Source organism: Lupinus angustifolius, chromosome LG15, assembly GCF_001865875.1.
Source record: "Lupinus angustifolius cultivar Tanjil chromosome LG15, LupAngTanjil_v1.0, whole genome shotgun sequence".
Classification (NCBI taxonomy): Eukaryota; Viridiplantae; Streptophyta; class Magnoliopsida; order Fabales; family Fabaceae; genus Lupinus; species Lupinus angustifolius.
This window is the reverse complement of record NC_032023.1, coordinates 3,839,063-3,911,151: the sequence shown is the minus strand read 5'-3', so window position 1 is coordinate 3,911,151 and position 72,089 is coordinate 3,839,063. Positions and strand designations below refer to the sequence as shown.

Here is a 72,089-nt window from a genome sequence, read left to right as displayed (position 1 = left end):
TGGTGCATGTAAGCCATGTGTCATTAAGTGTTTATGGCTCTGCTAATCAGTTAATATTTTGAATGGTCGGTCGATCAAGTACTGATGCAACTTTTTAATTGCCTCTGTTACATCGTACATCTCCCGAACATATGTTGAAACGTTTTGGAGGCGGTTGGACATTTTCCGGTTGAAGAAGGTGAGATGATGGCCTTCCTGAAAGAGTAGTTTCCCAATTGCTACAGATAAGGCGTTTGTCTCAACTTTGAAGTCTTTTTTTGAAATCAAGTAGTCTCAACATGGGTGTCTTATTCATTTCATTTTTTAATGTTGTAAAGGCCGTCGAGCCTCTGATGTCCATCTAAAACTGTCCCATTATAGTAAACCGGTGAATGGAGCAGCAAGAGTGGTATAATGCTTAATGAGGTGGTGGCCAATCCACCATTGCATTTATCTTATCAGGATCGGGCTTAACACCTTCAGATGAAATTAAATGCCCCAAATAATCAACCTCAAAAGTGCATTTAGACAGTTTTGCATAAAATTGATTAGACTAGGCCAATATAGTAGAGAAATGCAACAAATGACCAATTAAATTGGTACTATAAACCAGAATATCATCAAAGAATACTAGAACAAACTATAGCAAATGAGGCCTAAGCAAATCGTTCTTGGCCGCCTAAAAAGTGGAAGGTTTATTGGCAAGGCCAACCGGTATGACCAAGAATTCATAATGCCCATTAAAAGTTTGAAATTTCGTCTTGTGAGTATCCAAGGGATGCACACGTATTTGATGGTAGTCGGATCATAGATCAATCTTGGAAAAAATCGAAGCACCTCTATGCTCATCCATTAGCTCGTCAATAGTCGGTATCAAAAATTGATTCTAAACTATAATAGAATCTAAAGTTCTTTAACTCGCATAAAACCTCCAATTGTCATATTTTTCGCACAAAGCGTACTAGCGAAGAAAAAGGATTGGTACTAGTAACCACAATACCAGTTTCCAAGATCTCACTCAACATAGAGTTCATAACTTCTCTTTGGGAATGTGGATAACGGTAAGACTTGCTGTTTACTAGGGCAGAGTTAGGCATGAGCGGAATAAAATGGTCATGGGCTATTAGTGGTGGCAGGTTAGTGGGTGTTTAAAAAACTGAGTCATAGGTTTGTAAAAGAGTTTGGATTTGTGGGTGAGAAGTTTGAGGGTTTGAGTTTTGTTGTGGGAGGTCTAGTATATGATAGGGTAGTATGGTAATGGATTGAAAAGTAGAGATACTATATGTAAGGAGTAATCAGGTAAATTGATGTAGGATGGTGGGTTGGGGTGTGGAACTAGATTCCCTAGAAAGTGTGATTAATGTATGCCCAATATTGAATTTCATTTATGGGACTGAAACGTCTGAAGTAATTAGTCCTAGGGTATGAAGCCATTAGATACCCAGGACAAATCCACCCTAGTAAGTATAAAGGTATTTCCTCTGAAGTAACTGGTCCTAGGGTGGAAATGGATTACCTAGCCAGTATAAAGGGATCGAAAACTCCTGATTTTGGAGAGCAATGAATGTGTGATCACAAAACATGTTGCAATACATATGAGCTTCACTTCCCACCATGACAGGAAATTGGGGATTGGGCGATGATACTGGTAGTTTCAAGTGATTTTCAATGTCTGATGCAATATGTTATGAGAACTGCTAGTGTCAACAAGAACCGTCACACGTCACCGTAATGAAGCCAAAAAACTTGAGTATCTTTGGTAAAAAATGACCATCCAGTGCTTGGTCAGAAATGTGAAAGTGAATGAGTTCATCCGATTAGGAGTCTATAGTTGGGTCGAGGGAATCCTAAAGAATGAATTCCAAAGAGTGCAAGGCAGTGTCTAAGAAGTTATGGTGGTTATCATCTAGCAATAATACAAAATTCTTTGATTGGCAGCGGAGACCAGGAAAAAAAAATTCATCACAGTTGTAACAAAGACCCTGAGCTTGCCGCTCCTACATTTGGGTAGTGGATAAGTGACAGATTAGTATGGGTGGAGAAGGAGTGGTAGTCGTTGGTTGGATTAGGGGAATGTTGAATTGGGGGTTTGGGAAAAAGGTGTGGATGATTTTGGGGACCAAAATGTGAAGTCTTGGCCATTACATGGTTAAAGTCATGCACTTTAGCCTCCACTAACTTGGCTAATCCTAATGCTTCATAAATGGTTTTGGGATGTAAGATAGCCAATTCACACCTAATTTCTAGAAGTGGACTAGAAATAAATGGTTTTGGGATGTTAGTAATCAGCGACAATACACTATCGCTTTAGTTTAAACAGCTCTTCTTAATGATTAGTGTAGGAAGATAGACCAAAACATGTCTCCTAATCCATAGTAAAAGAGTTCCAATTAGATAATTGGCAATTGTGAAACATCCATTTGAACAAGGTAAGGGCCTCCTCATGCATATAAAATGAAATCATGCCTAAGCGTTGATTTGGTGGGACCATGTAGAGCTGAAAAAATTCCCAACTTGAAAAATCATGTCAAGGGCTCTGATCCATCAAATGGTATAAGCTATAATTTGGGCGGGCGAGGATGGGATGGTCTAGAAATGAGGTGGTGGTGTATGGTATGAGGGCATGTTCGGGTGAGGGAATGAGGCTGGTGTGGGTTGTTATGGAAGAGAAGAAATAGTTGGATGAGTGGTAGAGTGGGTGACTTAAGAAGAAGAGGGGTGAAGTGGTGAGAGGTGAGGGGGTTCTAGGGGAATACAAGGTAGAAAGTGAATACCAGAAAATTTTTATGTGTGATATTGTGTAGTCAATTGTAATGGCAACATGTCTAGCATCTTGCTGTTCTTGATTTTCTTTGATTTTGTCCATAAGAAGTTGAGAAATGGAATCATCAGGGTCCGAGTATTCTCGGGAGGCATTTTGAGAGAGAATGAAAGCACCAACCAAATGTTAGGTTATTGGTTGAACAATTAAAATTAAATTGCAGAATCAATACTAAAAAAATAAGGAGTTATACTAAAACTGAACTCATTTGTTTATTGTCCAGTCTAGAGCTCATTACATCCTCAAAACAGAGAATATGGATCACTATGTCGGATAACATAATTAACAACGATCATTCAACAACTCTTTCTTGAATGACACTGTTAAAAATGAATTTTAAGAATATCAACAGTGTACATTAAAGCAAGCGCTATCTATTTGGGTAAGTGGATACAACTTTAACAACATAGTCTTGAAAAAGCGTTGTTGAACATCAGTGATATTAGCGTTGGTTTGAGTGAGTTCTATTTAACAGCGTAATTTATAGGAAGCATTGTTAATGTACATCTATTCTACAAAGACGAATTAAAGAAAAGTTGTTGAAGATGACATAGTAACAACACTTTCTTAAATGTGCGGTGTTGCTTGTATACGACATTTTACATATCATAAAAATTAATGGTGAAGTGCTTTATGCGTCTCTTTGTTTCTATGCAAATTCTTTGTTTTCATAGAAAAATTAATTGGTTGCACATTTGTCAAGGACGACAATAACGATTATCTTTCCATTTGAATCTATATATGTTGCGGTTCACTCCATGTTTTTTAATATGTGTTGTTCTGTTTCAGTAAGTGTTTCTATAGATTATTGATTTGCTCCTTTATTTAATTATTTGTACTTATATTTGTCTAATTAGTCATTTTGTCCTTCATTGTCTCCTAACCCAAAGAGAAGAAGATAGGTGGAATAAAAAACAAAAAAACTGAAAAGAAAACAATACAAGGCTTAAAGAAAAAATAGGAAGTTTTTTAAAAAGAATAGAAAAAAAGATATTCCTACAAAAAAAATGTGTATGTCAATTTTGCAATACTCGTCAATCTCTAAGTTTAATTTCTTACATAAAAGATTTGAATATAATTTTGCAATAGGAAACTCTAATTTTTTATTTTTGTTATTTCAATAATTCTTAGCGACTACAAGGGACGATGACCTGGACTATGTGGAATTTCTTAATTTTATTATGCACTTAAGGGATTATTTCTTCGACTGATCATGGGCACTTTAAAGAAATTATTTTGTTGTTTTTCTTTTTTTAATTTATCTTGAACATTGTACTTTGGCAACAATTGATTTATTTTGACAACAACGAACTTTGGCACTTTGAATGAAATTTTACCTGTTTATTTGTTCGATTGATAATCAGGGGCACTTTCATTTGAAGAATGAATAATTATTTTAGATGTTAGTTTCTATTTTGTTGTTATTTATTTGGATGGTTGTATTTTGGCAATTCCATATTAATAAGCAAATTAACAATACTTAATGTTTAATAGTGTTGGGTTATTTTGACAATATTTTATTTTGCGGCAACATTCAATAAACAAAAGTAACATTGTTTTTTGGAAATTATTGTTAATATAATATGTGTAGTTGTTGACAATGCACCTTTAAGAAATCATTAACAACACAACTTCAAGAAATTGCTGTTAATTTAAATCCATTAATAGAGCAAATTTAAGAAAATGATGTTAATTTGGATGTTGTATTAAGTGTTGGCTTGAATGAGTTCAGTTTAACAGCGCACAATTAAGATAGTGTTGTTAATTAACATCTATTCAATAACGCTAATCAAGAAAGTATTGTTGATGTATTATGAAAATGAGTTGTCAAAAGCTGGATTCACCCTGGATATGTAACAACGCTTTCTCACGCAACCGCTATTGAAAAGCTCATATCATTAGTGCATCATCTAGGTTGCACTGTGGAATACTTACCTTCATTATATTTGAATGGAAAGTCTTCCACAACGCTTTGTGTAGGTGACGTTGTTGCTTAGGTCTCATTTACAACGATCTCTTCATTGAGCACTGTTGAAGATACTATCAGACTCTAAATAATTAAATGTTCCCTAATTCTCACACATTCAGCAATCTCAACACTAATTTACTGAGCAATGAAACTCATTTACTCTTAAAATCGACCTCGGAAATCATTCAACATCATCATCATTCAACAATGAAAATCAACCTCGAAAATCATTCACTCATTTAACACCAAAATCATTCACTCATTTAACACCAAAATCATTCACTCGTTCAATCTCAAAATCATCATTCACTCATTCAACACCAAATTGAAAGTGAGTTTCCCTTATAAATATTTGTCTTTTAAATTATATTATATTGAGCTTGTATTGAGTTATAAATATTTTACTTATAAATGAGCGAAAGTGATTTCACTCATTTAGCTTGTATTGGGTTAGAGTTTCCGACCCCTTTCACGTTATTAATGTATTTTCTCTACTTGGCGAATTTAACTCCAAGCTTTAGGGATTAATTTTCATCATATTATTTTTGTCAATTCTTTTATAGAAAATGGATCAAAAATGGATGAGTGTCAATTTATTGATGAAGAAGTATGAGGAAGGAGTGAAATTATTTGTTAGGTTTGCAGTTGAGAATGCTAAATTCCTTAATAGAATTGTATGTCCTTACTTAAGATATTGTTATGCAAACCAAATTACTTCAAATGAGTTAAAAATTCATTTAGTGTGTCACGGTATTGACCAAAGTCACACATGTTGGACAAGATATGGTGAGAAGAGAGACGTTATGGATTATGGTGATGAAATTCCTATGAAAGAAAACTACACAAATGCATATGAATACGATTGTTTCGAGGAAATGACAAACATTGTCGAAGAGGATCTTAAGGATTGTCCTAAGATGTTTTAGCGGTTGATAAGTGATGTTGAGAAACCATTATATGATGGTTGTACTAAATTCACAAGATTGACAGCAGTGTCATTGTTGTATAAGTTGAAATTTTCTAATAGATGGACTGATAAGAGTTTCATAGACTTGCTTGCACTTTTGAATGATATGTTGTCGAACGATAATGTGCTCCTTTATCGAACCTATGATGCAAAACAAATGTTACGCTTCATTGGCATGGACTACACTAGGATTCATGCTTGTGAAAATGATTGCATCTTATTTTTTAATGAGTATGCTTCATTAAAGTTTTATCCAAAATGGAATGCATCGCGATATAAGAAGGAAGACTCAATTCCCAAAACGTTTGTATGGTATTTTCCCATAAAACCAAGATTCAAACGTATGTTTAGCAATGCCAAAGATGCAAAGATGTTGACATGGTATGATGAATAAAGGATTATAGATGGCAAGCTTTGACATCCTGCAGATTCTCCTCAATGGAGAAAATTTGATCATGACTCTCCAAGTTTTGGTCCAGAATCAAGAAGTCTATGCCTTGCATTGTCAACTGATTGAATTAACCCACAAAGTGTTCAAATTTTCTCCCACAATACATGGCCAGTGATGTTGGTGATATACAACATACCTCCTTCTCTGTGCATGAAGCACAAATATGCGATGTTATCTATGTTAATTTCTAGATACAAACAACCAGAAAATGACATAGACATATATTTGGTTCCATTAATTTAAGACTTGAAGGAAATGTGGGAGATAGACATAGATGTATATGATGCGTATAGGGAAGAAATATTCAACTTGAGGGCTTTGTTGTTTGACACAATCAATGATTTTCTTGCCTATGGTAATTTGTCTGGATATAGTACAAAAGGACATTTTGCATGTCTTGTATATGAAGACAATACTCATTCGACGAGGTTGGAAGATTATGATAAGAATGTCTTCATTGGCAATTTTTGGTTTTTTCATTCAGATCATCACTATTAACGATGGAGAAAAACATTTGATGGGAACAATGAAGAAGGTTGTGAACTTTTGTTGTTGACGGGTGACCAATTATTTCAAAAGCTAAGGGATTTGAATAATAACTTTGGTAAACCTTTTGCAAGAGAAATTGTCATAAATGGGTGGAAGAAAAGGTGAATCTTCTTTGAATTTCCATATTAGAGTTCATTATATGTAAGACATTTCCTCGATGTTATGCATATTGAAAAAAATGTGTTTCAAAGTCTCCTTGGTACCTTAATCAATGTCTCTGGTAAGACCAAAGATGGCTTGAATGCAAGGTTGGACTTGGTTAGTATGGGAATAAGAAAGGAATTGAGGTCGATAATGAAGGGAAAACATACATTTCTACCTCCAACAGCTTATACTTTATCGAGGAAGGAAATCATGGTGATAAAGTTCCAAAGGGTACTCTTCCAACATTGGAAACATCTTATCAATGAAAGACCTCAAGTTAAAAGGTCTTAAGTCTCATGATTGTCATATATTTATTGAACATTTCTTTCCAATTGAAATACGGTCAATTCTGCCTAAAAAAGTTTGAGGAACCATAACTAAGTTATGCTTCTTCTTCAAGGCAATTTGTAGCAAAGTTATTGACCCTGAGAAATTACCTAATTGTAAAGACAAAATATTTTGACTTTGTATGAGTTTGAAATATATTTCACACCTTCTTTCTGTGACATAATGGTTTATCTAGGCATTCATCTTATTCGAGAGACACAACTATGTGACCATTTATATATGAGATGAATGTACCCCTTTGAACATTATATGAAGACATTAAAATGGCATGTAAAGAACCAATCAAGACTAGAGGGTTGTAAAGTTGAACGATATGTTGTTGAAGAAGCTCTTGATTTTTTGTACTAGATACCTTATAGATGGTGATCTCATAGGCATTCCAAACCCTCGGTATGCAAAAAAACATCTGGTGAAGGTGTTACTAGCAATGAAATATTGACTATAACAAGGACCAAATTGGAGAAAGCACACTTATATATTTTAATCATGAAACAGAAAGCGCCCAAAAGTAATGTTATACATCTAAAATATGCATTATTGAACTGCAACCCGAACGTAATGGACACAAATATCAAAACTATATTGATTCTCCACGATACAAATGGTGAGACGGTATATATATTTGATAGGTTATTTTCTACCAACATTTATTCCCTCGAGTTTGTTGTCGTTAGGCCAAGCAGGCTTAGCTGCAATTCGTTTGGGCATAGTACTATGCTCATTTTGGACCCTAACACAATCCAATATGGATTTTTTTGGGATTCCCACATATATCCTCGTACTACAGGCAATCTTGTCCGAGCCAGGAACATCCACAGCTATGTGAGACTAACTCTCCCAGCGGGTATTTTTTCCATCCACAAGACTCGAACCCGAGACCTTGCTTAAGGAAAATCAAACATGTACCACTTGAACCAACACCCGTTCGTAATCCAATATGGATTGGCTCTACTACATTATAATAATAAGTATTTGAAGTCCAACAGAGTAGATCAACTTGAGAACGAGCTAAAATAAATAACAGTGTTGTTAAAACAGTACTGATTATCAAACCGGTCAGGGTATTGGTATAGTGGTATGGTGGTTCAGTAATTAAACTGCATGTCGGTTAAACCGGACATACCTGCTTATATATATATACATACATACATATAAACCTATAACAAAAATATTCAAATAGGATACTCAAATTTATAATCCATATTCATAATCTACTCAAAATTCACATAAACAAACAAATTTAAGTCTTTAACAAATTCAAAGTCTAAATTACAAAACATATATGTATATAAAAGTATCACTTAACAACCGCAAAATATAAATAAATGACACTAGTTCACAATTCACTCTACAAAATAAATAAATTTGGAGTTTTAACATTTAACACCAAGGAGTCAAATTTGTCTCATATCGAGATTATATTTTTACACCAAATCTTATCGTCAGACAGTACTCTAAGATTACACAAATGTTACTGTGATTACATACAAATGTTAGGAACCAAAATTTGTAATTTAAGTATGCGTTGGAAGCATGTGCTTTGAAGTGTTGAAGAAGGGTTGGAAAGATGGGTCACCTTGTAATGGGTATTTAAGTTTTTAAGTTTTTTTTAAAAAAAATATGTGTATTAACCAACCGGTTTAATCAAATATCGGTCGATTTATCGGTTTTGACCGTTTTTGTTACTTGGCCAGTTCAAAATCTATACCGTACCGGTTAGGGGTCCAGTTTACCGGTTTTTTGGTGGAACCGGCCGGTATGGTACAGTTTTTACATCATTGATAAATAACATGAATAGATAATCAATGTCTAAGTTTTCACTAAGCCCCTATGTTTTGCCATCAATCCCGTGTATGTATAGTTGAAAAAATATTGTTGTTGGTAATAATCTCCCAAAAAACATGTCATTCCGTCTTGATTTTTTTATCTCCATTTCAGATTTGATTGCCAACTTTAGAATGATTTTAGGGAAATTTCAATGCGTTTTAATAATCTTTAATACTTTTATTCCCGATTTATTCAAATTTTAAACCATGTTTCATTCCCTTGACTTTATGAAGATTTCCTTTTTGCTTACATTTTGATTTTGTTTTTCATTACAATTCATTAAATCAAGACAAAATAGTTTGACTTTGTATGAGCTTCAAACGTATTTCACACCTTCTTTTTTTGACATAATGGTTTATCTAAGCATTTATCTTATTCGAGAGACACAACTATGTGACCATTCATATATGAGATGAATGTACCCCTTTGAGCATTATATGAAGACATTAAGAGGGCATGTGAAGAACCGATCAAGACCAGAGTGTTGTAAAGTTGAACGATATGTTGTTGAAGAAACTCTTAATTTATTGTACTAGATACCTTATAGATGGTGATCACATAGGCATTCCAAAGCCTCAGTATGCAAATAAACATCTGGTAGAGGTGTTACTAGGAATGAAATATTGACTATAACAAGAACCAAATTGGAGAAAGCGCACTTATATATTTTACATAATTTCGACAAGGTTGATCCATATGTTGAAAGACACAAGGAGATGCTAAGGAAGTCTTACCCAAGTAAGAATGAAAATTGGATTTCCAAAGAACATAATCGGTATTTCATAAAGTGGCTAAAAAATCACATTGATAAGGAGTTTAATAAAAATGCACATTCGATATCCAAAAGGTTGTAATAGTTAGCCAATGGTTCAAGTATTCATGTCTTGTCCTACATTGGTTACATAATTAATGGGTTCATATTTTATACGAAAATATAAGATGATCAAAGTAAATTGCAAAATAGTTGTGTGACTCTTGTTGCTCGAACTTTACACATGTCATTCGCAAAGATAAAAACCCAATATATGCAAACATGTCATACTTTGGGGTGATTGAACAAATGTGATAATTGGATTACACAATGTTATGGATGCCGGTTTTTATTGTATGTGAGTTGATAACAACAATGCCTTCCGAGTTGATAAGTTAGGGTTCATGCAGGTGGATCTTAATAGACCGGGATATAAAGTTGAGTCATTTATTCTAGCATCATAAAGTCAACATTTATGTTAGTGACTCAGCTGATATGGAATGGTCCATTGTTCGTTTAACTAACAAAATAATCATCAATAATATTGATGACCAAGAATATCAAGATATTGATGGTGAAGATGATCATTTTTTGGGACATATTAGTCGTGTGAGAGTGACCAACTATGGATGCTGATTTATATACAAAAGATGATCATGATGAAAGGCTTGGGGTGAATCAATATGTTCCTCCAAACAATGATGATATTACAAGCCAAAAACAATCAAAGAAAATGAAAAAGTAGATGTGTGTAGTCTTTGTATAATTATAGTGTAATTTTGATTGTTTGTAATTTGCAAATTTTGTTTGTTTGTAATTTGCAAAATATTATTTGTTTGTATTTTGCATCACTATTTTGTTTGTAATTATCTACTCTATCAAAAACAAGATTGACATGATATTCATTGTTCGTAGTTTGTATTTTATTGATGTTAATAAAACAAACTTCTCGCCTATATTAATGTGTACAAATCAACAACGAATTGTAGGGGAAGTTGTGACATGCGCTATTGTAAAGGAGTAATACAACAACACTTTTTATAGACTACGCTGTTGTATATGCTTAATACAACAGTGCTCTTTGTGTGTTGTACTATTGTATTAAGGTGTTGTTTGAGAATATTTATGAATAATACAACATCGTTTTTTAAGTATGTGTTGTTATATATGCAATACAACAATGCAAGCATAAGCATTATTAATCATGCCTATATATTATGTTGTTTATGTATGAAATATATGACAGTGATTTTTGTATGATGTGTTGTTGTATATATGCAAAACAACAGTGTAGAATAAGTATTGTTAATCATGATAATATACTATTGCAGTCAAACAGAAAGGGCCCAAAACTAATGTTATACATCTAAAATATGCATTATTGAACTGCAATCTGAACGTAATGGACACAAATATCTAAACTATATTGATTCTCCACCATACAAATGGTGAGATGGGATATATATTTGATAGGTTGTTTCCTAACAACATTTATTTACACAAATTTGTAATCGTTATGCCAAGCAGGTGTAGCTGTAATTCGTTAGGGCATAGTAATGTGCTCATTTTGGACCCTAACACAATCCAATAAGGGTTTTTTGGGTTTCCCACGGATATCCACGCACTGGAGGCAATCTTGCCCAAGCTGGGAACATCCACATGTACGTGAGGCTAACTCTCCTAACGGGAATTTTTTCCATCCACAAGACTCGAACCCGAGACTTTGCTTAAGGAAAATCAAACATGTACCACTTGAACCAACACTCGTTGGTAATCCAATATGGATTTGCTCAACTACATTATAATAATAAGTATTTGAAGTCAAACAGAGAAGATCAACCAGAGAACGAGCTAAAATAAATAACAGTGTTGTTAAAACAGTACCCAATTATCAAATCGGATAGGGTATTAGTACAGTGGTACGGTGGTTCAGTAATTAAACCGCATGTCGGTAAAACTGGACATGTCTGCTCATATTTATATATATATATAAACCTATAACAAAAAAAAATCAAATAGGTAGATACTCAAATTTATAATCCATATTCATAATCTACTCAAAATTCACATAAACAAACAACTTTAAGTCTTTAACAAATTCAAAGTCTAAATTACAAAATATATATTTATCTTAAAGTATCACTTAACAACCGTAAAATATAAATAAATGACACAAGTTCACAATTCACTCTACAAAACAAATAAATTTGGAGTTTTAACATTTAGCACTAAGGAGTCAGAGTTGTCTCATATCGAGATTATATTTTTGCACCAAATATTATCGTCAGATAGTACTCCAAGATTACAAAAATGTCACTTAGATTACGCACAAATGTTAGGAACCAAAATTTGTAATTTAAATATGAGTTGGAAGCATGTGCCTTGAAGTGTTGAGGAAGGGTTGGAAAGATGGGTCACCTTGTAATGGGTATTTAAATTTTTAAGTTTTTTTTTAAAAAAAAAAATATGTCTATAAACCGGCCGGTTTAGTCAAATATCGGACGGCTCATCGGTTTTGACCGATTTTGATACTTGCCCGGTTAAACATCTATATCGTACCGGTTAGGAGTCCAGTTTACCAGTTTTTCAGTTGAACCGGCCGGAATGGTACAGTTTTTACATCATTGATAAATAACATGAATAGATAATCAATGTCTAAGTTTTCACTCAGCCCCTACGTTTTGTCGTCAATCCCGTGTATGTATATAGTTGAAAAAATATTGCTGTTGGTAATAATCTCCCAAAAAACATGTCATTCCATCTTGATTTTTTTATCTCCATTTCAAATTTTGATTGCCAACTTTAGAATGATTTTAGGGAAATTTCAATGCGTTTTAATAATCTTTAATACTTTTATTCCCGATTTATTCAAATTTTAAACCATGTTTCATTCCCTTGACTTTATGAAGATTTCCTTTTTGCTTACATTTTGATTTTGTTTTTCGTTGCAATTCATTAAATCAAGACAAAATATTTTGACTTTGTATGAGCTTGAAATGTATTTCACACCTTTTTTTGACATAATGGTTTATCTAAGCATTCATTTTATTCAAGAGACACAACTATGTGACCATTCATATATGAGATGATTGTACCCCTTTCAGAATGAAGACATTAAAAGGGCATGTGAAGAACCGGTCAAGACCAAAGTGTTGTAAAGTTGAACGATATGTTGTTGAGGAAACTCCTGATTTATTGTACTAGATACCTTATAGATGGTGATCTCATAGGTATTCCAAAGCCTCGGTATGCAAAAAAAACATCCGGTAGAGGTGTTACTGGGAATGAAATATTGACTATAACAAGAACCAAATTGGAGAAAGCGCACTTATATATTTTACATAATTTCGACAAGGTTGAGCCATATGTTGAAAGACACAAGGAGATGCTAAGGAAGTCTTACCCAAGTAAGAATGAAAATTGGATTTCCAAAGAACATAATCGGTATTTCATAAAGTGGCTAAAAAATCACATTGATAAGGAGTTTAATAAAAATGCACATTCGATATCCAAAAGGTTGTAATAGTTAGCCAATGGTTCAAGTATTCATGTCTTGTCCTACATTGGTTACCTAATTAATGTGTTCATATTTTATACGAAAATATAAGATGATCAAAGTAAAATGCAAAATAGTTATGTGACTCTTGTTGCTCGAACTTTACACATGTCAAGTGCAAAGATAGAAACCCAATATATGCAAACATGTCATACTTTGGAGTGATTGAACAAATACGATAATTGGATTACACAATGTTTTGGATGCCAGTTTTTAGTTTATGCGAGTTGATAACAACAATGATTTCCGAGTTGATAAGTTAGGATTGATGCAGGTGGATCTTAATAGACCGGATATAAAGTTGAGTCATTAATTCTAGCATCACAAAGTCAACATTTATGTTAGTGACTCAGCTGATATGGAATGGTCAATTGTTCTTTTAACTAACAAAATAATCATCAATAATATTGATGACCAAGAATAGGAAGATATTGATGGTGAAGATGATCCTTTTTTGGGACATATGAGTCGCGTGAGAGTGACCAACTATGGATGATGATTTATATACAAGAGATGATCACGATGAAAGGCTTTGGGTGAATCAATATGTTCCTCCAAACAATGATGATATTACAAGCCAAAAACAATCAAAGAAAAGGAAAAAGTAGATGTATGTAGTCTTTGTATAATTATAGCTTAATTTTGATTGTTTGTAATTTGCATAATATTATTTGTTTGTAATTTGCATAATTATTTTGTTTGTAATTATCTACTCTACCAAAAATATGATTGACATGATATTCATTGTTCGTAGTTTGTATTTTATTGATGTTAATAAAATAAACTTCTGGCATATATTAATATGTGTTTGATGTTGAGAATGTATAAATGTCTATGTTGTTGAGAATGTTTGTGTTGCTAATAAATGTATATGCATGTATTAATGTGTACAAATCAACAGCGAATTATAGAGGAAGCTCTGACATGCGCTGTTTTAAAGGACTAATACAACAACGCTTTTTATAGACTAAGTTGTTGTATATGCTTAATACAATAGTGTTCTTTGTGTGTTGCACTATTGTATTAAGATGTTATTTGAGAATATTTATGAATAATGCAACATCGTTTTTTAAGTATGCATTGTTATATATGCAATACAACAATGCAAGCATAAACACTATTAATCATGCCTATATATTACGTTGTTTATGTATGAAATATATGATAATGATTTTTGTATGATGTGTTGTTGTATATATGCAAAACAACAATGAGAATAAGTGTTGTTAATCATGATAATATACTACTACGGTCAAACAGAAAGCGCTCAAAAGTAATGTTATACATGTAAAATATGCATTCTTGAACTGCAACCCGAACGTAATGGACACAAATATCTAAACTATATTGATTCTCCACCATACAAATGGTGAGATGGTATATATATTTGATAGGTTGTTTCCTAACAACATTTATTTACTCGAATTTGTAGTCGTTCTACCAAGCAGGCTTAGCTGCAATTCGTTTGGGCATAGTAATGTGCTCATTTTGGACCATAACACAATCCAATATGGATTTTTTTGGGTTTCCCACATATATCATCGCACTGGAGGCAATCTTGTCCGAGCCGGGAACATCCACAGGTATGTGAGACTAACTCTCCCAGCGGATATTTTTTCCATCCACAAGACTCGAATCCGAGACCTTGCTTAAGGAAAATCAAACATATACCACTTGAACCAACACCTGTTCGTAATCCAATATGGATTTCCTCTACTACATTATAATAATAAGTATTTGAAGTCCAACAGAGTAGATCAACTAGAGAACAAGCTAAAATAAATAACAGTGTTGTTAAAACAGTACCGATTATCAAACCGGTCAGGGTATTGGTATAGTGGTACGGTGGTTCAGTAATTAAACCGCATGTCAATTAAACCGGACATACCTGCTTATATATATATATATAAACCTGTAACAAAAAAATTCAAAGAAGTAGATACTCAAATTTATAATCCATATTCATAATCTACTCAAAATTCACATAAACAAACAACTTTAAGTCTTTAACAAATTCAAAGTCTAAATTACAAAACATATATCTATCTAAAAGTATCACTTAACAACCGCAAAATATAAATAAATGACATAAGTTCACAATCACTCTACAAAACAAATATATTTGGAGTTTTAACATTTAACACCAAGGAGTGAAAGTTGTCTCATGTCGAGATTATATTTTTGCACCAAATCTTATCGTCGGACAGTACTCCAAGATTACATAAATGTCACTGAGATTACACACAAATGTTAGGAACCAAAATTTGTAATTTAAGTATGAGTTGGAAGCATGTGCCTTGAAGTGTTGAAGAAGGGTTGGAAAGATGGGTCACCTTGTAACGGATATTTAAGTTTTTAAGTTTTTTTTTTTTAAAAAAAAAATATGTGTATAAACCGGCCAGTTTAATCAAATATCGGCCGGTTCATCGGTTTTGACCGGTTTTGATACTTCTCTGGTTCAACATCTATACCGTACCAGTTAGGGGTCCAATTTACCAGTTTTTCGGTTGAACTGACCGGTATGGTACAGTTTTTACATCATTGATAAATAACATGAATAGATAATCAATGTCTAAGTTTTCACTCAGCCCCTACGTTTTGTCGTCAATCTCGTGTATGTATAGTTGAAAAAATATTGTTGTTGGTAATAATCTCCCAAAAAACATGTCATTCCATCTTGATTTTTTTATCTCTATTTCAGATTTTGATTGCCAACTTTAGAATGATTTTAGGGAAATTTCAATGCGTTTTAATAATCTTTAATACTTTTATTCCCTATTTATTCAAATTTTAAACCATGTTTCATTCGGTTGACTTTATGAAGATTTCCTTTTTGGTTACATTTTGATTTTGTTTTTCGTTACAATTTATTAAATCAAGACAAAATATTTTGACTTTGTATGAGCTTGAAATGTATTTCACACGTTCTTTTTTTGACATAATAATTTATCTAAGCATTCATCTTATTTGAGAGACACAACTATATGACCATTCATATATGAGATGAATGTACCCCTTTGAGCATTATATGAAGGCATTAAAAGGGTATGTGAAGAACCGATCAAGACCAGAGGGTTGTAAAGTTGAATGATATGTTGTTAAAGAAGCTCTTGATTTTTTGTACTAGATACCTTATAGATGGTGATCTCATAGGTATTCCAAAGCCTCGGTATGCAAAAAACCATCCGGTGAAGGTGTTACTGGGAATGTAATATTGACTATAACAAGAACCAAATTGATCAAAATGTTAACTATAACAAGAACTCATGTATGTATAGTTGAAAAAAATATTGTTGTTGGTAATAATCTACCAAAAAACATGTCATACTTTAATGAATTGTAACGAAAAACAAAATCAAAATGTAAGCAAAAAGGAAATCTTCATAAAGTCAAGTTAATGAAACATGGTTTAAAATTTGAATAAATCGAGAATAAAAGTATTAAAGATTATTAAAACGCATTGAAATTTTCTTAAAATCATTCTAAAGTTGGCAATCAAAATCTGAAATGGAGATAAAAAAATGAAGATGGAATCAACTATTTAAAACTGATTTTAAAATATTCAAAGTGCTAAAAGAAAGTCATTAGTGATTAGTTATGTAACCGATGTTAACTTCATATTTCTAAGCAAGGGTGACATATTTGAATCCCCATATTTAGAAATATTAACAGCTGCATGAAGTGTCTTCTCCAATTTTCCAATGCACTCACTCACAACTATATTCTACTAGTCACATGAAGCTTTCATCCTCTATATTATTAACACTACACACGTTCTAAACAATATTTTACTTCCAAAACGAAATTTCCTATGGATGCTAGAAAGTTTCTGCGCTTCCCAGTTATTTCAATTACTGTAGCACTAATTCTGTTTATCACCTGGGTTCACTTTCCATTACTCCCCAACAAAGAATCATTACTAGATAGCAACATTTTCTCTAGATGGTGCACCTCCAAGAACCGTTTCCACTCTTCCACAAAACATAATCTGATCAAGAAATCTTCATCTTCCACTCTCCACAGTAACCCTAAACATGAATATGATGTTCCACACCACCCTCTTGACCCTCTAACTATTCAAGAATTCAACAAGGTTCGTACCATCCTTTCCACTCATCCTCTCTTCAAATCCTCATCAACCTATACTATCAACTCCATTGTCCTCGAAGAACCAAATAAGAAATTAGTCCTTAAATGGAAAAAAGGAGACCCATTATTACCTAGGAAAGCTTCTGTTATTGCACGTGTTAAGGGTGTGTCTCATACACTAACCCTAGACCTAACTACCAATAAAGTTATAAGCCATGAAACTGGTTCCATTTCTGGGTACCCAGTTATGGCAATAGAGGAAATGGTGGGTGTAGTAGAGGCTCCATTGAAAAGCATAGAGTTCAACAAAACAATCATTCAACGTGGTATTGATATGGCTGATATTGCATGCTTGCCAATATCTTCAGGGTGGTATGGGACAAAAGTGGAGGATAATACAAGGTTGATTAAGGTGCAATGTTATTCTAGAAAAGGAACTTGTGAACTTTTACATGAAACCAATTGAAGGGCACATTGTGTTGATTGATATAGATAGAAAAGAGGTTCTAGCTATTTCAGATAATGGACAGAATATTCCTTTGGCAAAGGGTATTGACACTGATTATCGTTATTCCATTCAGAAGCTCAATGGAGAGCTGAGATTATTCAACCCTATATCGTTGGAACAGAGTGAAGGTCCAAGCTTCACAGTTGATGGGAATTTGGTGAAATGGGCAAACTGGGAATTTCATCTCAAACCTGATCCAAGAGCAGGTATGTAATTCTTCTGAATTTTTAGATATTATAAAATGAGAAAATTGAGCTAACCCATCTTATTTGAGTAAGTTATTTTTGTGTTACTCATTTTTTATTTGTCTATAAGCTTTTTTTCCTCCATAAATTAGCTTATTTTATATAAAGGTTAGAAAAAAATAAGAAAAAAATAGTTTCAACAGTTTCACCCTTAAATGATACTTTTCCCTTTTTGGTGTTGTGTTTGTTTTAACAATTATCTTATTGGTGCATTTTTTGTTTTCCATCTTGGGAAATGGAACCTGAATTTCCAAAATTATTGAAAATGAGAAAAATAGTTTCAATAGTTTCACACTTAAAAAAATGATTATTTTCCCTTTTTGGGTAGTGGTTTAACAAAAATAGGAATCTATTTATTTCAATATAGTTTTAATATTTTAGATCTATCTACTGATTCAAGTTATTAGATGTCGACTAAGTTTTTTAAAATTTCCCTTTTTAACAATTATTTTAAGTGTAACCTCTATTTCCCAAATTATTGAAAATTAGAAAGAAAAAATAGGTGTTGTCCCAACGTATCTCAATCATTTTCTAAACCAATGAATAATGAAAAAAATAATAATAAATATTTAGTTTTTTAATTGATAAAGTATATTTTTATTCTCTTGACATATAGTTTGTCACATACTTTATGACACCACCCTCATCCATTTTCATCATTTTAGAAAATTATCCTTGTGCAATTATTACTACAATGAAATTTGTGTCACTCTTTACATGCTCTCTTGTACCTTTCTCTTCCTGTTGTTGCTGACTGCTATGTTTGTGAACCAAAACAGAAATAGACACTGGCAGATGCTATTACACTTACACATTTCTCATTGCCTTGCCATCAGTAAGAAAAAACACCAATAACAAAAAACTTGGCAGGGGCTATAATATTCACTCAGTCCCTTCCTATATTAGTTATCACTCAAATTCCAAAGACATCAATACTTGGAGCAGGGACCCAATGATTATGGGTGACGAAAAGGGAAGTGAACAGTAATTTGTGGAAATGTTGCACTAGGCATCTAAAGTCGCATTTGTGGTATTGAAGTACATTTGGGCAGGCATCTAAAGTCGCATAAAATTCAAAAATGTTTTTTATGACAATTTAATTATCTTGAATGATATTGCAACGCCTACAATGACTAAAGAGATACTGCAATCATAATTTAAAAGTTTCATGTGCTTACCCTTTTCTAAACATATTTTTGTGAAATTAGTTATATACATTTGACTCCCTTAACATTTTTACGGATACATCTTTGAACAGGTATCATAATTTCTCAAGCCAAGGTTAGAGACTCAGATACATCAGAGTTAAGAAATGTGATTTACAAAGGGTTCACATCGGAACTATTTGTGCCTTATATGGATCCCACTGATGGGTGGTACTTTAAGACATACATGGATGCAGGTGAATATGGATTTGGGTTGCAAGCCATGCCTCTAGACCCCTTAAATGATTGCCCAAGAAATGCTTACTACATGGATGGTATTTTTACCTCTGCTGATGGAACACCCTATGTCCAATCCAACATTATTTGCGTTTTTGAGAGTTATGCTGGCGACATTGCATGGCGACATGCCGAGTGTCCTATTACTGGCTTGAACGTAAGAGTCCCATTTATGCGAAATTAAGTTTAGAATTGAGGTAAATGCTTTGGTAAGATGACTTTATTTCCAAAGTGAACAAGGAAGAGTTAATTAATTTAGACTATAGCAGTGTTTTAAATCATGTTTGCAGTCGCGATTGCGGTCACGGTTAATGCGACTGCGTTTATTGCGGCTGTTGCGTTATGAATTATTTTGGAATCAAAACAATATTTTTGAAATCGATGCAGTCTGATGCGGCTCAATGTGGTTGCGTTGTAACCTAATACAGCCCAAGTATACTTGTGTTATGTCCTTATGCTGCCGCATCCTTGTGATTTTATGTCACACCATAATTATAGTGTAATATAATTGTAGCGGTTGCCTTAGCTGCAATATTGTAACTGTAACTGCATCACATACGTTTCGCAATTTGAATAATTGGATTACAAACCCTTAGTGAGGTGACATATTCAACTAAGGCTACACATATTCCTACTTTGCAAAATGATTTCTTTTTGATTTGTGGTTCACTTATTTTGGATTTATGCTATTTTTGCAGGTTAATGAAGTTAGACCTAAGGTAACATTGGTGGCTAGGATGGCAGCAGCCGTGGCAAACTATGATTACATCATGGATTGGGAGTTTCAAACCGATGGGCTAATCAGAGCAAAGGTTAGTTATAGAAATTCAATTTAGTGTGTACATAATTGCTTAGGGAATTTTAATGAGATACTGATATTCTCTCTATTCTCCTTAAGTCTATATTAATGATTTAAATTATGGATCATATCGCATGATGCAGTTATAATATTGCAGTATTGTGACTGTCACAACTACATCAGATCGTAATTGTGGTGTGACATTGAGTCACAATAATGTGGCCATATCGGACCACAATGCAACTGCATTAGACTGCATTTGGGCTACATCAAACCACATCGATTTTAAAAATATTTTTTTACTCATAAAATAATTCACATTACAACGACGGCAATCCATATTGCAAGAGCCACAATAACTACAATCACAATAATTATAACTGTGACTGCAATTTAAAACACTAGTGAATATTTTCCTCAAATAATTCTACAGAAAAAATGAGCCACCTGAATTATAGATGGATGCTAATTCAATGCAGCTTAGTAACTAATAGTTTACGTATTCAAATCCCATAAAAAGTCTGTAGTTTTATGCACTAGATCACCCTTTGTTTTTTTATTATATTCAATAATTTACTTCTCATAGACTTTTTTTTCTAATGCAGGTGACCAAGTTCCCAGCCAATAAAACATCTATGGCAACCTTTTAAGTGAAAACATTATTGGAGTAATCCATGACCATTTCATCACATATTATCTTGATATGGACATTGATGGCTCTGACAATTCCTTTGTGAAGGTAAATCTCAAGAAGCAAGAAACCTCACCAGGAGAATCACCAAGAAAGAGTTACTTAAAAGCTATAAGGAATGTAGCAAAGACAGAAAAAGATGCCCAAATAAAGCTTAGTCTATATGACCCATCAGAATTTCATGTGATCAACCCTTCAAAGAAGACAAGGGTAGGGAACCCTGTAGGGTACAAGTTGGTTCCAGGTGCCACAGCAGCTAGCTTGTTAGATCATGAAGATCCACCACAGAAGAGAGCAGCTTTTACAAACAACCAAATATGGGTCACTCCTTACAACAAGAGTGAGCAATGGGCTGGTGGCTTATTTGCTTACCAGAGCAAAGGTGATGATACTCTACAAGTGTGGTCCAACAGGTTAGATAATATTATCTAAATTTTTCATTTCTCTTCGTACTAAAATCTATGCACTAATAATATAATTTATGATTAATGTATTAATTATAAATTTTAAACAAATTTTTTTACCCTTTTTATATCATAGTGCGATAAAAATTTGATATTTTATAATTAGGTATATCATATTTGCTAAAATAACATTGCTCTATAAAAGAAACCCTTTAGATTAATTGTGAGCCATCAAATACATCGTTGAGATGACTTTCATGCCTTCTATTTCCATTAATTTTCTTTCAAAACTCAACTTGAAAATTGACCTATAAGATCCATTAGTTACATTCCAAAGAAATTATCTCTCTTTTCAATTAAATCATATAATCTTACCCAAAAAAAGATAAGAGGATACAAATCCTAATTACAGAAGGACAGTAGTTTTCTTCATAAGGAGAGAAAATGATACACAATTTAGGAGATTTGTATCATGGTTAAATTATGAGAACAAAAGTTCCATCTATTCTTCTGTGAGGGCATGCACATGAGAGAACTTTTTATATATATTACTCTTCTAATTAATATTTTTTATACCTATGATTATATTAATTTGCATTCACATCATTTCATTTATCCTATCATAATACATATTGAATGATTTAATGCAACTTACACCCTCATAGTGTGTATATTTATAGTTTATTGTTTAGTGTATTTGAAATTGAATTTGATCCCTAATTTGACATTTGAAGAAATCCTCATATTGACGAGTTTCTAAAATTGTTAATATTTTTGTTGGTAGGGATCGTCCAATTGAGAACAAGGACATTGTGTTATGGTACACAATTGGGTTTCATCACATACCATGCCAAGAAGACTACCCCATCATGCCTACTGTGTCATCAAGCTTTGATTTGAAACCTGTCAATTTCTTTGAGAGAAATCCAATTCTAAGAGTGCCTCCCAATTTCGAAGATGATTTACCTGTTTGCAAGGCTCATGATTCATCTTGAGATTCCACTATATTGCATGCTTCTATGAATAATAAATGTTAATTCCACGTATAATAATTAATGAAGAAAATATTACTCTATAATATTCCATGATAAGTTGTTAATTTTTATTAAACCTACTTGTTTGTCTTTTAAAATTCAACGACAAATAGTATAGAATATCAATTGTGCATATATATTTCATTCACAATAATAGTGTTTGAGCTTAAAATGAAGTGAATGGAAACACTACATAGGATATAATACTGAAAACTATAATTAGGTTTGTCTTAAAATATTATAAATATCATTTTTTTTTTTTGTAGCTCATACTTAAAGGAGCTCGCATTTCGTTGCTTCTTTCATCTACAACAATGACTCAACCTTCTCACCGGGTGAAGTTAGCTAATAGATTGAATGATTCTATAGTACTATATCATATCTTAAAATTATTATATTGTTGATTTATATTATAAAGGTTATTCAATAAAGAGTTTTATATGGTTGTTAATTGAGGTAGCAAGGTACCCGGAACCGTAGGTACTCACAGATAATACTTACACTAGGTCAGGTATGGGTCCATGTTTTTGGACAGCAAGTAATTGAGACCCGCAATTTTAAGACCCGTTGTTGGATGAGTCTAGGTCCGAATAATGAAGTGCCTAGACCCGTGAGTACCTGGACCCGTGACTTCTTCCTATATATAACAACATAATTGTAATATCATGTTAATCATGACTGTAATTTTATATCATTAATTTATCATATTAATTCATAAATATGGTTGTCATGTTGTTAAATAATGATGTTATATTGTTAAGGAGTGTGATATGATCTTATGTTGTTAATTCATATGTGTAATCTAATGTTGTAATGATTAAACAATTCTTACTAAATCAATTTTATATCATAATGTTGAAGTATTGATTTTGTTTTTATGTTTCTTTGATTAAAATGATTTATGTTTAATATACAATTTATTTTTATTTTAAAAATTTAAATTATATTTTATAATTTTTTTATTATTAATTGTTAAATAACATATAAAATTGTAGGAAATAAAATATAATTACATAAATTTCTCATAATTATTTTTAATATTTTTTAATTCGTAGGTACCCACAGATCTGCCAAGTACACAAAGATCGGGCACCAGACTTAGTGGTATTAGCACGAGTCTGCATCAAAAAATGAAGCAAGAAGACGGATCCGAAGAATGCACTACCCAAAGACATTAACATCCCTAGTTCTCATCTCCCTAACACAACATCCAATTTTATCCCTACTTAGGGTTAATTATATATACCATACATATGCTTTTCATACTTCTTTCATCCATATGACAAATACTTTTATGCCCTAAATTGACCCATTAGTATGTTAGTATTTATTATGAAAGAGATTTGAACTCTCAACTTTCTTCATTCCCTTCCTTGAACCCTTTTACCCTATCATCTTATGCATCAGATATTTTGCATATCTTTCTAGAAGAAAACAAATATACAAAATGCATATCATAAAAAATAGAAACAATTATTTATACAAACAAAGAATTATATGATGCTGGCCTGCTATACATTGGCCATTAATTATGTTAGTATTTGCTTAATTGGAATTAAAACCAATCCAAACACTACAAGAAAATATCTACTTAACCATGGTCCTTTTGCCACATTAAATGAGTCGTGTCAAAATTTATACCAATACCAACCCATTAATTAGCACACTCCCTCCAATTTCTTTTTCCCTCTCCCTCCATTTTCTTTTCCCCTCTCTCCTCTGTCCCGCACACTCATTATTCCGTTAAAATCCTTTTCATCTCTTCCTCTGTCCAAATTCAATCTTCAATCCCTCTTAATTCATTCTTCAATTCTTGAAGTCATTCTAACGAATTCAATATTCAATTCACTCTTCAATTCGTCAATTTACTCTTCAATTCATCAATTCATCTTATTTCCCCTTAAACTCCATTTTCTTCTTCTTCTTTTTCTAAGCTACCAAAACCCTTTCTTCTTCATTTTAAGAATTCACTCTTCAATTCATCAATCTAGTTTCCTCCAAATTCTTTCATCAAGTTCCTACAATCAACAATTCAAGTTGAGCTTCAAGCAACTAGTTCCTACATAGCTTCACTTTTTAATCACTCAAATTCCTTAATTTGTATGGATACTTGTATTATGAAGTTGTTTCGTTATCTAATTTTTAGGGTTTAACTTCTTTTCATTCATCTAGTTTTATTATTATTTATGTTATCTAGTTGAATCTCTCAGGTCAAGTACTCCAGTGAATCAGACAATCCCACCAAGTGTGAGTCCCTTTTCGATTTTATTATTATTTTCTTTTAATTTTCAGATCTTGTAGTATTATAGATTTCCATCTATAATATTTTTAAATTGTTATTTTATCATTTTATTCACTCAAATGTATTGTCTGTTTGAATAATTTTTTTGCCTTTGCAAGATAGTGATGCTTTCTGTAACATCACTTATTATCTCTTTCACAACGTATTAACAATGTAACAACCATTTGGAAAGATTGTTATACGAGGAGTATATGAACTGACAATATATAACCAGTGTCATTTGAGTTAATTGAAGGGCAATGTTTCTAATAATCTAAGTTTATTAGAAAGGAGTATATGTATATAAGCATTACATATATTGTAATTAATTTGAAGCACTATCAATGTCTTCAAGGTAATCAATATATACTCCTTTGAGGATGATTTTGTCCAGTGCATATGCCTTTTGCTTCAATTTTACCTCTGTTCACCTTTTAGCATATGTTATTACTTATTAGCATTTAGGATGGTTGATACTTCGAAGCACACCATGTGTTTGATAAAATATTCAAATGAGTGCAATTATGGTTTTTGGTGGAATGTGATTTGAAATTGAATAAAAATATTTTATATATACTTTTATTGAAGTAGCTAGTTATGTCAATTGAACTCATAGTTCAATTGTTTGAGCATATTGCAGCTTTGTCATATCAAGGTTCTATATCATTTTAAGTGTATGAAAATGAAAATAGCTTATGATGAAGGTATATGGTAATTAAGTTTATTGGTTTTAGTTTCCATGTATTTTGTTGCAACTGTTTGATCTATTCATAGATTAATTTGGAGCTTGGGAACATGTGAAGGAGGAGGTAGGATAGTTTCTCAATGGATCTGCGGTATTTCCTTCTTCGTGATCGAGTCTTGAAGCTTTACAAAGGCTCAAAATAAAAAATGTTGATTGCACAAAACCCATACTCTCATATATATGTATGTGTCAGTATCAGAGTGTATGTATGAAGAAAACAACACAAATTTTTAACTTTCATCAAACAAAATCATTCACTATGATGATGTGAATAAGTTTGTGTGTTTGTGTATACTATAATTGGTGTAAAACTAGTATGCAAAAGCTCATGTGCAAGTAGCAATGTTGATAGTATGGTCAGAAATGTGATTTGTCAGGATGAGGTTGCAATGGAAAGGGGGACAAGGAAATTAAACATCTTTACAAGTTTAATCAATTATTGATATTGTTATTGAGACTCTTCCAGTCACTCTCTATTTGTTATTGAGACCTCTGATATTAATAATAAATATTATTGATTTTGAATCTCAAAGAATTCTGTATTTTGAAATTCCAACAGTTCTTGATTGTTGGAATTGATATAGGTTGTCCTGCAGATTGGTATACTTAAAAATTCATGTGAAGTCATGTTGAAGGAATTAAAGCAATGGATGAAGCCAGAAAAGGTATTTTGTATCTTAATTTGAATTGTTGTTTAGTTATGTGCATTTTAGAAAGAAAAAAAGCTAAATTATATGGAATTTGTTATAGTTTTTCATTTTTTTGTTTTTGTTGTTGTTGTTGATTGCAATGTTTTGTAGTCTTTGATGAAATTTCACCTTCTAGAACAACATGATGATTTTCATTATTATGGAAATAGTAGTCATGATGAGAGTAGAGCTAGCCAAGGTAGGCACTACTCTTTTTTTGTGATTGTTGTTTGTGCTTCTTTTAGCTTGAGAGGAGCATTCGGTTCATCAATATCTGCAAGTATTGTAGTTGTAATTATTGTTAAAGGAGCATTAGTGCTTCGTAATCCAAAAGAAGTAGTTTTCCTCAGCTTATTCAGCTCTTCTCCATTTATGGCCCTGACTAATTTTCCATCCGAAGATCCCCAATCAGAAAACGTATACTTTGCTGCTTCAGGGGTTGTAGGAGAAGAAAGCTCGGAATGTTGGTTCACCACACTACGCTCAATAAAGCTTTGGCTCCGCTTTGAAAAGGCATCCATTCTTGAATTCAAAGCCACTATAGCTGCATCACCAGATTGATCAACCTTATAGGATGGTCACCTTATCACATTTGAATAGATTTGAGGCTGCTGGTTCACATTTTGATGCATCTAGATTCTAGTTGGAGGTTGTAACTGAGAACCTACACCATCAAATGAGATTTCATGGAACTTGGACAAAATAGGTGGATCAAGAGACCCAAAACTGTCTTCAAGGTTAGCTGGCTGCACTCCTGAAATAATTTAAGTATGTCTTGGACTTACTTCACCTACCTTCTAGCTAGGAAGGGATGAGAAGAACCCTACTCTATCATAATTATAGGCATAGTTTCTCCTTATATATAATTGACATATCATATATGTATCACACATACTCAACCTTGTTACTTTTTTATAACTTGGAAGGTTGGTGGGAGAGATTGGAGAAAGCAAGATGTGGGGGGCAAAAATTATGGAGCATTAGGTTCGTTATCAACAATACTTAAGATTTAAAGCTTTTAATTTGATTTTATTGGTACAAGAGAGCATATGAGACAACATATTTTTGTTCCATATGTGGACATATATATATATATATATATTCTAGTGGCTCTAGTCAACATGTTGAAGACTTGAAGAAATATGTACAAACTTTAGAAGTAAAACTATCAGGGTATGAAGAGACCAAGGAGCAACTTGCACATACTCAGAATCGTTTGGCTACTCTTGAGAAGTTTCTAGTCGAAAAATTTGGTAGTGAGTTAACCACTTTCGCTCGTGATGTTCCACCATCTTAGATATGGTTTCTTAAAATTCATGAACTTATATGATCATAACATTTTGCATTTTGTGTTTATCAGCATTTTTGAATGTTAAACATTTGGTAATTGTATAAGATTCAATTTTATTATTATTAGCTAGCAAATATTTAATTTTATTATAAATTTACCATTATATTATTGAAAATAAAGATTGTGAGACAATGACACATTTGGATCATGAGAGGAGTATGTAAGAAAGTAACTTTAAATAAATTTAATTAGCCACGGATGTATTGTGGAAAAATAAGCAACTTAGCCACGGTTGTGGTGTGGCAAAATCAGAAACTTAGCCACGGTTCGACTGTAGCTGAATTAAACAGACTGTGGCTAAATAGATGTTACCACATTTCACAGAAGTGTAGCGAAATAACATAATAACCGTGACTAATTTTTAGCAACACCATTCCTTGCCACAACGACATTAAGTGTGGCCACTCAATCTAGCTACGGTTTTTCCCCACTTTAGTCACGGTTTCAACCGTGGCTAACAGGAAGTTTTATTGTAGTGAAATAATAGAAATTGGTCATTATTTAGTTAAAGTTTGCTTACTCATTGAATTAAAATCAATGCAAATAGTACAATTTAACGATAGAATTATTTCCTGGTCAAAGTTGTTTGTGATTATGGCAATTATGAATAAGTAGAGATACATTAACCATCAAATAGTGTGTTAGTGATTACCAAAGTTTCGAGCACATGACAATTATGCTAAGGACGATGAAGTAATGGAAGATGCAAGAGAGGCAGACCAAGTTTTGGCGTTAGTTGAAATTTTGACAAAATGTGTTGAACCAAGCATGCATTGACACTTCTAGATGAACATCTTGGATTGTTGGTAATGAGAATGAAGGCTTGCCGGTAGAAAAAATCATTAAAGTTTGACATAGGAGAATGACTTTCATGACTTAGATTGATTGCAGTCATATCATTGTGATTTAGTGTAATTGTAATGTAATAAAGTTACAACAATCATAACAACCACAATATTATGAGTGTGACTCATCTCAAGTAATGGAGAGGCAAGTGACTTTTTCCTTTGTATTTTAAGGGTAAAAGTCTAATATCATTACACATATAAGGGATATAAGTGTCAATATATATTACTTTTTGTTCATTTTTACACACCACTTGCCTCTCCATTAATGGCGAGGAGTCTCACTCCAATATTATGGTCACAACCATGTGACATGATCTACTATTTAAAACAATGATTCTTATATTCCTTTTTAGTAACCACATTCCTTTAATGGAGAACAAATGCCCAAATGTCAAACATCACGCAAGGCCCACATCAATATAATGATACCTCCTTGTATGGCTTTATGGTCTTTCTATCTTCTTCGATTTTTAGATTAACAATGAAAGATCCTATATTTTGATTATCAAAGATAGAAATTCAATTAAGAATGAGAAGTTACACAAGAAGAAGGGGATGTCAAAAATAGAAGAAGGTTATTGAAGACAGATATTGACGAAAAAAGTTTATACTAATTGTGAGTTTAAAATTCAAATATGTAAAAGTAATGTTGTAGTGAAAGAACCATGGAGAAAAAATATAATAGAGAAAATGACATTGAGAATTTAATGTGGTTCAACAATTTGTCTATGTCCACGGCTTAAGAGCAACAAGAATATTTCACTATGATAAAAAGAATTAAAGTGTTTCACTCACTTCCCAAAATTCAAGTACACCCAATTTCACTCTCACTCAAGTATTTCTCACAATATTACAATAAGAGAATCAGAAGATAGAATATGCACTAAGCAAGTATTTGGTGTGTCTTATAATGGCTTGGAGCACTCCTATTTACAGTCAAAGTTCTTGAAGATTATGTGGCCAAAGGAAAAGAGCATTAATGTTGGTTTCACCATAGCCACTTCTTTTACTTGGCTAGAAATTCTTCATTTCTTCAAGATGATCTCTAACCACTTCTTTTTTGTTTGACTCAAGAATGTCTTTTCATTATCTTTTTCTTTTAGCCAATATTCAATAAATCTCCATTTTGACTAAAAGATTATGATAGCTATTCTCCCACAACTCTTCTTCATGCCCACTAGAGATTTTGAACATTAATCAAATCCAAACAATGTCTAAACTTGGTAGTTAGAACTAGCTTCGTCATCATGTCTTTTCTCCACTCTAACAACTCCTCTCTCCACTTTGTCTCTAATAAAGTACATCTGAACATCAATATGTTTAGTTCTTTCATGATACATTGGATTCTTTGTCACATGTATAGCACTTTGACTATCACAGTAGATGGTTGTTTCTTCGAGTTGTATACTCAACTCTTCAATTAGATCTTTCTCCCAAATGGCTTCTTTTACAGCTTATGTTACTACGATGTACTCTACTTCAGTTGTAGACAAAGCAACAATTGATTGTAGTGTTGCTTTCCAACTAATAGTACAACCACACAGTGTAAAGACATATTCGGTGAGCGATGTTTGCTTATCTAGATCTTCAGCATAATTCGAGTCAACATATCCAGTGATCTTGTTTCCAACATCTTTGACTTTACCATAAAAAAGCCATATATTTGTGGTATCTTTCAAGTAGCGCATCATCCACTTAACAACCTTCTAGTGAACTTTACCAGGATTTGCCATATATTTGCTTACCATACTTACTGCATGTAAAATATCTGGTCTAGTGCACACTATGGCATACATGAGACTGCCAACATACTAGCATAAGATACACTTGACATCTCCTCTTATTCATTCTCAGTTTGTGGACACAAGGCCATTGAAAGTTTGAAATGAGTCACCAATAGAGTAGTGATTGGTTTAGCATTTTGCATGCCAAAGAATTCCAACACTTTCTCAATGTACTTCTTTTGTGACAGAAAGAGTATGCCCTCTTTTCTATCCATCTGAATCTGCATTCCCAGAATTCTCTTTCCAGCTCCTAAGTCATTCATTTCAAACTATTAGCTCAGTTGGGCTTTCAAGTTTCTTATTTCTGACATGTTCTTACATGCGATCAACATGTCATCAACATATAAAATCAAATAGATGAATGAATTATTTGTAAACTTCTTGTAGCATACGCAACTATCATGTTCACTTCTGGAATATCCATTTTCAAGCATGAAGGTGTCAAATTGTCGATACTAGTGTCTGGAGGATTGTTTTAAGCCATATAAAGATTTCTTCAGCAAGCAAACATGATCTTCCATCCCTTGAAATTCAAATCCTTCAGGTTGTTTCATGTAGATTTGTTCCTCCAACTCACCATGCAAGAATTAGTTGCTCAAGTTCTAGATCAAATTGAGCTACAACGGCAAGTAGGATGCAAATAGTGTTATATTTTACCACAAGGGAGATAACTTCATTGAAATCAATGCCTTCTCTTTTTGTAAAACCTTTGGCCACTAATCGCACATTGAATCTTGCATCTTCAACCTCAGGGATTCCTTCCTTCTTCTTGAAGACCCATTTGCATCCAACAATCTTTTGAACCTTCAACTGTTTCACAAGAACCCAAGTATGACTCAATTTCCTCTATCATGACAGAAATCAATTTGAAAGCTTCTTTATTGTTAATAGCTTCTTCATATGATTGTGGTTCACAATTGTTGATATTATCATAAACATTTAGAGTGTATGACACCAAATCAATTTTATATGTCTCCTTTGTCTGTCCCTAGCCAACTGATAATTTTTGTAATTGGGAGATATCAATATCAGTACATGCATCACAGACTTCTTCTTCTTGATCAAGTGTTTTTTCTTTTGTTGGCTCCACCTCAAACTCCATCTTCTCCAAGATATTAGGATCTCCATTTTTACTTGATGACTTTGTATGAGGCTTTAGCATTTCAGCTTCATTAAAAGTAAAATCTCTATTAATAATGCACTTTCTTTTTTTGGCCACCATAACTTATATCCTTTCACACCATCAGGATATCCAAGAAAAATACATTTCAATGCTCTTGCATCAAGTTTTCCTTCTTTGTTATGAGCATATGCAGGACAACCAAATATCCTCAAATTTTCATTATTTGCCAGAATACTCGACCACATCTCTTCTGGAGTTTTGAAACCCATGGTCGTTGATGGACATCTATTGATCAAGTAACAAGCTGTATTGACAGCTTCCACCCAAAATTCTTTTGGCAATCCAGCATTTAACAACATACATCTTGTCCTTTCAAGTAAAGTTCTATTCATTTGTTCTACAAGTCTATTTTGTTGTTGAGTGTGCCTCACGATATAAAGTCTGACAATACCCTGATCCTTGCAAAAATTTCCAAATTCTCTGCTGCAAAATTATAGACCATTGTCAGTTCTCAGTCTCTTGATCCTTTTACCGGTTTGCTTTTCGATCAAGGTTTTCCACTGTTTGAACTTGACAAATGCTTTACTTTTATGTTTCAAAATGAAGATCCACACCTTCCTTGAATAGTCATTAATGAATATTAACATGTATCTGTTACCACCATGAGAAGGTACTTGGGAAGGACCCCATAAGTCAGAATGTACATAATCCAATGTGCCTCTTGTTCGATGAACTGCAACATTGAATTTTATCCGACACTATTTTTTGAAAACACAGTGTTCACAAAAGTCTACCTTCCCAACTTGTTGACCGCATAGTAATCCTTATTTGACCAACTCGACTATACCTCTTTCACTAACATGACTCATTCTCAGATACCATAGTTTGGTAACATCATAATCAGATATTGAGGAGAAAACAACTACACTCGTGATTGTGTTTCCTTGTAACATATAGAGACTATTCTCTTCCTTTCCTATCCAACCATATCGCCTTTAGATATTCTTATAGCTTCACCTTCACCTTTGTAGCTATAACCTTTTGAATCTAGTGTTCCCAAGGAAATCAGATTTTTCTTCAATTATGGAACATGCCTTACATCTGTCAATGTCCTTACAATTCCATCGAACATTTTATTGTAATTGTGCCGATTTCGATGACCTTGCATGGAGCATTTTTCTCAGAATGACTTTGCCCTCATCTAAGGGTTGGTAAGTGGAAAACCAATCCTTTTTGGGACACATGTGATATGAACATCCAGAATCAAGTATTCATTCATCTTTTGAGTCATGTTTTCAGACTATTAGTGCAACTGCACTATCATAGCCATTTGCTACAACAGGATCTCCATATTCATAAATTTTTTCCTTGCCTTTGCTTTCTGGGAAATTCTTTCTTATATGTCTCTCCTTGTGATAGTGGAAGCATTTATACTTTCTAGATTTCGCTTTAGACTTGGACCTAGATTTCTCTCTTTCACCAAATTGGTTTCGCCTCTATGTTCTTCCTCTAGCAAGAGACTTTCAGCCAAGCCTTCAGATCGCGAATCTGATACTCTTTTCTTCAGTTCTCTCGAGTGCAATGCAGCCTTTACTTCGCCCAAGGTTAGATCTTTTCGACCATAGAACTTGGAAGAGAACATAGTAGAATAATTGCTTGGTCTTCAATTTTAACATCGATATTCTTTAGATCAAGAATAACTTTGTTAAACTCTTCCAGATGATCTTTATGGGCTTTCCTTCATGCATTTGAAGAGTATATATATTCTTTTCTTCAAATACAGTCTGTTGGTGAGTAACTTCGTCATGTACAGGCTTTCCAACTTCAACCATAATGAAGCAGTTGTAGTTCCATCTCACACTTCTCGCAAAACTTCATCTCCCAAGCACAACAAAAATGAACTATGTGTTTTTTCCAAGGTTTCATCTTTCTCGTCCTCGGTTAGACTTTGTGGTAGCTTGTTTCTACCTTCCAAGGCTTTGCCCAAACCTTGATGAACTATGAGAGCTTTCATCTTCAATTGCTAGAGGTTGAAATCATTTTCTCAATAAAATTTCTCCAAATCAAATTTAACACTCGCCATGATAACTATATATTGGAACGATATCGTAGTCCATGAACATACACCATGAAAGTTCCCAGGAAAGAGAGTGGGTCTTAATAGACACACTTAAATATCATGTCTTTCCTAAGACAAAACTTTCCTAGACATGCACTTTCACACTACTATACTTTTCCATTAACAAGAACAATTCTTTTCTAGTGTGTAAGATCAGACAATCTTGTAAACACAAAGCATACTAAGAATTTTCTTTTAGATCGTACGGCTTAGCATGCAGGAGCTCTACGAGCTATGATACCAGTTTGTTATAGCGGAAGACCCATGAAGAAAATATAATAGAGAAAATGACATCAAGAATTTAATGTGGTTTGGCAATTTGCATACATCCACGACTAAAGAACAACAAGAATATTCCACTATGATAAAAAGAATTACAAGTGTTTCACCCACTTCCCAAAATCCAAGTACACCCAATTTTACTCTCACTCAAGTATTTCTCACAATATTACAACAAAAGAACAATAAGAGTGAATATGCACTAAGCATGTATTGTGCGTGTTTTACAATGATTTGGAGCACTCCTATTTAAAGTCAAAGCTCTTCAAGATTATGTGGCTAAAGGAAAAGAGCGTTAATGTTGGTTTCAACATAGCCACTTCTTTTAATTGGCTAGAAATTCTCCATTTTTTTAAGATGATCTCTAGCCACTTCCTTTTTGTTTGGCTCAAGAAAATCTTTTCATTATCTTTTTCTTTCGGCCATTATTCAATAAATATTTTGACAATTTTAGGTTAGTTTTCCTATTAAAATATATCTTCATTACACTTTTATTTCAATCAATTTTCTCTCAATTCCCTTTCATTCATTTTTCTGTCCATGCATATTGACAACCAAGTTTGATTTCAACAAACTTTTCATAGTAAAGTTTTCCTTCCATAATTTTGATAATAACATGGTTTCGCTTCAACAAATTTTGGTTATGAATCTATAAGTCAATTTTTGCTTCTCCATTTGTGACTTGTTTGTTTTCAAAACATACCTATCAATAGATTTTTGTGTAAATTTGGCAATTGGGAAACGAGCTTATTGACATTAACTTGTAGAACCCATATTCCCTTGAATTTACTCACCACATGATCATTTTAGTGGTTCTATAATATGATTTGAGTGAGATGAGTAAAATCTTAAACTTGGAGGTGAACTTGCAAATTAATGTGAGATTACACAAGTTAAACAAAGTTCACCCAAGTTCCCCCAGTTTCATCCATGTTTGAAGTTTGTATGCTTATTAACTCCATTCCATCACCTAAGCTCGTAAATTTCTAAAAGTTTGTAAAACTATTTACTATTACTGTTTACATGACACTTTGGTTTGCTTGGGAATTCTCAGGTGGTTGTTCTCTATGAGCTCAATCCCATACACATATAGTCCAATCCTACGTCTTTTGCAGGGATGCTTCAACTTAACCACGAAATTGGTGAAGCAAATCCATGCTCACGCAATTACCCACGATTTATCTCGTTTTTCCTACGTCTCCAGCAGAATCCTAGCCTTCTATTCTCAATCCCCACGAAATGATTTACGCTATGCAGAGACCCTTTTCACTCACATCTCCAACCCCAACGTCTTTGATTGTAACTCCATGATAATGGGTTTCTCTAAAAACTCACAGTGCCACAAATCATTCTTCGTTTTTAAACAAATGCTCAACAATGGTGTTCGTCCTAACTCTTGTACCGTAACTGTGCTTGTTAAAGCGTGTCTTTCTTTATCTTTGCTTGAGCAGGTTCATACCCAGATAATAAAGTTGGGAACTTTATCAGATGTTTATGTTGTTAGTTCTGTTGTGAGTGTGTATTCTAAGTACGGAGCGATTCGAGTTGCTCGTCAAGTGTTCGATGAAAGTTCTAACAAGAATGTGGTTTGTTGGACAAGTATCATCACTGGGTATTGTAGTAATGGGTTGGTTATTGAGGCAAGGGAGTTATTTGATTCTATCCCTGAGAGAAATGGTGTTTCGTACAGTGCAATGGTATCTGGTTATGTTAGGAATGGTTGTTACAATGAGGGAATTGAGGTTTTTCGTGAGTTGAAGAGTTGTGCAAATGTGAAGCCTAATAGCTCTCTTTTGGCCAGTGTTCTTAACGCTTGTGCTGCCGTGGGTGCGTTTGAAGAAGGGAAATGGATTCACTCTTATATTGACGAAAATGGTTTTGAATATGAGCTTGAGCTTGGAACCGCTTTGATTGATTTCTACGCGAAATGTGGATGGGTGGGACCTTCTGAGAAAATTTTTGATAGCATGCGAAGTAAAGATGTTACTACTTGGAGTGCTATGATCATGGGTTTGGCTATTAATGGGAAGAATAAGATGGCTCTTGATCTGTTTGCCAAGATGGAGAAGGTTGGACTGAAGCCAAATGCAGTTACTTTTGTTGGAGTTCTTACTGCTTGCAATCATAAATATTTGTTGAGTGAAGCATGGTGGTTATTTGGACATATGAGTAAAACATATGGCATCACACCATCCATTGAACATTATGGATGTATGGTTGACATTTTGGCCCGAGGTGGAAAAATCGGCGAGACCTTAAGTTTCATTAACAGCATGCCAATTGCACCAGATGGAGCTATATGGGGTTCTTTGCTCAATGGGTGTTTGATGCATGGCCATATTGAGTTGGGTCAAAAAGTTGGGAAATATTTGATAGAATTTGAGCCTCGTCATAGTGGAAGGTATATCCTTCTGGCAAACATGTATGCAAGTATGGGTAGGTGGGAAGGCGTTTCCGAGACAAGAAAATTGATGAAAGACAGGGGAGTGCCAGTCATTTCTGCTTGGAGTTTCATAGAAATTGATCAAAATATCCACAAGTTTGTTGTGGATGATAAGTCTCGCTCTTATTCAAGAGAAATCTATGAAATCTTAAGTCGCCTCGGAAAGGAACTCAATGATTTTTCAATAGAAAAGGATGTTTTTTTATTCTAAGTAGTGTAACTTCATCAGCAGAGATTTCAGGCTCAAATAATATATGCACTTTGAGACATGTTCAGGGTGAACATCAGCATTTGGTACATTGACAGAATCTCCAAATTAAGAAAGTCCATGTGTGCTTCATTTCCCGCCGTACTATTTCTACTTATCTGTGCATTCTGCAATTCAGTTTGGCTTCTGAAATTAAAGAAGTGATTCCTTATTTCTCAGGTAAAGGTGATTGTTGCGACAGCCGACATGTCTACATTGAGCAAAAATTGTTTTTGGTACAGTCGGAAATTTAAAAACGGAATGTATGTTTATTTATTCGAACAGTTTGCTGGCAGAAACTTTTCAGCACCCGAGGTTGGTGGCCTGTGCCTTCACTCAAAAAGGAGTACTGCTAGCTAAATTGTGAAAAGGCAGGTATTGTTGTGGAAATCAAAGGTTTATAACTAACTAAACTGTTCATTTTCTTGTGCTCAATGCCTGAGATTACTTTCTGTCCAACATACTATACATCATTTGGGAGCATTCAAGGTGACTCGTCTTGTTCTTTGTTCAACTAATTCTACCTTCTCCAAGTTGAAACATTAATTTAAGTCGTTTATATTTCAAGAGGGTGAGTCTCGACAAAACGGTAAGGTTGTTTGTCTTATAACATGGAGGTCTTGAGAGTTCAAATTCTGTAAACAACTTCACTTGTGAGAGTAAGGTTTTGTATGGCTACCCTCCCAGATCTACTAAGTGAGAACCTCGTGCACTGGGCCGACCTTATACTACCATAGCAGCTGTCATCACTTTAATCAACCTTCCTTTCAACAGCCACTGGAGTAACATGTCTCTGTAACTTCTGCAGCTGTGCTCACTGGGGATGCTATGTTGGTTTGTAATCCAACTCCTCAGATTTTAGCTTAGTACAGGATCCATTTGATGCAAAAGGAAAAATGTCTCCATTGGTTCCAAGTTTCACCACATGAATGTGTAATGGTCCAACCAACCATCCCGAATTGCTTAGAAGATTACATGCGTAAATCAAAATGAAGATTAAACCAGAGCCGAAGATTTTGGTATACCTTGCCATCCTTTAACTGTTGTTTTCAAAATTGGAAATCAAAGTTCAGGAAATTGATGTTTGAATCTTGTCTCTACAAAAAAAAGTGAAAAATGATAAGAAGTCATAAGTAAAATTTTTGTCCAGGTAAAAAATATAATGAAACCCGAGTATCAACCTATGTTTTAAATTGCATTTCGAAATTATAATTATAGTCATAATATTGTGGTTTTGTAAGTCTTCACAACCATATTACAATTGTGGCCACATTCTTTCACAATCTTTTGCAATTGTGGTTAGTGCAATATAACTACAATATCGACTGAAATCTCAATTTAAAACATTGGTATCAACATATAGTTACCATAGTGATAAATTAACAACAATACTTACACATTAATCCATCAAAATTACAACCAACTCACCTAATTTGAGAACATTAACCTTGAAAGCCTTTCAGTCATACGATTTTGACACATGAATTCCAAGATGTCATAAAAGTATCAATGACAACAACTAGAAGTGGAAAAAGACCAAGTTTTGCCTTCAATAACTTGAGCCTATATAAAAGTCTAAATATATTTTTTTAAAAGCTAAAATCTAACTTGTTTATGGAAAAAGTCTAATTTGACATGACTAATTATAGACTAGTTAATAGGTATGGATAAACAATTTGTCTTATTTTCATGACCTATTTTCACTCGGAATAACCTTATCCTAAGTATTAGAGCATATTGAGAATGAATTATACAAACTGATACAATCAAGGGCAGACTCACTTAATGAGAAGTGGGGCATGTGCCCCTCAGAGTTACAATTTTTTTTATATATACATTTCATTATCATTGGTTCATTATATTGTACATTATTATGTACTAGTAAGGTATTGCAATAAAAAAACGTAGATTTCTTATTATGCATTTTCCATTTTAGAACATATAACGATTTTTTTTTGTAGTAAGTCTCTCTAACATAATCATGCTTGGAATAGTTACATGGTTTTATAAAAGTAGTTTCTTTTACTCCATTAGTTTGACCATTAATAGAGTCACTTAGCCCATTTCGTTAATTTGTTCCATGAATTTGATTGCTCAATAAGTTATCTAATTTATGTGTACTTTTTTGAAGTTGGTCATCTCTTGATTTAATCTATCATCTTCAACTCAAAAGCAGTAAGTTTTCACATTTGAGTGATCATTATTTATTTTAGATTTTGATTTGAATGTATATAAATCTTTTTCTAGAGCTCTTTTATTACTCTCAAGAAATTCTATTATATCTTTCTCTTTAATATATAGTTTAGAGAGCCTAATGGATTCATCATGTAACTCATTAAATGCACTTTGTAGCTTAACATGTTAAGGTTTGTCATTTATTTCAGAGTCATTAACCTCATCATTGTCGTTTGATTGATGTGAAGCCATCAAGAAAAGATATGTTTGTTCCTCATTTTTGAGTTCTGAATTTGAACTGATATCATTGTCTTTCTATGTGATGTATATTCTTCTAGGATCTTGTCATTCTTTCCTTTGAATGTATTCTTCTTCTTTAAGGAAGGACAGTCAACCTTAATGTATCACCGTTTTCCATATCCAAAGTATGTAAAGTTTTGCCATGACGTGATTCTTCATTGTTCTTGGTGAACCTTTTTATTTGGCCAGACTTCATTCTTTCTCAAGAACTTATTGAATTTCCTTACCACGAGATTCAAATTTTCAACATTGTCCTCATATGAGTCTTCATCTTAAGATGTTTCACATTAATCAACTTTTGCTTTCAAAAAATAATTTTACACTTCTTTTAAGTTTTTTGTGCTGCTTTAGATGGTTTAGTTCCAATTTATGTTCTTGTAATTTGTCAAAGAGTGCAGTCAAAGACATTTTTGACAGACTTTTCTTTTCTGTCACTTTTAGTTGTCATGATCTCGTTAGTGATATAGAGACTTTCATATTTAAATCCCTATTAGAGAGCACTTTGTGAAGGGTAATAAAGTGATTTGTTAAGTGGGCGAACCTCTTTTTTAAATCTAGAATTTTCTCACCTAGTTTTGTCCTGAACATTTCATACTCTTGGAAAAGAGTATTTAGTCTAGACCTTTTCACTTCTTAGGTTCCCTCATGATTCGTTTCTCTAGTGTCTCATAATTCTTTTTTGGATTTGCAATTTGACACTCGAAAGAACTCATATGTTCATAGGGTAGAGGTTATAATGTTGTTGGCCTTAAGGTCATATTATACTATTTTCTCAATGTTATCATTCCAGAAACTTTTAGACTTTGGTTGTTTAACTTCATCAACAACTACGTTGGCGATGAACGAACCTTCTTCAATAGCATTCTAGATATCTAAATCTGGTGACTCTATGAAGATTTTCATTCTAATTTTCTAGAAACCATAGCATTCTATAAAGAAGCTTGGAGATCTGTTAATAGTAAGACTAAGATGACAACTAAGAGGGAGGTGAATTAGTTGTTTAAAACTATGACTGATTTTTCTGCACAATTCAAGAGTTAATAGCAGTGGAAAAAGATATCCAGAAATAATCAAGTAAATGTAAATAGATAAAAAAGAAGAGAGTACACATGGATTTTATATTTGTTCACCTTCTTGTACACCGAAGGCTACATCCAGTACTCTTGCAACACAAGAGATTTCTTCACTATATATTAAGAGTAACAATTACAATTTCTCACCCCGAGATTTCATTGTACCTTACTCACCCTCTAATACTTATATCACTATTTGGAAAACACCCTTTCCAAGTTATCCCATTTCTTATCACACCCTTGTGAAAGAAAGTAATTCAATACTTTGAATGAAGAAAACGTTTAATTATGGCAATGGATTGCCTTTACAAGATTTTGAAGTTAAACTCTAGCAATCCAATAACTCTTTGTATACTTTAGTACTAATGCGCAGAATGTCTGAATAGCTTGCAATAACACTTAAGGCAACTTTGCAAAACAAGTTCTGAAAGTTATGAACAAGTTGCACCAAGTATTTCAGAAAAGTATAGTGAGTTATATCTTTGTTTTTTCGTGTTGTGTGTATGAAATGAGTTTTAATGCATTTATCACTACACCAAATTTTGCATTTTGTGGAGGTTTTTGTGTGGAGGTTATTGAAACCTCCACAAATAAATCAAACAAGCGGATCAGATAATTAACTAAATATATAGTGGAGATTTTTATTTAATTAGTGGAGGTTTTTAACCTCCACTATCAATTTCCTATTACAAAACCTAATCAGCACGCATCAAACCCCATATTACATTCTTCCATTACAAAACCTATCAGCAGGTAGCAAACCCCAGATTTAACTATCAAGTTCTTTTCCATTCTTCCATTTCATTCTCTTCCATGCAGCAAACCCCAGGTAAGAAACACTTCTTCACATTCTTTTCCATTCTTCCTTCCTCAAATTGTATGGTGAGAAACACTTCTTCATTTCTTCAAATTGTATGGCACCAACACGTGAGGTTGAAGGGTTGTAGGGATTGTGGAAATTAGGTATTATAGATTAAGATGGAATCATAATCTTAAAGAACAAAATCACCAATCCTAGAATATTGTATGTGAACAATCATGTGTATGTGAACAGTCGGGTGTAGTCGATCCTATCATAGTCCATAGAGTCTCGGGAACAATAAAATGGCATAGTCCCCTAAGGTTTATGACCACTAGCCATTTTTTCAAGCTACAGTGATGTCCCAAGGACTAGAAATTGAGAGCCACATCAATATTCCTGTGATTTTAACTGAAAGAAAGATAATATTTCTGTTTGCAGCATGCAATAACAATAATCTTGAATTGTGGACTTAACAGTTGGTAGAACATGAGACTTTTTATGTTTGTGCTTTACTATTAATGGAAGTTTTAGTTCACAAATCAGTATCATGTTATTTAAATAGAGAAGTAGTTGTGGGGTTAGTTTATGCACCTTTGGGTGCCTTGTGCACTGGGATGAGTTCACTTGTGTAATGTAATATTGTAATATTTTTTCCTTGTTGGGACTTGGGGATTCTTTCTACAATGTTTGTTGGCTAACTTGATACATGTCAATTAGCCAGATCTGATTGCTTTGTCCTGTATTTGTGTTCACTTTTGGAATCTCGGATATGAATTTAAGGGGGGTCTCCCTCATTATTTGGAAAATATGAAAGAATATAGTTCTACTTTTCTTTCCAAAAGTATTTAATCTCTCCCAAGAACCCTCATGTTTGTTCTACAAACTCCTTTTGGTAACTCAAGAGTTTGAAATATTTAATGACTTTATCTCTCTGCACCCATGTTATTGAGCAAATAATTAATTGTTATTTAATTTAAGCAATGAAATCCTTCAAAGTGTTTTTTTTTTCTTAGCAAGGATTTTTGTTTGCAATACTTGTTAACTAAGTTGTTGCATGTCAATTAGGTGCATGATTGCTTCACCTTGTATCTGTTTTCATTTCTTGATGAATTTGCAAGTATTGAATTTTCAAACTAATAGTTTTTGCATAGTTATTGTGTGGGCGAGTGTTCTTTCAGAAAATTGATGCATTGAAGAATTAGCATGCTCAATATATGTATGTTCTCCCATTCCATAATCATTTTGTTAAAAGAGGATGGTGTATCTCATTTTCGGCTTTCATGATAGTGACATTTGAATGGTGCCTATGTTGTATTTTTGGTGAAGTGGGGAAGAGGTGACATGATCCCTTAGGTGACAAGATATTATTATGGTTTGTCACTACTCACTAGCAGTGCTTGGTTTTTAGTATGGATATGTCCTTTTCATACTGCTATGAAATGGAAGATATGCTTTTATTCCATATCTTCATGAAGGATATATTTTTTTGCTTTCCCAATCACAAGATAAAATGATGAGTTTACATTAGAAAAATGAATCTAAATGTTTGGTTCATAGATGTAATTATATCTGCTCCACCAAACACTTAAAATGACAAATTAATGGAACGACTTCTTTGGAATTTTACATTTTCTATACCTCATTTGTTACATCAATGTCTCTCATATAGTCATTGTGTTATTGTCACCATGCCCTTCAAACAAAAAATAGAGTCATTTCAAATTTTCACAGTTAATCACTATAGATAAGCCCTGTTGTGGAGTAACTGAGTTGTAAACCAATAATTTCATTCCTCAAGTAATATACTTTATAAATATCTACATGACATTTCCAAATAATGTTGATTAATTTATAGGTATTTGTCAATGACCAATTCTTGAATTGGGACCCAGGGAACATAATCAAAGTTAGGATTGTCTCTACCAGAGCTTACTATTCCTTGTTCATGCACAACATGTAAGTGAACAAAAACTAACATTAGTTTATCATTGCCAACACTATTTGTTTCTCTCTTCATTCCAGAACAAAAGGTATAAGCCCTGCCAAATAAGTGCCCATATCGTTAACACTTAACAACCTTATATCAATATATTATATGCATATAACATATATATACACACCCCTGCTCTATAGAGGATTCATGTTAGTTTAGTTTAGTGTACAAAATGGATAACTAGGTCGGTGACAGGTGTATCCGACCCAATACTAAAGAGCTGGAGAATTTTGGTACTTCAGACCTACTACTGAAGATGAATTAATTTTGCCTTTTGATGCAACAGATAAGGAGAATTATAGGAATTCATAAAGAACTAACCATTAGGAATCAAAGAATTGTATATTTTCACATCATTTATATTTTCTATGTGAATTCCATTAGTATTGGGGCTATCTTTTGGAGCTGTTATGAAGAGTGCTTATGTATGAATATTTTCACAGCCATCAAATCTAACAGTGAATTGAGGGATGTTCTCTATCCTAAGTCCATGCATAGTGAAGTTGGAACTCATGAAAAACCTTATGGCCTGCATCATATAGAATCATATCTCACAAATTAAGCTCAATAATGCAGATATAAGTATAATATGTATATAGGAGAAAGACTTTGAAAACTTACAATTGGGCTATCACAAGGTCTTGGGAGTGTTGTTTCATTATGTCCCTATGGCATTTATTGTAGAGGGGTCAGTGGCTATTATAATATATTTACATTCATATATGTTCATTTTCAAGAGTTAACAATTTAACATCTCACCTGATATTCTATTTTATTGTAATAGAATCAGAAAGTGTTGTCAAGCAGATTAAGGTCAAAGTTAGAGAAGTGAATAACTTACCTATCGGACTACGCATCATTGTGGATTTTGATGAGCAATGTGCAACCTATGGTGATGCTACAGGCCTTCTTGCTGGATTTTTAGGAACATTGGCATCAAATTCCAAGTTGTTTCCAGTAGATTATGATAAGTGGTCAGGTGGACGTAGTGGTATACCTTCTATATTTTAAAGTGTCATGAGACTATTTTTTGTTTTTTTAGATTTTATGGTGTATTTGGAGTTATGTGCCTGAAATTATTTTAAACAGAAAATACACTCTCCCAACTTTTCTCTCCCTTTTGACTTCGTCAAAAATAAGAAAAGCCAAGAGTTCATCACATTATATATAGCATACAATATGCATATAACAATTATAAAGGTAATCATAAAAGTGATATCGCATAGCAGAAAATTTAAAAGATGTCCATACAAGTTCACAGTGAGTAATTGGTTACTCCATATAAAACAATTCCCATATTTCAAACATACGCCTTAGGTAATTGATTGCACAGGTGGGTAATCGATTATTGAAGCTTCCCGCTCAATGCTGTAATCGGTTACTCTCGAGAGTAATCAGTTACTGAACCCATAATTTTTAATTTTCAGGCATACTGATGTCTGGTAATTGGTTACTAATCATATGTAATTGATTACATACCCATGAAATTGAAAATTTTGAAAAGATTAAGGCAAATTTAAATACAAGTAGGCATATTATAAGCATTATGAAGCAAACATATAATCATGAATAAGCATTTAAGACAAGTAAGTTTCATCAAGTATGCCTAATTCACGTCTAATTTTATAGAAAGGTTCTTTTGCCAAGGGTTTAGTGAATATGTCTGCTAGTTGGTCATGAGTATCAACAAATTCTACAGATACATCTTTCTTTTGGACATGGTCCCTAAAGAAATGATGTCTTATATCTATGAGTTTGGTTCTAGGATGCATTACTAGATTCTTTTTTAGATTTATAACACTAGTATTGTCACATTTTAGGGGTATGCAACATAAGTTTAAGCCATAATCTCGCAATTGTTGTTTAAACCACAAAACTTGGACACAACAACTATCTTCCGCTATGTATTGTGCCTCAACAGTACTTAGAGAAACACAGACTTGTTTCTTGCATGACCATGAGACCAGTGCATTACCTAATATATGATAAGTACCACTTGTACTTTTTCTCTCAGTTTTGCATCCAGCAAAATCTGAATCTGAATATCACATACACTTCCTTTTGGATACCATAATCTAACGTTAGTTGTGCCTTTTAGATATTTAATGATTCTTTTGACAATAACTAAATATGACTCTTTTGGTTTAGATTGATACCGAGTACACAAACAGACACTAAACATTATATCAGGTCTACTTACAGTTAAATAAAGTAGGGAACCGATCATACATCGATACTTTTACATATCAATGTATTTTTCAGCTTCATCTGTATCAATGTATGTACCAGAACCCATAGGAGTGGCAATTGGCTTGCAGTCATCTATTTCAAATCTTTTCAGAAAATCTCTGCAGTATTTGAATTGACTCACAAAAATATCATTCTTAAGTAGTTTGATTTCTAATCCGAGGAAGTAATTTAGGTTCCCCATCATAGACCTCTCAAACTCCCCTTGCATCATTTTTCCAAAATCACTACACAAGGTTTCATTAGTAGAACCAATAATAATATCATCTACATATATTTGAACAAAAGGAGTATGATGATTTATTTTCTTAATAAATAGTGTAGTGTCGAGCTTTCCTTTTGTAAAACCTTTTTGAATAAGAAAGTTTGTTAGACAATCATACCAAGCACACAGATCTTTCTTTAAGCCATAAAGAGCTTTCTTTAGTTTATAAACATGAGAAGGATGTTTGTAGTATTCAAAACCTCGAAATTGTTCTACAAACACTTCTTCTTGTATATAACCCTTAAGAAATGCACTCTTTGTATTCATTTGATATAACTAAAAATTTAAAGAGCAAGCATATGCAAGTAACAATTGAATAGCCTTAAGTCTAGCAACAAGAGCGAAGGTATCATCAAAATATATTCCTTCTTCCTCATTGTATCATTGTGCTACTAGTCTAGCTTTATTTCTAACAATAATTCCATTTTCATCTGATTTATTACGGAATACCCAACAAGTTCCTAAAACATGCCTATTATCTGGTCTAGGAACAAGTTCCCAAACTTCATTTCTCTCAAACTGGTCCACTTCTTCATCCATAGCAAGAATCTAGTGTTCATCCTCGATTATATCATCAATATTGGAAGGTTCTATTTGAGAAATGAAAGTCATGTTTAAACAATCATCATTTAGCTTTAAACGAATAGTGGCACCCTTACTTATGTCGCCAATGATGTTGTCAATAGGATGGTCTCGATGAGTTCTTCATTCTTTGGGTAAATCAGAATGAATATGCTCTTCTTGAAAATTTATAGTATCATCCATTTGCAAGTGCTCAGTATTGGTTGTTCCATTGGTAAAAAAAATCTCCTTTAAAGGGGAACTTGGCTAGTCCTCTTCATCAAGAGTTAACCCATCCTTTATTATAGGTTTGGTTTCATCAAAAGATACATGAACAGATTCTTCCGTGGCTAAAGTTCTTTTATTGAAAATTCTATAAGCTTTACTCGTAAGAGAGTAGCCTAGGAAGAGTTCTTCATCAGCTTTTGCATCAAACTTGCCTAAGCTATCTTTGTCATTATTTAAAATAAAACATTTACAACTAAATACATATAAATGAGGAATGTTTGGTTTTCTACCTTTAAAGAGTTCATATGGGATTTTCTTGAGAATTGGTCTTATAAGAAATCTGTTTGAAACATAACATGCCGTATTAACTGCATCCAACCAAAAATATTTTGGGAGATTAGTTTCATTCAACATTGTACGAGCAACTTCTTCTAAGGACTGATTCTTTCTCTCCTCAACACCATTTTGTTGTGGTGTTATAGGAGTAGAAAAATTATGATTGATGCCTAGATCATCACAAAATTCTTCAAAAGAAGCATTTCAAAATTCTCCCCCATGGTCACTTCTTATAGTAGCGATTTTCAGAGATCTTTCATTTTGAACTCTTTTAGCATATTTTCTAAAGGCATTGAATGCCTCATTCTTATGAACTAAGAATAGAGTCCAACTATATCTTGAGAAATCGTCTACTACAATAAGATCATAGTAGTTACCACAAGAACTTTTGGTCCTTGAGGGACAAAATAAGTCCATGTGTAGTAACTGCAATGGTCTATTGGAAGAAACCGTATGTTTAGGTTTGAAAGAAGTCTTTGTTTGTTTACTCATTTGACAAGCACTACATAGTTTATCTTTAACAAACTTCATTTTGGGTAAACCAACAACTAAATCTTTCTTAATCAGTTTATTCATATGGATATGATCCATATGAATATGAGCAATTCTCCTATGTCAGAGTCATGCATCATTATTATTATTAGCAAATAAACATTTTATTAGTAAAGAAGAATCTATTTCAATCATATAAATATTTTTTATTCTCTTACTAATTAATTTAGATTTATTATAATCCTTACTTTCGATGATATATTTATCCGGGTAGAATGTCACATGAAATCCTATGTTGCATAGTTGACTAATGCTCAACAAGTTGTGTTTGAGTCCTTCGACATATAATACTCCTCCTATAGTTGTTGAAGGTGACTTACTGATTCTACCAACTCCAAGTATTTTTCCTTTGTTGTTATCACGATATCTAACATAGTCTTTTTCCCTTGGAGTAAGGACAAAGAACTTATCTTTGTCGCATGTCATGTGCTTTGAGCAGTCGTTGTCCAAGTACAATAAATTATAGGTGGCTCTCAAATTTTCCTGCAAAACATGTTAATTAATATTAGGTACCCTATTTTCTTTAGGTACTACATGGTTAACACCTTTCTCAACCCATCTATAATGACCTAAGGGTACACCATGTTTTCTAATCAGGCAAGTGTTTGATGTATGCCCATGGTTCTTATAGTAATTGCATATGGGATGATGCTTATGTATCCTAGATTTATTACTATTGAATGCATGGATACTTTGTTTCTGAAAGTTTATCTTTGTTGAGACATTTTGTTTCTTAGAAACTTGGCTGTTATAATAGCCAAGACCTTTTCAGTCTGTAGAATGTCTCTGAACTTTGATAATTTTATCCAGATCTTTGCTACTCTTATTTATTTTATTAAGTTCAAAACTTAATGTTGAAACTTTCTTTCAAGAGTAATAACTACGCCATATATGCAGTTTAACAGGGAGTATTTCAAGTATATAACAGCGCTTTCGGGAGCGGTCTATATGACAGTAGTAGTATATATCCTTTTTTGACAACATATTCAAGGGCGTTGTTGTATGTAAACTATACAACAGCGACAACTTCATTGTGCGCTGTTAGATATGTGACCAATACAATAGCGCAATGTAAACAACACACTATTGTCTTATATAAATACAACAACATATATTGTAGGTAGCGTTGTTTTATAGGCCATATATAACAGTGCTACCTTCAATGTGTGTTGTTGTATATATACAATACAACAACGCATATCATTGGTAGTGATGTTATATATATGGCCTATACAACAATGCTACATACAATATACGCTGTTAAATTGCATATACAACAGCGCATGGAGGAGCTTCGAGTAGCATCCGCTGTTGATTATTGCACACCTGTATATACATTTATGAAACACAGAGGACAAACATTCACAACATGACACATTAATACCTGCATATACATTGATCAACAAGACATATATTTATATTCAACAACAGAGATATATATTCTCAACAACATATACACATTAATACCTTAATGTATATCCAAATAGTTTGTATTATACATAAAAATCAATTCAATAAATATTACAAACAATATTCTCACACCATTTAGTTTTGGCAAAGTACATAAAATTACATACAAAGACATGCATCTACTTTATCCTTTTCTTTGATCCTTTTTGGCTTGTAATATCGTTGTTTGGAGGAATATATTGATTCACCTAAAGTCCCTCATTGTGATCATCTCTTGTATATAAATCATCATCCCTAGTTGGTCCACTCTCACACAATTGTGACGTCCCAAAAAAAGGATCATCTTTGGTATCAATATATTCATTTTCTTGGTCATCAATATTATTGACGATTATTTTGTTTGTCAAAAGAACATTAAACGCATGTGCTGTTGAAGTGTTATACATGGATCCAGTTTAACAGCGAGTGCTTTAGTATGCATTGTTGTTTAGCTTCCGCCTTTTTTATTAACAGCGTTATTCTGGAATTCGCTATTTAATAGGCGTTCTTGTATATCAAATCTGACGTAGTGAATGTAGTTTTGACATGAAGAAGATGATGGTTTATTTATGAATACTTATAACTCATTTTTTTGTTTTAAAACTAATTTGGTGAGTTTGACGTATTCATCATGTAAATCATTAAATGCACGTTGCAATTCAGAAGAAGAAAATAGGTTAGATTCATTTAACTCTTCATAATCAGAGTGATGAGATGCCATTAATGAGAGATGTGTTTGTTCTTCATTTTCTAGTTCAGAGGCAGACCTCGTATCATTATCTTCCCAAGCTAAGTAGGCTCTTCGTCCAGTCTTCATTTCATTCTTGCCTTTGAAGGCATTCCTCTTCAGGTTTGGACAATCCATTTTTATATGACCAGGCTTACTACATTCAAAGCATATGAAGTTTTGGTTTGAAGTGGAAGCGTAATTGTTCTTGGTAAATTTCTTCAGTTGTCCAATTTTAGTGCCTTTGTTCCTTTTAAGGAACTTGCTGAACTTATTTAGGAACAAACTCCTTTTCAGATTCATCTCCTGATGAATCATATCTATCCACCTTTGCTTTGAGAGAGATATTCTTCTTTTTCTTTTCTTGCTCTTCATGTTGTTCAATCTGACTGAGTTCAAATTCATGTTCCTGCAATTTTCCAAAAAAGCAGTCAATGACATTTTTGATAAACTTTTCTTTTTCAGAAATGGCTGTAACTTTTGGTTGCCATGTTCTAGTGAGTGATCTTAGAACTTTTTAGTTCAACTTACTATTTGATAAAGTTTTTCCAAGTGCAATAAGATGATTTGTAAGGTGAGTAAATCTCTTTTGCAAATCAAGTATTTTCTCTTTAGGCTGCATACGAAACTTTTCGTATTCTTGGGAAAGAGTATTTAGTCTTGACCTTTGTACCTCCTTCGTTCCTTCGTGTGTAGTCTATAGAGTATCCCACATTTCTTTAGCAGATATGCAGTTTGATACTCAAAAGAATTCATCAATACCAAGTGTAGAAGTGAGGATATTTTTTGCTTTTAGATCATATTGCACTTTCTTCTTGTCTTCATCATTCCATGAGGATTTCGGCTTCACTTCCCTTACAATGTTGATAATTGTGAAGAGTTTATAGGGTCCTTCCTCAATTGCATTCCAAATGTCTAGATCTTGACACTCTATGAAGATTCTCATTCTGATCTTCTAGGAGTCGTAACATTCTCCAACAAAGCTTGGAGGACGATTGATGTTGGAACCTTCTCCTAGAAATGATCTTGCGATCATCTTAGAAACATGATCAGTTTTGAAAATAAATTACTCAAAAAAAGCTCTGGTGCCAATTGTAAGATTGAGATGGAAACTAAGAGGGGGGTTAGTTAGTTGTTTAAAACTATGACTGATTTTTCTGCACAATTCAAGTGTTAATAGCTGTGAAAAACGATATGTAGAAACAATCAAGTAAATGTAAAGAGATAAATGAGAAGAGAGTACACATGGATTTTATACTGGTTCACCTTCTTGTCCACCGAAGGCTACATCCAGTACTCTTACAACACAAGAGATTTCTTCACTAGATATTAAGAGTAGCAATTACAATTTCTCACCCTGAGATTTCCTTGTATCTTACTCACTCTCTAATACCTATATCACTCTTTGGAAGGTACCCTTTCCAAGTGACTCTATCCCCTTTCTTATCACACCCTTGTGAAAGAAATTAATTCCATACTTTGAATGAAGAAAACGTTTAACTATGGCAATGGATTGCCTTTACAAGATTTTGAAGTTAAACTCTTGCAATCCAATAACTCTGTGTACTTTAGTAATAATGCTCAGAATGTTTGAATTACTTGCAATAACACTTAAGGCAATTTTGCAAAATAAGTTCTGAAAGTTATGAACAAGTTGCACCAAGTGTAGAACAAGTATTTCAGAAAAGTATAGTGAATTATATCTTTGTTTTTTGTGTTGTGTGTATGAAATGAGATTTAATGCCTTTATATAGAATTTCCAATCAACCAGAATAACTCTACAAAAAGGTAAGATTTTTTTTGGAATGAAACCATTTCGTTTGGGTTGAAAGTTGTGTGGTTTGAATCTGAAAACTGGTGTAACAACTCTCAGCAATCGATTACGCAACAAGTCTGTCCAACTCAGAAATTGATTTTTACAGGCAGTAATCGATTACTCAAAAGATGTAATCAATTACCTAACTGCTCTGTCCAATTGGGTAACTATTTACCATGTTGTGTAATCGGTTACCCACATGGTGTAATCGATTACCTTGATCAATTTTTGTTGGATAACTTGTTTCTCACTCATGTAACCTGTTACTTGTTACTTAGTCACAATAATTTGTTACTTAGATCTAGTAACCTATCACACAGTATTTTGAAAAGTTTTTTTCATTTATACTTGTGTTTATCAATTTTATTTTATATTACTTTTGAGCATTACTAATAAGTGTATAGTTTAGAGTATAAGGATAGAAGTACCTAAAAACTTAGATTCTAATTTCTTGAAGCTTTTTCTTCATAAGTATTCTTTCTTTTCTTCTTTTATGTGATGTTGGTATTTTCATCAAAACCTTGCCAAGATGAGGAGCCAGATCTTCTTCACATTAATATTATAGGCTTCACCTAAAAAGGGTTTGGAAGCCATATATGTATATTTTTTTAATAGGATATTGGAATAAATTATTCAACCTTGCTCTTGTGCCAATTGTAAACACTAGTTTATAACCTAAGAGAGAGTGAATTAGGTTTGCAACAATATTGTCCTTTTTTGAACGACAACTCAGGATTTCCAACGGATGAAAAAAGTTCTAGAACAATTGTTGTAGAAATTTAAAAGAGATAAGGATACATATGTTCACACTAAGATGTATACTAGTTTACCTTCTTCAACTAAAGGCTATGTCTAGTCCCTTTTCTGATTCAAGGTATTTTTCACTATGTAATTGAGTTTCTTTACAAGTATCACACCAAGACTTCATTCTAGAACACTCAATTCTCCTAAGAATGCAAACTAACTTCTTTTTATACAATTACTCAAAATCCTATGATGACTCCTTGATTTTAAATTGTAGAATAAGACTTTTTTGAATGGCTAAGTATTACTACACTCAACCTATTGATGTTGGAATCACTTTTTAGAGCACTTTAAAGTAACTATCACATTTAACTCTTGTTTTTCATAAAGTATAAAAATGAAGAATTGCACTCAAGCTTTTTTGTGAAAAACTTATGAAACACTTTGGATCATAGTTATTCATTTGGGTATGTGTTAGGTGTGAGAATTACCTTAATTCAGAAGGATAATGAAACACTTTTTGACTCTAAAAGTTAAAGAAATGTCATTCATACTTTGCATCTAGTAGAATTATTACACAAATCCTATCACAAACATTTATATGTTATTTCAGGTCTAAAAGAGCAAAAACGAGCACAAATTGGTGAAGATCACTTTAGAATAGCCAAGCTCAGCTCAAGGTACATGCGCTCAGCGCATCTACGCTAAGCGTGAAAGTTATGTCTAATGCAACTTGGAAAGCTGAAAGGTCAAGGCCAGGCGAAGAGTTATGCTCAACGAAACATGCAAAAATCAGAAATGTTAAAATGGGGTCAAAAATGATTTTTTGAGGGTCTTCGAAGTTCCAAAGTAGTTCTTCGAATAAAAACATTATTTATTCAATTTCTCTTAATTTCTAGCATAGTTTTAATTGGAAAAGAGATGTAAAAGCAAGGGGAAAAGTTAGATCAGTCAATTTATGTTTATTGAGGAGGGTTCTCTTTTCATTTGTGTTTCAATTTAATATGAAAATGTTTAGCTAATCGTTTTTCCTTGTTGGGATTGAAAGAAATACTCACTTGTGTATAATTCTTGGATCCATATTTTTGCTTAAATTTTATGAGTTTTCTATTTTGTCAAATGTTTCCTTAATTGACAACCTTTTTTGTATGAACTTTGATTGACGAATTCATGAAGAAATTCTAGTTCTAAAAATCTAAAATTAGGAACTCATCTTATTCGTATAATTTCTAGGCCTAGATTTGTACTAATTTGTCACATTCGTTTAATATGATTATTAGACGTAGTTTCATATGAACAATAAATATCTCCCGAATTTTTCAACATGGTTGTTAGACACAGAGGTATGTTAATGGTTCATAAATCTTCATCTTATTAATATAGTTGCTAGACATAGACCTATATTAGTAAGATACTAATATGACAAAGACATTGGTGATTAGTATGCTTAAGATGGGTCCACTAAAACTCAATCTTAGAAGCATAATTGTTAGACATAGATGTATGTTTTGTGGGTCATAGTTCTTCATCTTATGGGTAAAGTTGCAAGACATAGAGTTTTATTTCATAGGCTACTAAACAGGCTAAGATATTAGTTTTTAGTGCTATTGAGGTCCCATTTTTGTGAAAGAAACATAGTTAAATGATTTAGTGGTGTCGAGTCAAGTGTGCATGAATATTGAATTGTAAAGTTTGATCCCAATATCTTTATTCCAACATTCTTATTTTAATAGTTAAAGTAGTGTAATCAAACAACCAAACAAACTCAATTAAAATCAACTTAGAATAACATTTTTTGGTTGAAAGGCTAGTATCATGCAAGTTCTTATGGATTTGATAATCTTTTTATACGTGTTTGTGACACCTGACTTAGTATTCTTATTTGACCAATTTTCCAATTAGTAAATTGATGTCCTTGTCAGGGACTTGCATCTTATACTTAGCATTGTAGCAAACTTTGTTATTTTTAAGTATTTTATTTTCTTTTTTATTTTCCTTATTGTTATATTTCTCCCCCAACGAGTTGATCTGGAGTGGTAGTTTGTTGAGTTTGTTTTACAAGGTGAGGTTCAGAGTACAACATGGGTTATGATCACAACTTGGATACTCATTGTGTACTTTTGGCCAAAAGTAGGATGCTTTTGCATCAATTTGAATTACTCAACCAAAAAATGGCTAATCTTCCTCAACAAGTCTTCTTAGTCTTTCCTCCTAGTCGATAGAGGGTGTATTGTGGTTTGTGCTATGATGAGGCGTAATACATCGGAGATTACCATCAAGACAAAACCTCCAAGTTGGAGGACACCCTAAGACAATTTATGGAGATGACTACAGCTAATCAAAGGAACGTTGGCACCACCCTGTGGAATTTGGAGACACAAGTGGGATAATTAGCTAAACAAATGAGTGAACTCCAAGTGATTCGATCGAATAAATAATTAGGAACCAATGCGATGCTACAGATAATTGGCTAACATGACACCAAGAGTGTTGTTCCTCCAATTGTTTTGGTAGTTTTTGTAACTTTTGGTGCACATTATTGAGCATATGTTGAAACTCTTTTATGAAATTGTCTATTTCAATTTGGATGTTGATATGTTGATCCATTTTCCTAAAATAAAACAATAAAAAGGAAATCTATCTATTTCCGAAGAAGGATTAGTAGAAAAGAACATAAATTTAATAAGTTTAAATTAATTTGTACAAAAGTGAAAAAGATTTTTGTACAAGATTATTAATAATATAGCATAATAAATAATAAATTCTATTATTTAGCAATTCTTCGGCAACATCGCCAATTTGTTGAAAGAGTTTTCTCGCTTGCTTTATTTTGGCAGCAAGTTTCTGATTTATTTATTTAATGACATGTCGATTCTTTGCTCGTCATCTCGGATTTGTTGGAATAAATTCCAACGTCAGTTTATTGGTTTCAAGAATGTTCCTTTAATAAAAAAATTGGCTTTATTCAATTATTAACAACTTCATATTATCTCGGCTTTGTTGGAATAAATTCTAACGTCGGTTTAATGGTATGAATTTCGAAAATTAACACAAGTGATAACGAGTGATATTTAATTAGTTAGTGACTTTATTTATTTACTCCCTTTTCGAGTTCCTTTTAACCATATCATAAAGGTTGGTCTCATTTTATTAAATTAACCATACCATTTCTTATGAAAGGTTGGTATCAAAGAATAATAAAATGACAAAAGAATAAAGTTAGGAGTTAATCGTACCACTTCTTTCGAATGGTTGGTACAAAGAATAAATAAAGCAATAAATAGTTAGTTGCAGAAATTAAATGACATAAAATAAATGTTAGTTGCGGAAATGTAAATGACTGAAAGTAAAGGTTAGTAATTAGATCACTCATTATAATTGTGTATTTTTTCTTTTCACAAAGATACAACTTATGAATTAAATTACACTTTGATTCAAGGTTTCTTTCTTTGTCAGCAAATAAAATTTATAAGTTAACATTTTATTATCTTACATTTGCATCTCTTTCAAGATTCAATTATAGTATAGTATCAGGTTATGTCGAACCACAATGATTTGTCTAATAGAATATTATTATAAACATGTTATATTACTAATAAAGTTTAAACATCTTTTTGAATTGGTTTAGTTTATGAAATATTAGCAAGTAAACATAATCATAAAACAACTATTATAAACAAATACTTGAGGAGAAAATTGATTGGAAATATGGAATTATTTATCTTCTTGATTTTTGAAAACATTACAAGTTATGTTTTATACTTTCGGTTAATTCCACACATTATTTCTAAATCCTTCATCTAGTATCCTAGAGTGATAAGAAGATTTTCAAACCTTATAGAATACACTAAACGATAGTTAAGTGTCACTCGTCGGAGTAGGTTGTCACACCCTACTTCAGGCTCCATTAGCTTTATTTAGCCTTGAACATAAGTTGCTTAAAATAGATGCTTGATGTGACACGTGAACTAAGGTGTAGGTTATACTTTTTAGTTCACTTGTCAACACTTTAAGAAGAAACAGTTTGGATCTTTAAATTAAGTTTTAGGTGATCAAGCTAAAACCGCATTAAGAACTTCATAAAGAATCAAAACTTAACCAAAAAGTAATAACTTGAATGCATTAATTTCAAAAGATAAATTAAAGAGAAGAAATTACACCATAATCCAAGTCTATTTGTAGGAGCATGAGCCATCTATCCAAGGGTGAGATGCTTTTTGGACTGAAATTAAATTACAAAATTATATTTTTGCATCTCATTTGTCATCCTATTTCTCCTCTTGAATTAAGAAAGAAAACTACAAACTACACTTACCTAAACTACTTTGGAGTGGAAATTCTCCAAGAAAATTATAAGAAGAAGATGTGGAAGAAGAGAGAATTTAGATTGAGAGAGAAGTGGAATGTGAGAATGTGAATTAGAATGAGAATGAATGTGTTTTTCCTTTGAGGTGCCCTCCTATTTATAGGAGTTTCTGCCCACCGCCAAGCTGCTCTCTTCCACCACCAAGCTACTAATCAAACCCTTCAACATGGTTTTGGTCATGGCCAAGCAGCTTAGTCACCTGCTTGGGGCTGACTCACCCAAGCTAGTTGTGAGCTACTGGCCCAGCTATTGTGAGCTATTGACCCAACTATTGTGAGCTACCTCTGAAAAGTCTATGGAGACTACCTGGAGTGAGGTCATGCATGATGTCAAGGTTGCTTGGTGGCTAAGTCAACTTGACCAAATTGTTGGGTGCATACCGCCAAGCGCTAATGTGGCACCGCTCAGCTGCCTGCTTGAGCAGCTTTGACCGTGTTGATGGCAATGTGGCCTGGTGCTTGCTGATCTGGTCAAGTATGTCGTTCCAAGATGGGCAGTCTAGGTGCTCTGCTAAGTTGTCTGCTTGAGCAGGTTGGCTTGTGCTAGGCTTGGGGTCTGACCGTGCCATGCTTGTGTTCTGACCGTGCCATACTAAGGCCCAGGCCAGTTAGACGTGGATTCGGTCCAAGCTAAGCTGCTTAGTGAGCAGCTTCAAGTTGACTCCATATTTTTCACATATGCCAAATTTTGTTGAGTCATGCTTAGGCACATAGCTTGCCACGTCAAGCTTAAGCATGTCATTGATGATTATTTTCGGCCTATTTTGAGCATTTTGTGTTTAATTAATTCTTCTCTTTTCCACCAAAATCCTACAAAATATATTACAAACGAAATACACAAAGCATATATACAAGATTGTGATATTTTATCTAAAAAGTGTTGAATTAAGTTGATTTTCTCAATTTATCCAAGGATAAGTGCCATGAAAAGTGTATGAAAATTAGGTATTTTTAGCACTTATCAACCCCACACAAAGTGAATTTCATATAAGAAAAATAAAAAATTTATGCACTCTTAGCTCGTTTCTAGCTTTCTAGTCCTCCAAAACTCATTGTGCATGTTTGTTGTAACCTAGATATGCATTAGGAGAATTTTGATCCAATTGTTAGGATAGATAAGCCATTTTCGATTAAGAATAGTGATGTTAATGATAATCATGTGACTAGAAATGAAAGTGGTGGTTGAAATGCATATTTTTGTGTGATCATATATATATATATATGCTAGGGATTGAAAACTAATAGGTTTCTTAGATCATGTTTTCTGATATGTGGTGTGTGTTTAAGCAATGATTTAATTTAGTGTAATGATAGTTATTAGAGAAAATTACACTAACACCCCTGAGATTTAATAAAACTATACAAATCGCTCCTTCCTTTTGTACCTCTATAAACCACCCTTAACTTATATACACACATTTCACTAAATACCTATGGAGGGGGTGAGCGTAATCTTTTAACAAAAAAGTGTGATGAGTATATTTAACTTAGACTCCAATGGGTGTTGGCATAATTTAATCTCAATTAATTAATTAATTATAAATTAGTTAGGATAAATTGTTTGTTTGTAAATTTGCAAATAGAATTTGACTATTAAACCACTTATCTTTTTTCTTTTGTATATTTAAGCAATAACTCCTTAGAATTATTGATATATTTTATAACGAACCAAAAATAATGAAGAGCAAATGTCTCTTATACTATTTGGACTTGGATCCATAGTGTACCATATTTTATGGAAATCTTGTACGAGATTAAACAAAATTGTATCATTTCTTCTCTATGACCATTGTCATATAGATATTTGTTTATAAAATAAATGACGGTTCATAAGTACTCTGAAACTCAAAGTCAATATCAATATTCTTTATTTTATCTCCAACAGTTAAATTAGTTGTTGATAACGATATAAGAGTAGAACAAATAAATGGTTTAAATGAAACAATAATGCCTTTAAGTCTTATTGTAAATATGTTGAAATTTTTATTTTTATATTAAAATGTTTTTACTAAAATACAAAACATTTGAGCTTATCTTATTATTCAAATATATGTTATTTGGTAAGGTTAGTATATTTTAAAAATGTTTAAGGAAATACTAAAGGGAGAGAGTACGTGTTGCTTTGTCCAATGAAAATTATGAGTTTCCTCCTTAAGTTGTAAGAGATGATCATTTCATTCTTAACAAGATAGTATGTGTCAAAGCTTATAGCATCGTAATTTCCTATATATGAGTGACACACAATATATACAAAGAGAAATAAAGCATGGTAAATTGTAAGTAAAATCATTTTGGTTCATTATAAAATACATCAATAATTTAAGGATATGTTGCTTAAATACACAAAAGATAAGAGTAATTTCATAATCAAATTATATACGAAAAATACAAATGATCAATTTATTCAAGCTAATGTATAATTAATTAAGAGTAAATTATATTGACACGCACTGAAATTTAATTTAAAATTATAGTGACACTACTTGGAGTTTAATTTAAAATTACATTCATCACTCATTCTATTATTTAAAAGATTGAACACATCTCCCCTGAGGGATAGTCAGTATAGTGTATGTAGGTAAACTAAGAGTGACTTGTGCAAGTGCAAAAAGGGAGAGATAATTTTTATAATTTCACTAAAAATCAGGGGTGTTTGTATAATTTACTCTAGTTATTAACTACGCCTGTTATTTGTGAATTTGTGAGGGAGTCGAAGGAGGCCTAGATCAGATGGAGATCTCCTGTTCCCATTGGTGTCTCCAATGATATTCCAAGTCAATCAAAATACATTATTTAATTGGGAAAAAATTATAAAAAAATAAATCAATATTTTATATTATTTTGTAGAATATAATTGGATAGGAACACAATGACAACAACTTTTTGAGACAAAGGATCTAAGTCCGGCCTAGATCTAGCACCTCTAGAGCCCAGACTTGGGGTAAGCCAGTCTAGTACTCTGGCCATAGATATTACAAGATTCCCCAACGAGGAGGCATACCAGCAATTCCTGGATTGGGCGGGCCTTTAGGGTGATCCTTGGAGAGAGAAGGTTGGAGCTGCAGCCTAGTGACAATGATCCCTTCATGCGGGTGATCCTCAGGAGGCAACGAAACTTCTCAGCATTGCCTCCAAAGCACTATAATGAGGACATCATCTAGGAGTTCTATGATAATGAATACCCTCCAACTCTAGGCATCAGTGGTGTCAAGATGTCTTATATTAGAGCTATGTATTTAAGAAAACATTATCTTTTGAATTATAGATTCAAAATCAATAACTAAGATTTTGCAAATTGCAAAACAAATTATAAGGTAAAAATAGAATTTGAACAATACCGATGTCCAAATTAGTGATGTATTTGGTGAAGCGGAAACAAGCATACAGTATTCTTTAACAAAAATAAAAATGCAAAGTGAGTGATTATTTATTACTATTTTGGAATCAAAAAAATTAGACTCTTTAATATAATGGAATTTTGGACAAAAATAGTATGATAAAATCACTAAAACTTTGTGTTTGTTAAACTTAGCTAATTAATGAATCTACTACATATTATTTCAAATAGTCCTACCCATGTAGTATATTCCATGACTATGGTCAAATGAGGTGTCGTAAGAAAACATGCAATGATGGCTATTTCAAATTAGTAAACTTAAGAAATAATAAATAGTCAAATTCAAAAAAGAGGAGAATTTTAAGTAATCAAATAAAAGAGTCTTCTAAGCCATTAAAGAATAGAAGAGTTTCCTAGTTCAAATATTTTTTTAAAGATTCTGAAAATTCCACCACGGACAACAATTAGAGGAAAAAACATCATACCGGAAAAGGTAAGAAAAATAATATCACATTAAATATGTTTTAAGTTGATATTTGAAACAAAATGCATAACTCAATTTCCTATAGAGACTCTTTAGATGTAAGAATACTAAGATGTTTCAAGGACATTAATAACCTCCATTTACATGTGCTTATGAAACTCTAAAAGCCAATAAAAACTATATTAACAACAAATTAATAACAAAAAGAGAATATATATATATATATACCTTATATCCTATCTTAATGAGTACTCGATGATACATGCATTGAGGTGAAAATATTAAATATACGAACACAAATATGAAAAATGATTATTGAACCACATAAGGAAATTTTGAAAATAGGGGTATCCTCTCACCATAATTGTTTTGCGTTAGATTAGCATGTTTAGGGAAAAGGAAGAGAATGATGATGACACTCTCCATTATTTTGCTCTGTCACAATTGACAACAACCACAAGTATATAGTAAATGTGATATTTGAGAAATAATTTGCAGTATTAGAAACACAAATCAACAAAGGAAAAAAATCTCGGGTCTACGAAAGTAAGGCAAAGGTAATACCTATAAAGTATAAGTATATCCTTCACCATATTTCAGTCATTATAATGGGTCACGTGCTTCAATGGCCAATGATTCCAAGAAATGTGGAATCGAAGACATTATTGAAATATCCATTCACTTAAAGGTGATGATGATGTCCTCTTAATTTTGATAGATTCTAAGTGAGTAATTGGAGAAGGGTTGAGGTTGTTTTTTTTTAGAGAAGCCATAAAAATCAAAGTACATTTATTTCGTGTAGTATGAAAAGAAAGTTGAAGGGAAGAGAGAGGGTAAGGAACTTCTCCTGAATTCTTTCCCTATTCATGTTAATTTAGAGAAAGTGGGAATTTGAGTGGTTGAAGAACTGCTATGGCAGTTAAAAAGCTGCATGAATTTACATTGAGGGACATGTAAATCTATAGAAACCTAGTAATATCATTATTATTATCAATTACAAATAATGAAAGGTAAAATAGATAAACAAAAATTACTTCACGAGTAATTATTTTATGTTTTTACTTTATATATTAAAATAGATATATGAATACAAAACTTTTACTTTGAAAGTGAAGAACAAAGAATGAGAAAACAAAAGGAAGATTGCCTTATTTTTCATCATCTTAGTTGAGCTGCAACTACTTGAACTAGTTACCGATGAGTTTAGAACTTGTGTTCCTTGTTAATATTTTCTAAGTGTAATAAATACTTATAGTTTGGACTATAAAATTTAAATTATGAAGGGTTTTTTTATTTTATTTTAATTTTTGATTAAACCATTGAACATTTTCCTATTTTAGAATATAACAATTTTATCTTTTTACACTCTTTTTACATTAATAGGTAAATTTTAAATATAATTTTACAATTCATTAAGATTTATTTTGAACTTTCAAAATGAATGGAATGGCTCAATTATATTTTAAAATTGCAATTCCAATTATGTCAAAATTTTAATTAGTCATGAATAATAATTTCTATATTTCAGTTACACAACGAATTAGAGTATGAAAATTGAAGTCTAATTTTTCTAAAAATGGTGATTGTTACAAGTATGGTGGTGCAGGAGAGTGGTGGTGGCGAGGTTGGGGTTAAGGGTGGAAACAGGCCAGACCGCCTATCAGGGGCCTATTACCTGGCCTATAACAGGCTAGGCCAGGCCAGGCTTTTTTGACGAACAGGCCAGGCTCAGGCTTTCTAAAAAGCCTATTTAGCTTAACATGCCAGGCTTTAGGCCATCTAAAAGGCCTATAAAGCCTAACAAGCCGGTCTATTTAGTTATATTATATAAGAATGTTGAAATTATACTATTTTAACATAAGTAATATTATTATATATGTGTAATATTAATATAAAAATGTATATAAAAATATAATTTAATTATTAGAATTAGATGGGCCTAACTAAAAATAAGCCTATAAGCCCATTAAAATATAGACATGGTAGCCTATTTCATGAACATATAGTATAATAGGCCTTTAAACAGGCTAACAGGCCAGACCAGGCTTTGAATTTTTTTTTAAACAGGCTAACAGGCTAGACCCAGGCTCCTATGTGCTATATAGGTTGGGCCTGTTTAAGGCAAAGCCTGGCCTGGCCTGGCCTGTTTCCACCCTTAGTTGGGGTAGATGAGATGATAGTCAGTCCTAATAATGACGACAAAAGTGCCACGATCGGTGGCTGTGACAATGTTGACAGTAATGGTAAAAATTATAGTGGTAGCAAAGATGCAATTATATGCTATTCTACTTGTATTATCCCTTAATGCTAATCAAATGCACATCTAGTTGTGTAATTGCAATCATGAGAATGGAGGTTAAGAACGTAATGAGGCACAAGATGTTCATAGGTTAGATAGAAGATTTAAGGAGTGAGATTTGAGGGTTCAAATTCTCAAAGATACAACAATACATAGGAAGAAGAATGAATGAATAAGATATTTTATTTATTGGTCAAAAAGAAAAACAGAGAAAGGAAATTAACTTGATCTTCTAAAGGGGAAGGCCTTTTATACTAAAGATGGAAAGGAAAGATAACAACCTAACTAACTTAACTATAAACTAACTAAAAACGGAAAGGGCCAAAGAATAAGAAATTGACCAATAGAAAATAGCAAGGCCCAAACAGAAAGGAAAGGAAGAAAGGAAAGAAAGAAAGAAAGAAGAAAAGAAGAAGGAAGAAGAAAGAAGAAGAATATAGTTTTGGAAGGAAGAAACCAAGATTCTAACACCCCTCCTCAAGCTGGACGGTGCAAATCGCGGAGGCCCAGCTTGCTGATAAAGTTGTGGAAAGCTTTAGGTGGCAGTGGTTTGGTGAATGCATCAGCAAGTTGCTCTGAGGTGGAGATAGGTAGGAGATGAACAAGGCCCCATTGAATCTTCTCACACACAACATGGCAATCGATTTCTATGTGTTTAGTATGCTCATGAAAGACAGGATTGTGAGTGAGGTAAATTGCAGATCGATTGTCACAAAAAAATTTTGTAGGAAGGGATGGAGGTATATGAAGGTCGGTGAAGAGATAGTGAAGCCATTGTAATTCACAAACAACACTCCGAAGGGCTCTGTACTCAGCCTCAGAAGATGATCTACTTACTGTGTTTTGTTTCTTGGTTTTCTAAGAGATGATGGAAGAGCCAAGGAACACATAGAAGCCAGTAATTGATTTTCGAGTGTCCAAGCAGGATGCCCAATCAGAGTCTGAGAAGGCTGAAAGTTTGAGATTGGATATGGATGAAAAGAGGAGACCTTAGGCAGGGGAAGACTTGATGTAGTGCAGAACTCTCACGGTTGCTTGGTAATGGGAGTCCAGAGGTTTAGACACAAATAAGCTTAATTATTGGACAACATAGGAGAGGTCAGGTCTAGAGATTGTTAGATAGATGAGTCTGCCTACAAGTATCCTATAAGAGGATGGATCAGTGAGGGGGGTGCCTTTATTGATTTGGAGTTTAATGGATGGGTCAAATGGCGTTTTGGCAGGTTTGGAGGCCAGGGTACCTGAGTCTTGGAGAAGGGAAGGAGCATAGTTTCTCTGGTTGAGGTGGATCCCTGATGAGGATCGAGCTATTTCCAGACCTAAGAAATATCTAAGGGAACTCAAGTCCTTTATTTTGTAGGCAATGTTCAAGACGTGCTTAACATGGTTGATTTCTATGAGGTTGGTGCCAGTGAGGATAAGGTCATCAACATAGATGAGGATAACAATGAAACTAGATGAAGAAGCTTTGGTAAATAGGGCTTGATTAGCTTGTGAGTGAGTGTAGCCTATTGATATCAGTTTAGAGGAAATGGTGGTATGCCATTCCCTACTGGCTTGTTTAAGGCCATATAGGGATTTGTGGAGTTTGCAAACTAAGTTGGAATTAGGTTGAAGCAGGCATGGTGGAGGTGTCATGTAAACATCTTCATGGAGATTTCCATGGAGGAAGGCATTGTTGATGTCCAATTGCTCTAGGAACCATGACTTATCTACTACAAGAGCCAATATGACACGGATAGTGGTGATTTTGACTACAGGAGAGAAGGTGTCAAAATAATCTACTCCCTCAAGTTGGTTGTACCCTTTGGCTACTAGCCTTGCTTTGTACCTTTCTAATGTGCCATCAGAGTGATATTTAACTTTGTAAACTCATCTACAACCAATGGTTGGTTTATCTTCTAGGAGGGGAACTAAGGACCATGTGTTGTTGAGAGTGAGAGCAGTGAGTTCCTGTTGCATAGCTTCTTGCCAGCAAGGAAGATTGTAGTCCTAATTATAAGATGAAGGCTCTATGATAGAGGAGATGGCACAGCAAAAATTCCTGTAATTCGAAGAAAAATTAGTATAGTCAATAACAGAATGCAAAGGATAAATGAGATTAGAGGTAGAAGTAGTGGTTGCAGGGATAGATTCTGCAAGATTACAATGACAGTCTTGAAGGTGTGTAGGTGGTCTTTTAGCTCTAAGGGAATGTCTTAAAGGAGTGTAGGGTAGTATATGGGATAAGGGTGAATCAGGGATGTTGGCATTATCTGAAGGAATGAGGTTAGGTTCATGGTGTTGAGCAGTGGTGGATTGAGGGGCAATTCTACATAAGGATTGTTCAGATTCTATGGTTGTAGTAGCAAAGGGAAATAAATTCTCATAGAAAAGGACATGTCTAGATATGAAGAGGTTGTGATTGTGTAAGTCGTATAAGATAAAGCCTTTAGTTCCCTCTTTATAACCAAGAAACACAGTTTTCTTGGATCTAGATTGAAATTTGGTCCTATGTGAAGTGATGGTGTTAGCATAAGCTAAACATCCAAAGACCCTCAAATGGTCAAGACAGGGATGTTTGTTAAATAGAAGTTGATAGAGAGCTTTATTGTGAAGAAGAAGGGTAGGGATTCGATTGATTAAATGCACAACATGTTGAACAACAAAAATCCAAAGTTTAGGAGGGATATGAGACTGAAAGAATAAAGCTCTAGCAACATTAAGGATGTGTTGATGTTTTCTCTCAATAACCCCATTCTGTTGAGGGGTTTCAACACAAGTTCTTTAGTGCAATATTCCTTTAGAAGCAAAGTAATCATGCATTAAGAACTCTATGTCATTATCACTTCCAAGGCTTTGCAATGTAGTGTTAAAATGAGTATTGATGTAAATCACAAAGTTGATTATATATTGCCTAGCTTCAACTTTAGTCTTAAGCATAATGGTCCAAGTGAATCTAGTAAAATCATCCACCAAGGTAAGGAAAAATTTGTGGCCAAAAATAAAGGGGACAGCATAGGGACCCCATATACCAGCATGGAGCAATTGGAAAGGCTTAGTGGTTTCAGAAGTACTTGAAGGGAAATGAAGCTTCTTTTGCCTAGAATAATGACAAATGTCACAAGGCTTTGAAGACTTGAAATTCTTGATAAAACCAAGGTATTGTTTATTAATAACATGCATAACAGAGTCAGATATATGGCCTAGCCTTAAGTGCCATGGAACAGAGTCAGTATTAACATTGTTTGAAAAAACAGATAAACTTGGTTTGAAAGCATAGTGTGTGTGCAAAATGAATAATCTTTGCTGAATCCTAGCTGAACAAATCATCTTCTTGGTATGGTTCTGCAAAATGAGACATTGGCTCTTAGTAAATATCAAATAGCAATTTAGATCTTGAATCAACTTATTGACATAAATGAAATTAACATGAAATTGGGGAACATATAAGACATTGGTTAGAGTAAGGGTGTCAGATATTTTAACAGTTCCTGATATGGAAGTGGATATCCTCCTACCATTTGGCAAATTGATGATCATTGGTGTAATGGTGTCATGTGTAAGGAATTTCTCAACATCATAAGTGATGTGATATGTGGCTCCAATATTAAGGAGCCATTGAATTTTTGCATTACTTGAGTCACAAAGTTGGGTTGTTGTATTGATGATAGAGTTTGTATTATTTGCACTATTGTTAACTTGATTTTGGTCAGATTTTGCTTGATGCAGCATGTTTAGCAGGTCTTGAACTTGTTCTTGGGTGAAGGTGTGATTGTAGTTCTTTGCAGATGGAGTGATTCCTACTGCTACATTAGTATCTTCAACTTTGTCCAATGGAAACCCCATAGTAGTGTTGGCTGTTCTACTGGACTTGTTAGATTGGAAGCCCGGAGGGTACCCATGTTTCAAGAAACATGTATCAATAGTATGGTTGGTTCTTTGACAGTGGGTGCATAACCTATTAGTCTGAGATCTACCTATCCCATTCGTGGATCTACCAACTCTCCCTCTACTGAAAGGGACACCTCTTCCTCTGGGATTTCCGAAATTTCTGGGTTGGTAATCCTATCTAGAGTTAGCTAACAGGATTTGGCCTTCTAATTCTGTATTGGACAGGGCAGGATTGTCAAACTGCTCCTCTTGTTGTATCAACAAGGAGGACACTTTATTGATATTAGGAAGAGGCTCCATTAACATAATTTGAGACCTTACTTGTGAAAATTGGTCATTTAAGCCAGTTAAGAGCCTTATCATATAGTCTTGATCCCTATAGTCTTTCATTGATTCAACAACACCACAACTACATGGTGTGGGACATTTACAGGTTCTTGGTGGTCTAAAGTCATCAATTTATTCCCATATGGATTTTAGTTGGGTAAAGAACTCAAAAATGGCTTGAGTTCCTTGATTCATATGGTAGAATTCTAATTGCAACTTGGCTATATGGAAAATATCACCTTTTGAATACCTATCCTTTTGATCTTTCCAAACTTGAGAAGCATTGTCAATTCAAGGATCGACTTGACTATGAATCCTTCTATTGAGTGTTGAATCCAATAAAGCATCATGTTGTTGCGCCTTACCCAGGGAATGTGAAGAGGATCATCTGGTGATGGCTTGGTTAGACTTCCATCGATAAATTTCCTCTTGTTCTTTGATTCGATAACCATCTTGATACTTGAGCCCAAGCATGATAATTTTTTTCCATTCAATAATGGAGTGACGAGAACAACGACTGGGCTTTCACTAGAATACAGGAAATATGGGTTTGAAGGATTTGTGTTGTGGTTTGCCATTGTTTTGCATAACTCAGAGAAAAGAAAAAGAAGGATTTGTCTTGTTGCTTTATGCAGAGTGACAAATGAAAAGAGGAAGGAGATGGAGGTTGGTAATCAGAGCAATTGTTGCTCTGATACCATCTCAAAGATACAACAATACATAAAGGAAGAAGAAGAATGAATAAGATCTTTTATTTATTAGTCAAAGAGAAAAACAGAGAAAGGAAATTAACTTGATCTTCTAAAAGGGAAGGCCCTTTATACTAAAGATGGAAAGGAAAGATAACAACATAACTATCTTAACTATAAACTAACTAAAAATGGAAAGGGCCAAAGAATAAGAAATGGGTCAATAGAAAATAGCAAGGCCCAAACAGAAAGGAAATAAAGAAAGAAAGAAGAAAAGAAGAAGGAAGAAGAAGATAGTTTGGGAAGGAAGAAACCAAGATTCTAACACAAATTTCATTCATTAAAAATATACAAACATACTAATATTTACTTATAAAAAAGATAAGTTATTTTATTTCCATGGAACTTGGTTCATGAATGACAATTCCAATTCTAAAATGATATTCAAATATGAAAATTAGAATTAGGTTATAATTCCAAATTGGGATTCCATGTTTGAAAATTAATTTATAAATTAACTTATATTTGATATTATTACTTAACATTAGTCGGTTGCCATGGATTTGACTACACCTCATGTTTTAGTCCAAAATAAAGTTAAAAAATACAATGTTAAAAAGAAAATAATATAATATCTACTAGCATGTTGACAAATACTTTGTATATGCCGATCCACATTATTATTTTATGGTATTTAAATATTTTTATTAGTTATTTAATTTTTATATATTTCAATTTAGATTGATCTACTTTATGTTATAATTTCTTGTATTTATTATAATATTCAATTTAAGGTGAGATAAATTGTATTGTGTTAATTATAATTACTTATGATTATATGTTTTTTTTGTATAAATTATAAAATGGGAAGGGAAAAATAGAGAATTGGAATGATGGTAGTTATTAACACTGTACCATTCATCAAACTCGTCAGCGTACTGATATAGTTGTATAGTGATTCACTAACTAAACCACAAACTAGTGAAGTTAGATATACATATATAATATATTAACAATAATGTTGAAAAATCAATAAAAAATCATTTTTTTTATTTTCATTTAAAAATTATTTTGAAATAAAAATCGACCAGTATGACCGGTTTCGATCAATTTTGACCGATATGTTTGCATGACCGATATAATTATTATATTGTACCAATATTGGGACTGATTTACCAGTTGAACTGACCGACACGAACCAATTTTTACAATACTATAGTATAGACTTTATATATAGTATAAATATAGATAAATAATCAATTAATAGTAGTGAAATTTATTTCAATTATTTTAAATAACAGTATTTGTTTAAGTTGACTGAATTTTATTAATTTAAAATATATATAATTTTTTTTAACAATTTCTAAGTATTTAACTTCACCTCCTCTTCATCCCTTCCTTGGAAAATGGATAAATCTCTCCAACCCTTTTCCACATCATGAAAAGTAATTTGTTAGGTCATAAATAATATTAATTATGACCAATAATTAAAATCATTATGCCTAATTAATATACATCAAATTTGTAGTCAAATTCATGTATATATAGATATATACAATAACATAAATTCAAATCTAAATATAAGAATTTTATGTGAGTGACACTTGTTGGGAAGAACAATCACACATTACAAAAAAATAGTTTTTTGTCAAAAAGTGAGAAGATACCCTTAATAGTACAACAAATCTACTCTTTTTTAAAATACTTATTTATATTTTTTTGGTACTACTAAGAGTAACCCCTCACTTTTTTGGGTAAGGAACTGCCCCTAATAAATGTGGCTCATATGAGTGGAATCCTTGACCTTTGTTCCTCCTAATAATCTAGTAAAGCCTTAGAACACTAGGCCACCACCTTGTTAATAATAATAGATTATTGAATTAAAAATTAAAGAGCCGATGGCCCATCTAACCTATCAAACCTAATCTTCTATTTTTATTTTCAACTAAATTAAAATCAGTCATATATTAAGAGTAAACTGAACCGTTTCGTTTGATAATGAATTTTGATATGAAACGGTTACCAGCTGCTGACAAAACATACCAATCTTCATATCACAGAGACAAACCCAGACTAATACATAACACAATCTCTCTCTCTCTCTCACTCACTCTCTCTGTATTGAAATTTGAATAGTGCTATTCAGTAACAGCAGAAGCAGAAGCATCACGAAGAAGTGTATTTGATTCTGAGGTAAATATACATTATTTAATTCACTTGATTAAAATTTTATTTATTTTTATGGTTTTTGTGTAAATACACATTATCTTATGTGTATTGAACTCAATTCTATGAAAATTTTGAAGTATTTAATTGATTAGTGAGAAAGAAAGAAAAATATTTAATCTCGATTTTTCTTTCACTCCGATGATTCTCTGTTCAAATTCTTTTGATTCACATTGCAATCTTGCTCTTTTAATTGTGAAACTTAGTTTAATTCATTCATGTTTTTCTGTTTATGTGATCATCACTAATTTTTTTTAAGGAATTCAAAAACCTGTATGTGATGATCATCACCAATTTTTTTGTTTTAAGAAGATGAAAGTAACTTAGATGGTGAAAAGAATAATATAAATGCAAGATGATGAGAAATTCTCAAACTATAAAAGCTAAAACTGAAATCAGTGAGAAATAAAGAAATTAATAACAAGAAACATGCAGCAATTCATGTCAATGTCTCCACTGATCAAAGGACTACCTTATAAAAACTGTGAACAGAACACCAAATTTGTTTTTTTAACAATTGTTAGATCCCGTCCTTAACAATGTCTTCTCTCACTGAATCTGTGCCATCGTTATCAGTCATATTGTTTCGAGCTTCTGTGTGCCAGCTTAGCTTTTTTTGCCATTTCTGGAAAATGATCTATAGCATTTGTTTATGTATAACTCTCAACATATAATTGAAAGTAAAAAATTAAGGTTTTAAATTGTCGGCTGCATTGCAATAATATGCCTTTAAATTCTCAACATATCCTGGGTTTGTTGTTTGTCGTAATTGAATGGGGCTGTGAATGCATATAGCATATTGGCTCGCAACGTATCCACAAACAGAATTTAAAACCTGCTAAAATTTTATCTTCTTAAGACTGTACTGCAGAGGGTTGAATGGCTAACTATTGTTTGAATAAAGGGATGATAATAATAAGAGCAAATGAAGCTTAAATTTTTTTGACAATGGAAGGGTGAGACGTTGTTATAACACCACAAGACTTGGCTGTATTTCAGCAGCATTAGTTATCTGGGAATGGATACAGTGCTTCTTGCTTGTTGAGGTGCTGCCCAGTAGTATGCCACACGTGCTACCAAGCTACTAAAGTCGGTAAAAAGTCAGAATGTTAAAAGTTACTAGTTGTCGGTTTATGGGACTCTTGGAAGCAAGCAAATATAGATTTTTGGAAGTTAAACCTGTTAATCTGTAATATTTAAGCTAAATATTATGATTTAGCAATTAACTTATATAGTAAGTCAACGTGAATTAGTCAAATATTTTAGCGTTTTCTTTCTAAAATGTTAACACCTTTCTTAAGTGAGGCATTAGTTTTTGGTGCCTCTTGCCTCTAGTCTTTAAAACCACTGTACTTTAAGGGCATCTTTTCCTTTGACTACCTTGACGATGCCTTTACATTACTAAAGGAAAACCATTCTTGCTCACACAATGCAAATATAATCATTGTAGTTAGTATCATAAGTTTCGTGAGATTCAAATTGCGGTACGATGTGGAATTGATGGCCAGCGATGCAAATTGCATGTTTTGTTTATGCACCAGAGTCGCTTGTTGTGTCTCGTGAATCGGACCAAATCGCTGGAATTGCTACAGGAATCAAGATCAATGTGAGTCTGCAATCTGGTTTCTATAAAACCTTAAAATATGCCTCTTTTTTATTTCTTAAACACACTTCAGATGGGCGGTTTACCCCTTCTTTCTTGCCCAAACCTAATTATTAACCCCCTTCCCTGTTACTTCTCTAATAAAATGTAAAAATCAACACCCGTGCTGCTCCCTTATTTCTTCTCTGTGCTGTTTCTTCTCATTTCTTCTCTGCCTTTCCTTATTTTTTCTCTACCCTTCCTATTACTTCTCCATTCCTTTGTCTGCTCACCTCCAAAATCAAAATGGTTAACAAAAAAGGAGCCAAGTTGATATAAAATGGAATCATTGTGGGAGTATCCCCAAATAGACTTTTGTGAAATGTAAACATTGTTGACATACTTGTTGGAGTGGGGGTGGTGTTAATTTGCTAATTTGATTAAAGTCTTATGACATGGAAATGGTGTAATTGCTTTATTTTGCTATGATGACTTAGAATTATGATATGTTTGACCCTTATTACTTGAATTTGTGTTATTTCATATGGTATTTTGGTGTTGAATCCTATGACTTGTGTTATGAATTATTTAGTATTAATTACTGATTATGAATCAGAACATAGGCCTTCTGATTCACTATCTGACTCCCGATTTGATAACCATGAATATAGTAAGTAAATAACTTCTACCAAGATTAGTCTTCTGAACTAGTATCTCTCTTAAATTAAATATGGACTCTCATCATTTTTCCAGTAATTCACAACCACTTAATTTTACAGTATTTTTAGTGAATGGATATTGAAGTTTAAATGATGTTGGAAGAAACTTTTAGACCAATTTAAATATGGTGGCCCCCTATGCATCTTAACAGACTGGTAATGGAAAGAAGTGGGAAATCAGCATTAAGCAATCAATAAAGTTCAATTTGTAGTTTCATATCAAAACAATTCCCTTCTCTTAATATTAACCAGAATGAAATGCTGAAATCTGAAAACAAAGTCTCTTAAGAATGGGATTAATTAATACATCATTCATAATGAGCTCAGATTAATTAATTACAAAGTAATCACGGGGTTAGATTATCCTAAATAATAAGCAAATTTGAAATGAAAATTTTCAAACACTTGTAACATGTGCCTAATACCACAACCCAAGC

The 72,089-nt window shown here is 33.1% G+C and overlaps 2 protein-coding genes, 1 long non-coding RNA gene and 1 pseudogene across 3 annotated transcripts in view; all 4 read left to right on the top strand.

Annotated features, from left to right (window-relative positions):
- Positions 17,174-22,537, top strand: LOC109327647 (annotated as a pseudogene).
- On the top strand, positions 34,829-37,637 carry LOC109327438 (pentatricopeptide repeat-containing protein At5g66520-like). The gene has a single exon (XM_019560582.1). It carries the CDS (start codon positions 34,861-34,863, stop codon positions 36,445-36,447), a length of 1,587 nt encoding a protein of 528 aa, XP_019416127.1. The 5' UTR covers positions 34,829-34,860; the 3' UTR covers positions 36,448-37,637.
- On the top strand, positions 40,713-43,889 carry LOC109327883. Its single transcript, XR_002105359.1, has 3 exons — positions 40,713-40,860; positions 42,689-42,789; positions 43,611-43,889. It is a non-coding gene; the product is annotated as an uncharacterized LOC109327883 (long non-coding RNA).
- The window catches only part of LOC109327263, an 8,355-nt gene continuing 5,376 nt past the window's right edge, over positions 69,111-72,089 (top strand). The window contains exon 1 of the mRNA XM_019560328.1: positions 69,111-69,318. The gene's annotated coding sequence lies outside the window, so the exon portion shown is untranslated. The remainder of the gene's footprint in view (positions 69,319-72,089) is intronic.

Excerpts from the sequence above, each read along its gene's own strand:
- LOC109327438 (XM_019560582.1), top strand. The coding sequence starts at position 34,861 with ATGAGCTCAATCCCATACACATATAGTCCAATCCTACGTCTTTTGCAG.